The sequence below is a fragment of the Podarcis muralis genome, chromosome 5 (assembly GCF_964188315.1).
Source record: "Podarcis muralis chromosome 5, rPodMur119.hap1.1, whole genome shotgun sequence".
Lineage (NCBI taxonomy): Eukaryota > Metazoa > Chordata > Lepidosauria > Squamata > Lacertidae > Podarcis > Podarcis muralis.
The window spans coordinates 45404996-45477084 of record NC_135659.1 but is presented as its reverse complement, the minus strand read 5'-3'; the positions used below and the strand labels follow the sequence as shown (position 1 = coordinate 45477084).

General features: G+C 41.0%; 2 protein-coding genes and 1 pseudogene across 3 annotated transcripts; 2 read left to right on the top strand and 1 right to left on the bottom strand.

Annotated features, from left to right (window-relative positions):
• Positions 1-32749: 32749 nt before the first annotated feature.
• LOC114598978 (solute carrier family 25 member 3 pseudogene) lies at positions 32750-34386 on the bottom strand (annotated as a pseudogene).
• A 3755-nt stretch (positions 34387-38141) lies between these two features.
• Positions 38142-47438, top strand: DMRTB1 (DMRT like family B with proline rich C-terminal 1). Of its 2 annotated transcripts, XR_003707214.2 has the most exons (5): positions 38142-38933; positions 41101-41327; positions 43548-43692; positions 44882-45013; positions 45851-45956. XR_003707214.2 is itself a non-coding variant. In XM_028733443.2 (4 exons), the coding sequence occupies exons 1-4, from the start codon at positions 38501-38503 to the stop codon at positions 45952-45954; spliced, it is 909 nt and encodes a 302-aa protein (XP_028589276.2). In that variant the 5' UTR covers positions 38142-38500; the 3' UTR covers positions 45955-47438. The 2 variants fall into 2 exon arrangements, 1 of the variants encoding a protein (XP_028589276.2); XM_028733443.2 differs by lacking the exon at positions 44882-45013 and having other exon boundaries at positions 45851-47438.
• Positions 47439-49549: 2111 nt separating this feature from the next.
• On the top strand, positions 49550-57287 carry LOC114598979 (doublesex- and mab-3-related transcription factor 2-like). The gene is made up of 4 exons (XM_028733442.2): positions 49550-50276; positions 51848-51956; positions 52663-52917; positions 53553-57287. Exons 1-4 carry the CDS (start codon positions 49962-49964, stop codon positions 53576-53578), a joined length of 705 nt encoding a protein of 234 aa, XP_028589275.2. The 5' UTR covers positions 49550-49961; the 3' UTR covers positions 53579-57287.
• Positions 57288-72089: the final 14802 nt, after the last annotated feature.

Below are 72089 nucleotides of genomic sequence, written 5' to 3'. Positions count from 1 at the left end.
CGCCTGTCTCCCCTTGTAGTCATGGGCTGCTGCAATTGCATTCTTTCAACATTATACATCTGGAAAGGATGCCTGATGCAGACACTGGGCCTGAATATTAACTCATAATAAGTCTTGTTTAGTTACCCTACAGTTTTCATTAATAATTTGTCCACATGTGAGACCTTCGTTTAAGACATCTACCAGCATAGACCAAGATAGGTCTGCAGGCGGAGGTGCCATGTTCTTGCCTTTTCTAGCAAGGTATGCTCATGCTAACCTTACATTAATATTATTGGGCTGTTCTTACTCATTTTCTTTCTAGCATTTAGTCTCTAAATGATTAGCCATTCATTGCCGAGTGCACTGATTTAAAAAAACCCAAAGCCCATTTTATAAAATTTCAAGATTAGCATGCTGGCCATGTAGCAACTCTTACACTATTTCAATTATAGTTTGCACGTGAAAGCCAATTCTGCACATTTGTCGATGTGATGGTCATTTATTTATTTGAAAACTATTTCCACCTGCTTCCCTTATAAATTCAAAACAGTGTGCAAGTAAAAAGAAATGATAGATCATAAAATTGTCAGGAAATCATTGACATGTAATAACATCCTTGATCCTAGTTCTGCAGGAATGTGTACTGTCTTCTTTTTAAAGGTTTTGTAACAGGTGGAAATTGTTCCACTTCAATAGCAATGAAGAATGGGGAAAATATTTGTTAAATGAAATACATGTAGCATGGTCTTCATGTCTGTATAAGAAATGAAAAAGTTCTTATCTTTGCTGCATTTGTATTATTTGGTATTCTGCAGGCATGCCTATGTCCCTGGGGTAGAGAATCACCTGCCCCATCTCAATAAAATAAAATAACGTAGAAGCAGAAATGAGATAAGAGGAAAGAAAATAGGACATGTGTGGAAGAGTAACATTGGATAAGGAGTCACTGAACAGATCAAGGCAGAAATAGCTGCACTGCAAGTCTATTAATGTCTATTAGCAATCAAGGTGAAGGCAACAAGACAAGCGAGTCAAAAACAGGCAAGTGTACCATGTTGCGCCCCTTAGGCCCCCACATACCCCCCAAATCTGTTCTAGGGGTTTTCCCCAGCACCCTAGAATACATTTGTGGGGCACTGGGGGGCTAGAAGGGGAGAGATGAGAAGCCCAAAGTCCTGTTGCAGAAAGTCTCTTCTGCAAGATGGTGGGTGCCACTGGATCTTGCACATAAGGCAGAATCAGACACGATAAAACTTTCCACTGCTGTCAGTGCAAGATGGTGCACTTGCCTCCGGTTGCACTTGCTTGAGCCACATTGGATTACCACCCTACATGTTTTAATCATGGATAAGTAGGACCAACTGATATTTACTTTAATGATTGACAGTACTTGTTTTGTAGTAATACTTGCATGATACCAACTTGCAACATGTTATGTTAGTATTACTGAAGCAAACTGTTTATTTGGATTGCTATATTATCTTTTGAAATGAACTGGTACAAGACTGTTTATTATAAGGATGTTTTGATTCCTGTTGTTGTTCTTGTGTTATGAGCTGATTTGGACACATATATATGGAAAAGCGGGACGCGGGTGGCGCTGTGGGTAAAACCTCAGCAACTAGGACTTGCCGATTGCATGGTCGGCGGTTCGAATCCCCGCGGCGGGGTGCGCTCCCGTTGCTCGGTCCCAGGGCCTGCTAACCTAGCAGTTCGAAAGCACCTCTGGGTGCAAGTAGATAAATAGGGACCGCTTACTAGCGGGAAGGTAAACGGCGTTCCGTGTGCTGCGCTGGCTCGCCAGAGCAGCTTCGTCACGCTGGCCACGTGACCCAGAAGTATCTTTAGACAGCGCTGGCCCCTGGCCTATAGAGTGAGATGAGCGCACAACCCTACAGTCTGGCAAGACTGGCCCGTACGGGCAGGGGTACCTTTACCTTTACCTTTTTATGTGGAAAAGCAACACATGAATTAAAGCAATAAGAATTAAGAAGAACTTTAACTTCATGTTCAGAGACGGTATCTCTTTGATGCTAGAAATAAAGAGGAATACCACCACCTTCAGATTTTTCCTACTATTTTTATGTTGCATTCTTTGTTTTGAATGTCAATATGTTTTGCATTTGGTTCACTTTCTACCATATTTTTATGGTGCGATCCTGTGCATGTCCATTCAGAAGTAAGTCCCATTGATTTCAGAGATATATATAAGTGTCCATTTGAATTTGCTACTATTATGTTTTGTGTGTGTTTGTAAGTTGTTTTGTAAAACTGTATTTTTAAAAGCAGAGAAAGAAAGAATGAATGAATGAATGAATGAATGAATGAATGAATGAATGAATAAATAAATAAATAAATAAATAAATAAATGCCCTGCCTGTGAGCTTTCAGAAGTGCCCAGCTAGCTACTGTTGGAAAGAGAATGCTAGACTAGATGGACATTAGCCTGACTCAGAAAGTCAGTAAGGCTGACACACTTATTTAGGAGTTAGCTGTGTTGAGGCTTACTTCTGAGAAGGTATGTATATGATGGCTCTATAAGCATAAAACCTAGCAGCAACTCATAAATGCCCAGAGGGAAAGGCTGGCCTTAGCCTGGCACCAAAACGTCAAAGCATTGATACCCATGTTTCCAGGGCAGGCCATTCCATAATCAGGGCATCCTTGCAGAGAAGGTTGTCATTTGGTCAAGAAGGATTCTCTACCTGCATTTAAAAATATGTGCATGGAAATATATTTGGAAGCAGCAAGAAAACAGCTGAGAAATAGGGTTATTTGACACTGGAACCATCAGCCACAAGTATAAAACCTGTATGCTACAAAGGTTCTGAGACCAAACATATTTGCTTTCAGTGTTTAAATAATATTTTTTCCAGCTATTTTCAGGACATTATTTTAGTGAAGCAAGGAAATGTGGAAAGCAGCCCATAATATGACAATAATTTGATCATGTCACCATATTCATTGTTTAGCTGTAGAGGTTACATCTAGGCTGAATTTCCTTCTGCTAAAGGGTCCCCCCGCCCAACAATTCACTGGCAGAGAATTTTTGTTAGAGTAGAGATTTCAATGACCTGGAAAACTCTATTATCTGTAAGCATTTGTTACGACAAGGAAACATGTTTAAGGGTCCTGCTGGGGGCATCTGTCATATTTGTTTATTGCAATAATTGCTGCTTTGCTGGACTGAAAAGTTTTGGCTTCATACTTGTTCTTTAAAGAATGTCCATTTTTCTTTTTTGCTTTCTACAGACAAATGAGAGGAAGTGGAACAGAAAATGCAAGCAGAGATATCTTTTCACAAGCACAACAGGGGACTAAAATTAATACACCTTCCCAGCTTGTGGTTGCTCTTTTTCCAGTGCCTCTTCCTCGGGCTGCAAGTGGTCACTGCCAAGCCAAACATCTACCTCATGCACACCTCAGGAGGCTCAAAGAAGTGGGGTTTTTGTTTTGTTTTGTTCTTGCTTTGGGCATGCTCACTCGTGGGAAAGGTTAGAAACCTGTTTTGGATATACCTGAGAGGTGAAGTTTCATTTGCAGGCTGAAGCAGCTCCTTGTTTAAGGGACATATAGTAGATCAGAATGTGCTGGTAGATCTCTGGGTGATTTGCATTAGATTTCTGGTGGCCAGTGGGATAGAATCATGTTGTTGTTGTTTAGTCGTGTCTGACTCTTCGTGACCCCATGGACCAGAGCACGCCAGGCACTTCTGAGTCATAGTTCAATGCAAAGACCACACGTTCCACGCGGCACCTCTTTGAATGCATTTGATGTCATGCGCGTCCAAGAGACGCCACAAGACCTGAAGAGGCCCCCTGCCACAGTGGGGAGGCCCAAAGAGGCCCTCTGCCAGTGCAGGGAGGCTCAGCGGGGCCCTCTGCCGCTGTGGTTAGGCCCAGCAGGGTCCTCTGTCACCACAGGAAGCCCCTGCAGGGCCCGGCCTTTCAAGACTGTGGGCCCTCAGCCCTGTCCCCACATACTTTGAGGGGCAGTGCCATAGAGTTGGCATGCATTGTTCAGTAGTAAAGCATCTGCTTTGCATACAGAAACTTTAATTCCTTGCACCTCCAGGTAGGGTTCGGGGAAAACCGCAGACAATACTGATCTAGAGATCAACAAAAGGTCTGTTTCTATACGTTCCTATGTTTCAAGCAGTACAACAACAGCAAGATAAATGGCAATGTTTGTTTTTGTTTTTGTTTTGTTTTGTTTTTTTTAAAAAACTGCAATGGCTGCTATTGTGCTTATTCCTTGTTTTTTAGCTTCCAAGTTCTTCAACTATAAAATACTAGCATTATTAGCTGGTTACTTTTTACCTGTTCTTCGTGCAGTCCTGCTGGCCAGTTTTATAATTGATTTATTTCTTATCCACCCTTCACCTCAAGGTCCCAGGGTGCGTTACAACAATAAAAAAAAATTCAATTATAAAACAGAGAAAATAGTTGCAACCACAACACAAGTGTAAACATCTAAAAATAGTTCTAGTACATCTAAAAATAGTTCCAGTACAAATGCAGGCTGGGATAGAGCTTTGTGTTAAAAAAACCTTTTATTTGGTGTATAGGCTGTGCACACATTATTCCTTTAAAGCACATATAAAACACATTCTTTCTGTCAAAGAATGCTAGGCACTGTAGTCTGCTCCTCACAGAGTTACAATTCCCAGAAACTACAGCGGGGAAGAATGTGCTTTAAATGTGCTTTTAAAGTAATAGTACAACAGAGCCCACCTGTACTGCTATATATAGGACATTACAGTATGCTGCTTTTGGGGTGCAGTAGATAATTGTTTTCCATCTGTATCCACCCACTTTAGTTACTATTTTGCACCTGTCTTCAGTTGATGGATCTTGGTTTGAACTCTGTCCAGCTCTCTCTCTAAGGAGTTTTTCTTATGAGTAAATGCACCAGCAAAGAGGAGGATTAGACTCAGAAATTATTGCATCAGTATAAATCTGCAACCTTTGGGGATGCCCCAGAGACTGTAGTAAGCAGTTGCGCTGAATAGATCAACGCTGCTGGACAGGGAGCAGCCATCATGGCAAAGTAATGTACCTATCTCTATAGAACTGCACAAAGCTCTGAAGCCTCACAGTAACGGAGCTAGGGAAAGTCACCTCATCCATAGATTTATTTATTTTTTACCTCATCCATAGATCTTAATTTGATACATTTCAACTACTAATGTATGGGCCTGTTCAGCACGGCACAAGTGTCTCTCTGCATTTACAAAGCTCAAGCATAAATTAAACCTTTTGTGAACATTATTTCACATAACTGAAATTAATCCCAGGCTCACACAACATGGACACCACAAAGTGGACAGTGTGTGGTAGTGTCTGGAGTTGCCACATCTCAGATTTACAGTCTTTTGATTGTGTGGGTGCTCTCCATGTAGTGAGCCACTTAACAGTAGGCCCAAGCCTCACAGTTTCCCAAACTTGGGTCCCCAGCTGTTTTGGGACTACAACTCCCATCATCCGTAGCTAGCAGGATGATGGAAATTGTAGTCTAAAATCACCTGGAGACCCAAGTTTGGGAAACTCTGCTCTAGCTGGACACCATCAGCCTTGACTTCTGCTATGCTCTTTTGGGCCTGACTTCTGGATTTGTCCCTTAAGCCTGATTCCTCGACACAATTCCCAACTTCTGGTTCCCAGCTCATCTCAGATCACTATCTGTGACTCATCCACGACAGCCGGATGGAGGTATATGTTAACTGTCCAGAAATGCAGAGTAGATTTTACCAACTTAATTAGGAAGATATAGAGCTTCCTTATGCCAAGTCACAGTATTGGGCTACCTAGCTCATTACTGTCTTCAGTGCAGCTGCTCTCTGGGGTTTTATGCAAGAAACTCTCCCAGCCCAACCTAGATCTTCTGCACATAATGGATTGAGTCCAGCACTGAGCCAGAGCCCTCCTCAAATTAATTGGTAATGGTGGGGTTTGGTTCAAATAGAATATGTGAAAGCACTTTCAAATGGAAAGGGAAAAAAGAAAACAATTTCTATAGCAGATCAGTAGAGCATTGCTATTCAATGAACAAGGAAATAAATCTGTCTTTCTGCTATCTCACAGCTGGGGGTTTTGGTAAGTCTCCTCTGTCATGTACTGATATATTTTTATAAAAAATTATATCATTTATATTATTGCCCATAGTCAAATGAGAATGAGAACAACGTGGCTTAAATCTATACCTTTCCTCAGACAAGGGAAGTGTTCATACTGTACTCCCCCTCCCCCATTACCTAAGCTTTCAAAACAAGACTTGGAAGATTCAAATGGCACTGTTTGAAATGGTTTTTTTTTTAAGGGATATTTTATTACTTATTTCGTGTGTGTATGCGCACTCTCTCTCACACACACAGCGATGATCTTTCAAATGAAAATTACAAAAAGCAGGTGCTTACATATACAAACACATACACAGCACATGAGGACCCCCCACAAATGATGTACATTTTCAGCTGCAAATGCCTCTTTAATTAACAGCTGCAGTAACTTTGAGGAAGCCTAGGAAATCTGATTTCATATCATAAGAAAAGATATGAAAAAGGGTTGGCTTGTTTGGACACTTCCTTACACCTTACATTAAAGAGAGTAGAAAATTAAGCTGTGCAGCACACCCTTAACTCAACAGCATAAATGATCTCCTTCTGCACATGCAGGACAACACATGATAGGGCAATGGATTTCTGAGGACACCTTGTTTTTATTTCCCTTCAAGATGCCACAAGCCTGCCTTTGATCTTGGGAACAGTGTTATCAGTCTAGTCCAGGGGTCAGCAGGGGGCCGGTCCACTGTCCCTCAGACCTTGTGGGGGGCTGGACTATATATTTTTTTGGGGGGGGGGGGGAATTAACAAATTCCTATGCCCCACAAATAATCCAGATATGCATTTTAAATAGAAGCACACATTCTACTCATTTAAAAACACGCTGATTTCCAGAACATCCGTGGGCTGGATTTAGAAGGCGATTGGGCCGCATCTGGCCCCTGGGCCTCAGTTTGCCTACCCATGGTCTACTCTTATACATATCTGTGAAGAGTTATTCCTGATCGATGGCATTAACGCTACCAACTACAAATTTAAATTACTTTTTCCACTGTTCCACTTCATAGAATTGGCAAATGGGTAACCTCTTAATTTCTGTTACTGTCTTACATACAGTCTAAGGGGAAGATTCCGTCCATTCCCAGGTCCCCTAACTCTCACACATCTATGCATGTATGCACAGTGCCATAAACCAGGACTAGATTGACCCCAGAGAGTGTCCTCCATAACTTCATTTCAAGTTTTTCCCCCCTTCAGAACAAGAGGTGTCAACACTTGTTTCTTTAAACGTGCAAAGTATTTAAAATAATAACAAGACCAGTCCTACCATTAGGTGGACTGAGGTTGCTGCTTCAGGAGGTGTCATGAAAGAGCAGCAAACTGTTAGTTATTTAATTTACTATTGCTGCATTTTTCATGTCACAGGTTCTTATGGTATTTTCTGCCTATACCTAAGCCAACAAAACTTGGCTGGCCTTGGGTACTATGCAGCTTGACTTGGGGGGGGGGCATTTCCTGCTCCAAATCAAGCAGCAAAATATCTGAGGCTGGCCCACATTGATGACTTAAATACACACACACACACACACACACAGAGAGAGAGAGAGAGAGAGAGAGAGAGTGCTTGGACCCACTCTATGAACAAGAAAAGGAAGAATGACGTCTGTTCAAGAATGTTAATATTTGTGCTACTCATGAAGATGATTGTTGCTTCTGAGAGACATCTTTGGTCTGCAGTAATTAATAATGACATGCAGTTATCCATCTGAAGACAATTGAGAGGGACAGTAGAGCATGGTTAGCATTAATTTCACATGGTTTCTTAGTAGTTTGTCATTTGTTAACATATGGCAATCAAAGATTAATTGTCTGAGGTCCATGTGGTCCTGGGGTAACAGCCTGACATAAGACATTAAATAAATTTAGAGCAGTTTGGAAATAGGAATGACTTGGCTATCAGATATGTAGTATCAGCATGGTTTTGTGGAGCTCCCACTCTAGGCATGTTAAAACCTGGGCAGATTTTAGAGGCACTATACAATTAGGGCTGAGTCAAAAAGGAGAGCAGGGAGTTGACAAACATTAGATGCCAAAATGTGTTCCTTCTCTTTCAGGGGTATCTCAAAGAGATGGAAAAGTGGGTGAAAACAAAGGATTCCTTCACCTAGAATTGAATTGAATTTTATCCAAAGACAGCTTTCCATGAAAAATTCTAAGATTTTTCTCCTCACCCTCTCCCCTCAAAGTTTATTTTTCAAAAGGAGAAAAGGAGGAAGACATCAGTGCAGAAACAAGAAAAGAGAATCACTGAGGTGTAGTCAGTTTTTGTTTATTCCTCTTCATGTGTTCAAATGTGAAATTAGAGACCTCTAAGATTCTTTGAAATGTGTTGGGCAAAATTTAATGTAGTACACTGTTACAAATTCATTCTTGTTCTTCATTAAGCTAAAGCACTACAGCCAAGCGTGACACTTTCCCAAATATTTTGTACATGCTTTGTTATATATAAATCACAAGGATTGGTACATAGGCGACTTTGTATTAATGCAGCACTTTTATATGTAACTCTATTTTTCTAATATTTTGTTTAAGTTGCCTGTTGTTGCTTCAGTTTTTTGTACACTGCTTCCACATATTTTTAAAATATATTCAACGCTATAGAAATTAGATAATCAAACAAAAGTTTAATACTGAGGATTTCCCTTAAGTATTTGACCAGTTACCCAAATCATTGTTACGCACACAGGGTGCTGACCAGGGTTCGCTTTACAATGGAAGAAGTCGTGACCAAAGACTTGAGGCATTTTGTGATACTGTTACCAAATATACAGGCTGAGCCTAGATAGAGTTTGACAGCAGTAGTGGATGGGTTCCAGGAAGAAGAGTTGTTGCTGCTTTCAGGGAAGGAGGAGGAGAAGCGGAGGAATAGGGTGGTGAGGTCAGGCATGTCAGATGGGCCCCAGCAGTGCATCTGCACATTTGTACCATGCTGACGAACCTCCCCTCTCTCTGTTCAGGTAAGCAGCAATGCCTCAACTGTCAGGAGGTAAGGTGAGCACCCCACACACCAGCTACTGTCAGACAGCTTAAACATTCCAACAGAAAATCCACTGCCCCACAAAATATCTCCAGACAGGGCAACCTTTCCAAAAAGACTTTTTTTAAGAGCTCAAAGCTAGCTCTTTCCCTTTCTCTCTCTGATTGCAGTCTGTCTCTACCTTTGTTCCCTTTCACAGACACACAAAGAGACTTATATTACATCACCCTTAGCTGGGAAAGAGGATGGTATGCCCCTTACCCCCATTCAGAAGCCTTGGAGAAGACTCAGAGACTGGGAGCAATCAACCAGCAATCTCTTTAACAAAAGAAAGGTAGAGCCAGACTCCCACCATTAGGCTTGACCAAATTCCAGCAGTTCTTCTGTCCCCATTAACCCTCCCTTTTACAATCATATTTTAAAAAGCAATGCTTGCCTATATAGCTGCCGAACACTTCTTGCTGTGTTGGGATTTTTCTAAATGTCAGCACCAGAAGTATGACACTAAAAGTATGTGGGTTTGTTTTTGTTAAAAAAAAATAATGATTCACTTCACATAACAGGTTTGCTTTTCGAGTAAACCTTGAAAGAAAAGAGCAGATAGCTTTTCTAAGCAGGCAGAATAATTTCTTGCTAGATATCCATTTTCTGAATAACACTCTCATCTGAGCAAGCTTTCCCACAGAAATATGGCTGAGTTGCTAAATACCAATGTGTTCATTGTCTGAAGAAAAATTATACCCGATTAAGACATAAAATGAGCTATTACCTACCAAATCACAGAGTCATATGGCTAAAAGTTGCTGCCAAGCCATTTTGATCAACCCCTCCCACAGCACATTAGGAAGGAGCACAACATTGCTAAGTTCTCTAACCAATTAGAATAGGGATGGCTAGCCCTTCTGGACCCAAGGGCCATATTGGCATGTTGCAACTGGGTCACGTTCAAGGTGTTACTCTTGGTATATAAAGCCTTTAACAACTTGAGAGAAGTTTACTTACAAAATTGCCTTACCTTGCATATGCTCACTGGACCACTTGGATTGGCAGAACTGGCACTGATACAGGTGCCGAATAATTACCATTGTAGGAACTTAGTCTCTTAGCGTGGCAGCACCTACACTTTGGAACTCCCTGCCTATTGATATGAGACAGGCACCTTCACTGTACTCTTTTCAGTGCCTGCTAAAAACATTTTCATGTAGGCTGGCCTACCCAGATGTTTAGAAAGTTTTAGTCTATTGTTATTTTAACTTTTTGAAAATCTTAAATTATTGTTGTTAATTTTTCTTAGTGGTAATTTATAGTTTTACGCTTTTTGTAAACCACTTTGAGGGTTGTTGTTTTTACAAGCAAGTGGTGTATAAATTATATGAATTTAATTAATGTAATTAATTAATGTAATGATTGGAACATGCAGAATACAGATTAAAGCAATGGCATAGGAGGTAGTAGCTCCACCGAGAATCAAAGGTGAAGTACTGCTCATCAGCAGCCTTTATTTTTTTAAACCCCAACACAACTTGTTTCTGCAAGAATTTATCTGAGTTTACAACTCCTTAGTCCTTTCTCTTTTAATTCTCCTTTCCAAACATGCACCCCCCCTCCGAAAAAAGAGTTCTTGCTTCTCTTATAGCAAAATCCCACACATGTTTACTGATTTGTTCCTTGTACATTGGCATTTAGATCTCTTGGGATTAGGAACCTGATATGTGTATTTTAGGCATAGCCAAAAGGAAAGCAATAGACTCTGATCAATGTTTGATTTTCTGTATCTCTTTGAGAAGAGCCTTTGCCTTTTTGTGCCTATAGGCAGGAAGAAGAAGAAAAGATTCAGTGATTAAGCTCAGCACTTCTATTATTAATCAAAGCCAGCCTCTCCCTTTAGCAAATATAAATCCCCTCTTGCCCAGGAAAGGGTTCCCCCTCCACCCTGGCCAACTTTAAGATTCCTTTTGACTTCTTCTTCTTCTAGTATCAGGTAAACAAATACGATTTAGTCCATCTGGGGTGCACTGGTTGCTTAGGGCACAGGCTGCAGTTGAGATATGCTGCTGATGGAAAACAGCATCTACACAGACAAAAATCTGCTGCAATGAGAATGCAAAGCACGTACATTACGTAGCTGCCCTCTAGCAACATCTTTTTGGCAATACATTAGTGAACAAATGTAATTCACACTTCTGATAATCTTCCCCTTTGAGACAGTTATTTGAGGTTGTGGAGAGCTGGGTAATGCTTAAGTAGAATAAGTGGTTGTATTATTTAAGAGTTCTGCTGACAGCTAAATGTTTGTGGTCAGCAAGCCGGGCAATTATCTGGGTGCTTGTTGAGTGGCTGAATGAGGAGAAACATTAGAAAGCATTTTGTGTCTCAGATCAAGGCTGAACACACTTTATCTGTGAACGAGGTGGGGTGTCTGACTTCACAGAGGGCAGTCCTCTAATCTGAAGGTGTTTGAAGGTGTCCTCCATTTGAAGAGTTGTCCCTTAAGAAGGAAGGGGGGCATCAGTGCCCAACAACAGCTCTGGATAAGACTGAGCCATATCACCTGGTTGCAGTCTTTCTCATTATGATGAGGTGCATTGTTTGGATTTGGATTTGATATCTTGCTTTATCACTACCCTAAGGAGTCTCAAAGCGGCTAACAATCTCCTTTCCCTTCCTCCCCCACAACAAACACTCTGTGAGGTGAGTGGGGCTGAGAGACTTTAGAGAAGTGTGACTAGCCCAAGGTCACCCAGCAGCTGAATGTGGAGGAGCGGAGACACGAACCCGGTTCACCGGATTACGAGTCTACCGCTCTTAACCACTACACCACTTTCTATTTAAATCAAAATTATTGCTTATAAATTTGCACATATATTTGAATATACAAATTTTATGCAAATGAGCACCATTTCCCCCCCCCCCCCTCTTTTGGTGATGCATTTCCTCTCTTGTTTTGCTGGAGAGCAGGCAATGCATCAAGCAGCCATTCTAGAATTAATGCTTGTTGACCACATTGGGAGAGGATGCGATTGAGCATTTTTTCACATACCTCAGGTGGCTAAGCAACCTTGTCCCTGACATTACCTGCAGTCTAAATTGGTCCACGCCAGGCACAGGATTTCCACCTCAACGTAAATTAGGGTGAAATGTTTGTTTTAAAATAATGTCCTCTCCTTGTGATGTCCATGCATGCAGGTTGTTGTCTTACTGGGAAAATTCTTAAAACTACTGCATAAGGCAGGATTCAGCAGTGTAAAAGCTCCATTGATGGTAGCACTAAAGCTGTAAATGGAGTAGTGCTCTAATAAATAATCCAAATGATTTCACCTGCAGCTCATCTTTCCTCCTTACTGAAACCTTTAAAATGTGCTCCTCTCTGCATCCTGGACTCCTGGAGTCATTTTTATCCATTACTCAAAGGTAACTTTAAGAAACTGTCTTTGTTTGTAGGTCAGTCTTCAAAACTCAGCTGGAGTATCAAGAGTATTGCTAAGACTTGCTGCAGTCTCTGTCTCTTGTGGTGCATGACTACTCATATGTAAGTCCTGTTGAGCTCAAGGCAGTTTGGCACTCCTGGGTAAGTGGATCTAGGATTGCAATCTTATTTGTGATCATCTTACTTCTCAAACACAGATTTTCTTCTCAGGCACTCAAATTTCAAAGACATTTTTCACTTCTTGTTGAAGATTACAGTATAAAATTCAAATCGGATATTCCTGTTTGTTTGGAGCAGCACTTCCCTATGATATTTGTTTAAGAAAGGATAATTCCTAGTGTACAAGTTTGCTATGAGATTATTTTTATCTCTTCTCTTTCTCTCTCTCTTTTTACATCAAATGCCAGTTTACAGAAAGTGGACTCTTCTTAATTCCTACCCTTTCAGGTAGGATTAAATCTAATGCCAGTTTAATATTTGATACATCCTGCATTCTAGGGTGAAGGGGAGAGGAAGCGAGGGAAGAAGAATGGTACCCTCTCTCTCTCTCTCTCTCTCTCTCTCTCTCTCTCTCTCCTGGAAGGTCTAGATTATGTTCATCACAGCATAAAAATGACCACAACTCCCAAAACAGCACAGAATACAGTGGGGCAGACTGCTATAGTGTGCTATAGCCAATTAAAAGCAAAACTTACAACACTGAAATATGCTATTTTTACTATTGCAAAACCTGATAATAAGCTGTCTGGAGATGGAAACAAATATTTAAAATCGACAGAAGGACAAAAACACCTTAAAATAGATGACGCTCAGAGAGAGCTTTCAAAACACAGACCTACTAAAGCATTATCTGATTTAATTATTGTACAACATCTCTAACTTGCACACACACACACACACACACACACACACACACAATCTTGAATTTCAGACTATTTATTTTGTCTGAACTGCAACCACGTCTATTCATACACACACCAACAGAGGAATCCTGTCAGAATAAAGCCCTATTGAATTCAGTGGGACTTACTCTCTAGTAAGAGGCATTAGGACTGCAGTCTTAGTCAGTCCTGGATTTGTTTTACCTCAGCCCCAGGAGACAGATAGTGGGGAAAGGAGCAATCAAGGGGCTGGCAGCTTTTTAGCTATGAAGGTTGGGCTAGTACAGACTTCCTCAACCTTGGCCCTCCAGATGTTTTGAGACTAAAATTCCCATCATCCCTGACCACTGGTCCTGCTAGCTAGGGATCATGGGAGTTATAGGCCAAAAACATCTGGAGGGCCAAGGTTGAGGAAGCCTGGGCTAGCAGAAAAAACCCTCATTACAGGGGAGGGCCTTGTCTGGATGTATTCAAAAGAGATAGGATAAATCCTGAGTAATCATGTGACCCTACAAGCTCCTTTCTCTACCCTCACCTGCCAGCTGTGTAGATTATGTGGGAGAAATAAAACAAAGAAATCATTGGATTCCTCCCTTTCCACATCCTGGATTCCACCCACCAGTCCATAATGGTAGTGCTCTTCCTCCTGTTCTAGCAAGTGGCTTTGCCTGGTCCTCCCAAAGAATTTCCACTCCACTTCATTCTTTATTACCTCCCGTGCCCCTCATGCCTTCCTTTTATGTTCAAATCCTTCTACCATGACTGGTTCCCATGGCTTTCCTGAACTGTTTCCAGCCTTTTTTGTGTGGTTGCCATGGTGACTGATTTTGCTCAGCTATGGTTTTGGGGGCTGATCCTGCCAATACTTAGATGATGTTCTGGAAACTTTGTGTTCCCACTCAGACTTGGTTTGCTATCTATCTATCTAATCGATCGATCGATCGATCGATCTATTTTATGTTCCACCTTATAACTTAGGGTAGAAAGCTATGTTTGAAAAAAAAACAAAAAGCCAAAGCATAACAATCAGTCTTATCAAAATAACTGCACTGTGCTGCCTAGGTCAAATATATTATTAGCCGTAAGCTTGACAGAAGAGGAAGGTCTTAAGCTGACAATGAAAGATGGTAAACGTTAGTGCCAGCTGAACTGTAAGTGGGTGGGGAAAAATATGTCTGTTCCAAAGTTTGGGTGCCATTGCTGAGAATAATAATATAATAATGAGAATAATATAATAATATAATAATAATTTATTATTTATACCCCGCCCATCGGGCTGGGTTTCCCCAGAAGAGCCTCCAGCAGGTCACAGAATTATACACGTTGATCAAAAATGGTTCCACTAAAAGGTCTACCCCAGTTTACCTCAGAGCCCACACATGTCAGGACTGTGTGAGGCATTCCTTTATGTCAGGTGTTTGGGGAGCTTTTGGCGCTCCAGACGTTGCTGAAGTACAACTCCCATTATCTCTGACCATTTGCCGTGCTTGCTAGGGCTGACGGGAGCTGTAGTTCAGCAAGAACTGGAGACCCAAAGGTTCCCAGCCCTTCTTTAAGTAGATGGGTCCTAAGCAATTTAGCACTTCGTAAACTTTGAATTTCGGACTTGCCGATCGAAAGGTCGGCGGTTCGAATCCCCGCGGCGGGGTGCGCTCCTGTCGCTCGGTCCCAGCGCCTGCCAACCTAGCAGTTCGAAAGCACCCTCGGGTGCAAGTAGATAAATAGGGACCGCTTACTAGTGGGAAGGTAAACGACGTTCCGTGTGCTGCGCTGGCTCGCCAGATGCAGCTTGTCATGCTGGCCACGTGACCCGGAAGTGTCTGCAGACAGCGCTGGCTCCCGGCCTCTTGAGTGAGATGAGCGCACAACCCTAGAGTCTGTCAAGACTGGCCCGTATGGGCAGGGGTACCTTTACCTTTACCTTTAAACTTTGAATTAGTCCCAGTGATAAACTGGCAACCCAATTTATAGGCGTTAGTCAAAAAATATTGAGGACAAACAGTTTTTTGAGGGACTATCTCTAAAGCATGTTATATTTTAAAATATTTTAAGTCAGGTCAAGCACCCTTATCATCCTCATTTTAAACAATACCTCCTTTGTTACTGCTCCCCCCTCAACTTGATGCATGACCTAGTTATGGACAATTGCTGAGAATCATTTCTAAGGCAACTGAACTTTCTAGTTGTGGGAGAAATAACTTTTCATAAAGGATGCTTGTCTAGTCTTGCTGCTTTGGGGGTTACGAAATGGTAAAACACCATGGATGCTATAATAATAGCAATTATTATTATTATTATTATTATTATTATTATTATTACTACTACTATTATTATTACCGTTCTGAATTTTTAAGAATGCAGCAGAGAAGCCCTGCCAGGTTAAAGATAAGTTAGAAAGTACATATCAGCACAAATTCAGTTATCCCCTGATGACAGTTGTGTCATTAGAATCTGGGAAAGCTGAGCACCTGCCTGTCTTCTTCAAATTCTGACAGACAGATCATAGTTATGGATGGACAGCATCAGCACAAAATCCACTTCTACAGGTTTTGGTGCTAGGTGTTCCTTTCATTAAAAATATAATATGAACTAGTTTTCCAACAACTAGCTTGGAAGGCACATATTTCTTGGGTTTTTTAATCAGAAAAGTGGCACTGTCCAAAATTCTTTTAGTACTGGATTCACATTCTGATAGGATTTGTGATTAGGATCTTACACTGTAAATAAATTAATAAACAGCAGATATGGGAGGTGGAGGTGGGGATCAAGGCTGTGCACATACTCCTGTTTACTCTGTATCCAGTGTGCTTCCACCAGCTGGTTTGTGAAGCCATGTACACACGATGTTAGCCATGATCCACATCTATCCTGTAAGTTTCTTGAGATATCATGTGTCTTGATGCATTTTCGCCCAAACCAGTTTCGATCCGAATTGAAAAAGAAAGCCATATGAAGACTGGTGTGGACAGGCAGCAGGCAACTTGAAACCTGCAAATGCAATCTGAAACACAAACGAAGCAGTGCAGTGGGGTGGACGGCTTACAGCATTTTAAGTTGGCAAGCCAGGAATGGGGTACTACTTATAGGGGATGATTAAGTCTTTCCTCTGCACTGTTTTCCCTTTTAAAATCCTTGCCCCTTGCTACTATTTTCCCTGCAGGTGTAAACTTTAAGGTATCATACTGATACTTGTAGGTTTCCCCTCATGAGACAAATAGTGACTTGGGGAGGATTTTAATGAGGAAAATAGTGCAGGAGGAAGGATTGACCCCTTTCCTCTGCTCCACAGTTCTGACTTTCACTCCTGCCCTGAGGCAGTTATTGATTTGGTTTTTAATTGCAGGAGATCCTAATCACAGATCTTGAGTTGCACCCTCTGCCAAGGAACTTACTTCATTGCAGAGTGATCCAACCCCCTCCCCCCCCCTTGTGACTGATGCCAAACACAAGGTGGCAAGAGATGTGGGCATCATGCACTATAGCACCATTGGGGGCAGAGCTAGCCTACATCCTCTTACTACCCCCTACACCTACAAGTACCAAATACCCAAATAAGCCACACTTTTCTGCCTAAAGTGATCCATTTCCTGAATGCCCTGTTTCACAAAACACAATTATATTCTAGAGCAGTAATCATCAGCTTTTCAGATCCAGCAGGACCAGCTTTTAGCCCAAATGTGCTTTGGGGGGGGGGCTCAGTTCTTAATTTTTTACCACTTATGTGGATGGCGTTGGTGTTGGTATTACAATCCTCCATCTCTTAAGGCAGTCTTTGACCCAGTAATGAGTCCTGACCAAGCACATTCTAGAGCATTCCTGTGACTGGCCAGAGGGCCTTCTCGGCAACGGCAACCTAGCTACTGAACACCCTCTACCCTCAATGGGTGTGTCATTTCGTCTCAGCTTACCTCCAGTAAAGGTAAAGGGACCCCTGACCATTAGGTCCAGTCGTGGCTGACTCTGGGGTTGCAGTGCTCATCTCGCTTTATTGGCAGAGGGAGCTGGCGTACAGCTTCTGGGTCATGTGGCCAGCATGACCAAGCTGCTTCTGGCGAACCAGAGCAGCGCACAGAAACGCCGTTTACCTTCCTGCCGGAGTGGTACCTATTTATCTACTTGCACTTTGACGTGCTTTCGAACTGCTAGGTTGGCAGGAGCTGGGAATGAGCAAAGGGAGCTCACCCTGTTGCGGGGATTCGAACCGCCAACCTTTTGATCGCCAAGTCCTAGGCTCTGTGGTTTAACCCACAGCGCCACCCGCAATTCCTAGGAAAGTGACTATGTATAAAATGTCACGCTAATCAACCCTACCACATCTGCTTATTTGCAATGACACCAGGCAGGTTAGCTGCCTGAGACATCCATGGTTGTGCTGCACACAAAATGATTTTCTGCTAACACTGGAATAGAGGCAACGTGAACCTCCTCTTATCCCAAGCCTCAGGAAACTCTCCTAAATCACCTGTGTTCTCAGCTCCTCGAAGCAGAGAAGAGTATAGATGAACTCTTGTGTTTTTCCTCCTAATAACATAGCAATCTCCCTGACTCACAACCAGTTCTATCTCAAGTGCATCTTGGCTCTGTGGCTATGTTTTATAGATTTATACAAAGCATGGCTCCTGTTGCCGAGTTCCTGATCGAGATGCAATCAATATCATGCTCTCTGCAAAATTAAGGTCATTCATGCGCTTCCACCTCTGAGACTGCTATAGCTACTGTTTGCTTTTCCTATACCATTGTTCATAGAGGCGATATACCATATCCTGAGTATCCAGAGGAAAGAATCTCTGCCACTGTTTTTCCTGGTAGGCACATGTGAAGTCTGCAAGAGGAATTCCTGCAGTTGCATTTTTATGGTCCTCCAAAGCAGCAAGTTTCTGCAGAAAATGAATCTGCCCTATTCACATTTCAGTTGGTTCTGCTTTCACTGTTATTTCTTCTACAGTGGGTAATTCCTCGCATCAATTCAAGGACTGGGATGGTTGTTTGGTTTGCATGTATATGTGTGTGTGTGTGTGTGTGTGTGTGTGTGTGTGTGTGTTGCAGACTCTCACAGGACCTGAGTCACAGTGGGGCCACAGTGTGGAGACTTATGGAATGTCCAAAAAGTCCATCTGCCCCCCTCATTATTAACATTTAAGTGGAATTTTAAAACATTCCTCTACACTCAAGCATTTCATGGCTTGAAAGATATTGCTCCTGGCAACCTTGATATCATTTAGCTGTGAGGATATTTGATTGTGTTTTAAATAAATTATACTGCTTTACTGCTTTGTTTTTGCTGCCCTGGGCTCCTTTGTGGTAAAGGTTGGATAAAAACCCATCAATCAAAAAGAGTAAATAAAGAAATAAATAAATGTCTAGCCCACCCTCTATTCAATTATTTCAGTGCAATGAAGTGCACCAATAATTAAAACAACAACGCTGGCACCAGGCAGATCTCAGATATGAGCAACTCCTCCATTTGAACAGTGTTGGAAAGGGGAGCTGAACATGCACAGGTTGACCACACTATCGAGAATGTCATGCAACCAGGGCTCCTGATCACATAATATCCCAGTTACATGGATGTCAGGCCATGGTGATCGGAGGTGGGCAGGTGGGAGCTGGCACAGCTTCGCTATCCCACTACTCATTAGCTGCCAGTCATGGTCGCAATATGCTACCTTGAGCTACAGACCCAGCATGCCTCTGAATACTAGTTGCTGGGGAACAACTGTGAGAGGCAATGCTATTGTGCTCATGTCCTGCTTGTCTGTATAGGCATCTAGCTGGCCACTATAGAAAATAAGATGCTGGACTAAAGAGGCTTAATCAAGCAGGGATCACCTTATGCTCTCGTTCCAGCAGCAAGCATTGGATGCAATGGCACATACAGAAGATGATACTCAGGGTCTCATTTATTACTTGCACTTTTACACACACACACACACACACACACACACACACTACACAATCAGCAAAAGCTGTGATCATCATATCCTAATGTAGTCATTAGAGCACATTCTGTGTTGTGGAAAGCATTTTTATAGAGTGTTTGTTTTCTCCAGCTTAGCTGCATGAAAAATGCTTAATTGGTCTTGAGTACCTTTGAAATGAAATGTCACCCTGTTAGAACACAGCAGTGCTGACATTCTTTGGATTATAAATGTAATGAAATCAGCAGAATTCTACCTGGGAATCCAGTCTCCTCCAGGTAGAAAGTGCCGTCTCTAGTGCAGGTTTCAAACGAATACTGCTGTCCAACTAAAATTTACACATTTGATGTGCTATTAACTACGTATATGTACCTTTATCAAAGACTGCTACTCTTTTGGGACCCTGGGTATACATCTGTGTTGCAGGTCTAGAGGTGACTGAGGTACATTTATAGAACGATACATAGGGGCAGTGTTGTCCCACATCCTGTTCTCAGCACACCTCCTCTAGATTGGAAACAAAGGTGAGAACACAGCTGTTTGGGCAAAAAAAAACAAACCCCAAAAAAACCCAACAGAATCCAGGATACGGTGCTGAAGAGTATCTAAAGGAAACTGCCTTGATGTGTCCGTTTCCCTCTGAGCAACTTCTTTGTCCTGAATTTTGGAACAGTGGTGTCAATTTGGACTATTGGCATAATAGATCATTTTTGGTAGACAGGCCAGCGTGTATTTATAAGCACAACAGCCATTAGCATTTATATAGCATACTTCTGCTGTCCAGAACACTTTGGCCTAGATTCAACCAACCTAGTGTGGTAGCGTAAGCCAGTGCATTGGCTCCCGCTAGCACAATGGAGTTTTCCTACATTCTGCTCCTTCCAAATGCCTCCCGCAATTCTGCTGTGGAGAATCAGGAGAACCCCAAGAAGAATGGAGTGCGGTGGGAGAAGAGAGGGGGATTGGTCTGTCTGGCGAGTATAGGTGTTTGTGCTAGCGGAATGACGGGAAGATAGGGGTTGAGAAGTGTGTGGAACTGAGAAAACAAGGACTTGCCTAAAGCAATTACAGTAAGTTTATGGCTGAGGTGACATCTGAACCTGAAATTATCCAACAGTTCCTCAGAGGTGGAGCTTGCCATTAGCTCCTCCCCCCTTTGTTAATCCTTCCAATGCCAGCAGCAGCAATTGTGTTGCTAGCCAACCCTTGTTTTGTAACCTTCACAATTCTCCAGACCTAGTGTTGTGTTGAGTCCTGCCAGTTCATGACACCCCACCTCTGACAGCCCCAATTCTTCCTCTTCCTCCAGCCCCAACTCCTGTCTCGTGGGTGGCACAGAACCCTGCAAATCGCTGGCCACTTCCCCAAGATGTTCATCCAGCTCCCTTGCCTCCTTTGCACATCCTTCAGAGTCCTGCCAGCCCCTGACATCCCTCCAGGGATCTCTTTCCAGCTTTCCAAAATTGGGAGAAAAGCTGCTTTATTATCAGGCTGTGTGTGTCTTTCTCTTGTCACTAGCAGATGTTCCTTGCTCCCAGCAACACTATAATGTAGGAAACTAATGTGGCAAAGGGAAAAAAAACAATCTTAGGCTTTAGCACAGAGGTGCAGAGCCTCAGGCCCAGGGTCATATATGGCCTTTCAGGCCCTGGGAATTCTCCCCATGCCCAGCTTCACACCCCAGCTTATTTTGCATGGATGGAATATTTCCTTCAACTCTAATAACATCTCTTGCTTGTCTGACTGGAGGATAGAGAGGTATATGTGTAGAAATCAGCCTATTATACAAAGGTGAAATTCACTGCTCTGTCAACTGTTGGAAAATAACTGGGGAATACCAGTTAATCCTGAAGTCCCATGTGTGTGGGTAACTACAAAAAGTATGGTGTTTGACTCACTGTCTAGCCAAGAGTCCCCAGCAGAGTTTAAAACTAAAATATACGTGCAGTGTTTGCAAAGCATGGGAAATATGAGTTGTTAGACCTTAAAATGCCCCAATATTAAGTGCTGACAACTGCGTTCCCTCAAACCTAAGTAAGTTTAAACATTGTATTTACATTAATCAGAACTCTCACTCGTGCATTGTTTAGTGCAACAGCAGAAACAACACAGGTAAGGAATTCTTGTTTACAAAATACAGAAGTTAGTCTCAAACACACTCAGAAGACCCAGCCTCTGACATCTGCTCAGTTACATGATTAAAATAGGGAGGGAGGGAGAGAAGAACAGGAAACAAATAAAACTTCCTCCCTCCCCAAAGGTGAAGGGGCATGACTTCTTTAGCAATTTTCAGCTGTGTGGTCCTTAACCCCTTACATTACTGGCAAGTACGCATTGTTAATATTTGGCTGCGGAACATCTCCCACATCAACTTTTGCTTCTGAGCCCACCCATTGTGTGGCCCTTGGAAAGTTGCTCAGAAAGGAATGCACCCTCAAGGTGAAAAAAATGTTCCATACCCTTGCATTGCCAGGATTCATAGCTTTAAGCTTACAGTGGTCATTGACACATGGACACAAGAGCCTCCTAATCTTTTATACTTCCTGAACCTCACACTCCAAAGGTACACAAGAAGGTGCGCTTTATAACTTCCTCACTCTCATATTGATCTGAGGCCATAACATATTTTTCACCATGGAGCTAATAACGATTTGAGGGAGTGCCATTTCGATCACAAAAACAGCACAAAGCAAAAGAGTTAACTTACCCCTTCCTCCCTCACTACTGCTGTTCCAGTCAAAAGATAGATTTTAAGGAAGGGAGAGAGATGGGACTGTAGACCTTGATCAGGGAGGCAGCTCCATGTGTAGGGGGAGCAGGATTGCTTTGATAAACGGAGGGTAGTTTGTTCTAGGTCAAAGCAAGGTGAAAGTGAAGCTCCAGAAGGCCATATATTCATACAGTCAACCAAATTACAATGACCTAGACCAGCTAAGGCTATTACTTGCTCCATCACAAAAATGAAGCTCTCCAGTGGATCAAAAAGCTTTAGGGCATATTGGTTTAAATGCACAGTTTCTATTAACCAGAGCAATCCTACTGCCTGACTTTCCTCTAAAGTGGATAATTTCCCCAAATCATACATATAGAATGCTATTTCAATAACAGCCCTCGCATGGCCCTGAGTCTTATCAGTCTGCTGACTGAAATTTTGCCTTGAAATTCTGTCTTGCACGCTTGCAAGAAAGCAATTTCAGAGGAGCCAGTGGGAGCTGCGTGGTGTTCACATTTCAACTCGTTCCTAATGTTCCTGTGCTTTCTTGGCTTCTTAGTTCCTTTTGGACTTCCCCATGAGAGAGGAGCCAGACAGTGAATGATGATAGCAGGCGAGAGAACAACAGCAAAATGCTTATGCAAGTAGCACTGCATGCTTGCTCACACTGTTTGTGACTGCTGTCAGGGGATGGGATAATACCTTCTTGCTCCCCCAGATAATCAAGGCTGCATGTGGAGTGATGTTACATTTTATCAGCTTTTGCATCTTGGTAGATCAGAATCAAATGTCGGAATTAAACATTGCATTGGGATTAAACTGCCACATTGTATAGAAAAAAAATAATGGAAAACACATTGGAATTGGCCTTTTTGAGTCACACCATTGGGCCACTTAGTTCAGTGTGGCCTACACTGAAAGGCAGTGGCTCTCTAGAGTTCAGACAGGGGTGTCTCACAGCCCCATGCAGAGATGGCGGGGATTGCACCTGAAAATATTCTGCAGGCAAAGTAGATGCTCTGTCACCGAGCTACAGTCCTTTCCCAGCTACTCAAAAAAACTCTTCAGAACAATATAATTTTAAAATATATAGATTTCAAAACTGAATATATTTTAGAAACGTAAGATAATTTGGGACATCAAGCACCGGCCAAAAATTGTGTTCTCCGCTCCATGACTGTGGTGCAAGGGAAAATTCTACAGTTTTATGAATTTATGGTTCTATGAACATCTGGATGACCACATGTTCCCCATATCTTGGTGTAAATGAACACAGCCACAGTTCATCCACAGGGGTCATCTCCTGTACAGACTCTTTTAAATGAATAGAATATATGCAAGAGATGCATGCCTTTGCCCAAAGAAATCCCTTCCATTATACTGAGGATTTTAAAGGAGCTGCACCTGGTGGGCTGCATGCAATAACATTTTTCAGCAACAGCCACTCCAACCGTTAGCCTCATAAAAAGGGAAATGTTTTCAGTGTGGATTGCTAAATTGCAGCACAGTAAGCTGAACCCAACAACAAAAGCTGAAACAGAGTAAATGTTAGACAATTGTTGTATCAAGAAGGGTGAAATGCCAGTTCAATCAGGCTTTTTTTTTGGTCCAAAACAACAGAGCAGCAGGTCCTCATTGTAGCCTTCACTTCTCCAGGATAAAAACGCACAGAGAAAGAGACCAAAAGCCTTTTTCTCAGAATCATACAGGACATGCACATCCATTGCTACAACCCCAGTGGCCAGCTAAACCTGTCCTGAATTTTAAACAAGCTAACTCAGCCAAAATCAGAAGCAGCATTTGTGTCTCACAGACAGAACTAAAATATCTACAGGGACCGTATGCTGATAGCGTCTGATCTTACATGCAAAGCTGACTGAGGTTATCAGAGCACAGATGAAACCACAAGGAAGGAAAAGACTGAGTGGTTGTGCAACTTATTGCTGGCATTTCCCTCCAAAGAGTTGAAAGTAGCTGGATGTCTGTTATCTCCTGCCCACTGCTTTCTCTCTTTTTCCATCAGATTAACCCCCTTTTTGCTGTACACCACAACCCCAATCCTAACTGCTCCCTCACCTGAAATGACTGATATTTTAAAAGAAGAAGCAGACACATTAAATATAAAACACATTTAAGGGTGTCCCTTTCTTAAGCAGCTGTTGTGCACAATCTGGAAAACTGTGGCGCAACATCTTGGAGACTTTCCTAGGGACTATGGGTATGCTTTCTGGATCAGGAGAGAGAGACCATTAAAGATATATTCCATTGGTGATGCTTGTGTACTCAGGACAAGTTATTCTTAATAATTTAAGACTAACCATCCAAGCCCCACAGCACTTCCTAGAGATTAAGGACAACCAAGAAATGAAGTTGATGAAGGCAATACTGAAGGCCTTTGTCATCACTTCTTACTGATGTCCCATCTCTTCTGACTCTCCATTTTATCATCCTTCCAGGTAAATTAATCTAAACTATATGCTTTACATTATAGTAGCCAGAATGCTCAATTGCCCATTGCAAAACATGAGAGTGCTCAGTGTTTGCACACTGTTGTTTGACATGTTTGTTTTTTAAAATTGCCAGCTGGTCATAAAGCGTGTTTCAGTTTTGGTTCTCTTTAGGAATGCTATAAAAAATTCATGAAGTTACTTTCATGGGGAAAGCCTGCTTCATTCATTCTACAAACAATGGAGGGCAATTGCTGCTGGGGAGATGACCCGCTTTCCAGCTGATGAATGCACTCTGTGTAAGACCTCTATATTTCCCGCACTGAAGTTTTGATGTGATTCATGGATTCTGGACAGTTAACTGACAACAGCATCCCTATGAGTGCTTGGGGGGAAATACCTTGCATGTGTTTTGAATGCCAATGCTTTGACTCAAAGCAAAGCAACACAAAGGTTGTATGGAGGTCAAAGCAGATGGTAACCCATCATGTGATCTCACAATTTGTGGCCGCTACATAGAAATACATGTACTGACTGTCTCTCAGTGGATGCCTATCAACTGTTATGGGAGTTACAACCACGTCAGTTAACCTTGGGAGAAGCATTTATTTCTATGCTGCAGATTAAATCTGCTAGGCATATTTGTTGCATTCTCTGTAGGTGGAATGCAGAAATTGTGGCTCTTCCTATGCTATAGCTGTACTATAGACTATAGCGGCCACCAATCTTACTTGACAATCCCAGATCCCCAGAGCTGCCAAACTTCCCTGTGTCTTCTGCTTTAAAAAGGCAGGAAAAAGAATGTAGCAGTCCCTTTTTGCTTAACTACGTTCCAAGGAAGCCTGATTGTGCAGGCAGGAATTTATTCCGCTCTACTTTTTGTGGCCACGCTATTGGTGGTGAAGGAAGCCCCCAGACCCTATCCCAGAGCTTTCAAATGTTTGTTGATTTATTTAATACATCTTCATCCCATTCTTTCTCCCACCTTTAGATCTTGCAAGCATCCTCTAAAAGACAGTGATTGTTGTAAAATCACACTGTAGCATTTGTGCCCTAGCAGGGATTTGAACCCACATTTTCTGAATCTAAGTGCAACCTTCCACCTACTATATCATATTGGCTCTCCAGGCCACACTGACATTCAACACTCAAGTTCTGTTTGTAACTTTCACAAAGGGAGATAATTCTCTTTTTAAGGATGGGGAAAGAAATGACTAGACATGTAAACAGCACAGAAGACAAATAAATTATTCCAGTTGTCAGATGAGACCTATAGATCAGACCATAGGCCCGTCTAGGCCAGCATCCTATTCTAGTCCAGCTGTAGCACACAAAATTAGCATCTTCATCAAGCTATTTACCTGACTCCAAGAGCCCTTTCCTAATCACCCACCACCAGTTCAGACCCTGTAGAATGCCCTCCCATCAGATGCCGAAAATATAAAGATTTATACGACTTTTCATAGATATCTGAAGGCAGTCCTGTATCAGGAAGATTTGTGTGATTTTTTAAAATTCTGTTGGAAGCCACGCAGAGTGACTGGGGTAACTCAGTCAGATGGGCGGGGTACAAGCAATATATTTTGTTGTTGTTGTTGTTGCTGCTGCTGCCGCCCCAATATGCATCATTTTACACAGTCACATTTAATTACATTTGCTATTTTAATGGCTATTCACTCAATTTGGATAGATCCTTTCTGGAGTTCATTGAAATCTCTTTTTGTTCTGAAACCCTGAACAATCTGGTGTCATCAGCAAACTTTGCCACCTCACCCCAGGTTTGTGTCATTTACGAACAAGTTTAAAAGCACAGGTTCAAATAGGGATCCTTGCGGGACCCCACCTCTTACATCCCACTATTGACAAAAACATATGAGAAGCTGGACCCGCTATCTACTTAAGTCAAAGTATTTCCACTTTAGACCAATGTGATGTACAATCCTAAGTAAATTCCATCAAGTTAAAAGGGACACCTAGTAAATATATTAAGAATTGCAGCTCCAGACTTTTACAGATTCCATCATAGGCAGGTTGCAGATCTGCCTCAAAATTATTCAGCCTCTTTCCTCAACAGGTACCAACAACTGACCTATTTTGTGTATCCATTTGGTTACAGTACTAGGTAATACTATTTATCTTACAGCTCCATCTGCTGACATAAAAGAAGCACAGCTTGTAAAAGAGAGATGCATGATTTTGAGTCCGAAGGCTTATTCAGTTATCAGTACAACTATAATTTAGCACTTGAAGGATAATCTCACAAATTCTGGTTCAAAGGCAATGATGTGATATTTTATGTCAATTCTGTAGTTTGTTTTGGGTGCTGGGAATTGTAGCTCCATGAGGGGAAAATGAAATTTGCCAGGATTCTTCAGGGGAAGTCATGTTTTTAAATGCAGGTTTAACGTGCTTTAAATATAGGGTATATGGCTCTGCCATGTATACAAAATGTACTTATATAAAGCCAGAATATGCATCAATATGGACCCTACACTCACACAGAGCCTGCACATGCATTTTTGCATGGATGTAGATTGGCATCAGTGTTACACTGTACATCCATTGTTGGGATGGGCAAGAACAGTTCACCATATATATGCATGACATATGTACAAGGCAGACAGAGAGAGGAAGCACATGACATTCAATGAATTATATACTTTTTTTAAAGGTGCAGGCAGGTCCTTTCACAGTCCACTATAAACTTGTGCATTCTTGCGTTACATCACTGAGAACAGGAACCAGTTGCACATGCAGTTTGTTAGAATGAGATTATTTACAAAATACTACCCAAGCTTCCCCTTTTTGAATTGATTCCACTGAATATGTTTACAAAAGCCAACTAAAAATAAAATAAGTTAAATCATATGTTTATTTGTTATTTCTTATCCTACTGGATCCTGAAAGATCCCTTTCAAAATTCTCAAAAGTCAGAGCAATATATTTCATACAATAAATTGAGAGTGTCATTGTTTCCATTGGCTTTGCTGTGGCTGTGCAAACCTTCTCATTTGTTTATGGTACATTGAATTATCTTCCTATTAAAATGCCTCTTTTAATAGGATATGATGTATCACAAAGCATTAAGAGCTGTTCTGCTCTACAGCTCACTAAGAAAAGGACCACAAACACGGCAAATCCATCTTTTGTTTTTAATTGCAACTTTTGTTATGCTTCTGCTCCGTGCACAGGAAGCAGCTCCTTGATCCCTTGGTTTTGCTAACAAACCATTAGAGAGTTTACTTTCATCCACACTAGAACTGCTACAAAGTGGGGAAGTTGTTGTTTTTAAAGGAAAGGAGACTACTAGGGAAACGAGTAGAAAAACATACGAGTGACACGAGTTAGGCTGGGGCATTTGATTCTGGATACTATGAATAGTAAAAACAAATAAACTGCAGGATATTGTGAATGTCACCATTTCAGATTGTAAAGCTACGTTACAACACAATGTATGTATCACTTATTAATTTTTATATGTGAATCTCCTAAGAACAGAGAACAACAGATTTTACAGACTATTTCTAGGACAGTTTACTATAATTCGGTTATCATCCTGATTCCTAGATCAGGGTTTTTAAATTTTTCCACTCACTCTTTGCGCCTGTAGCGTAAGGACAGTTCTAATATATTTTCAGAAGCAAATTGTTGGTGTGAACTTCTCCCTAAGCGACCAGGATTTGATTTCTGCAATCATTGTGTCCATCTAGATTTTCCCACGAGCCACAAATAGTGCAAAAAATATTAGCTTCGAGGTCCAGTCAGAAAATTGTCAGTTCAACAGGCAGAAGAACTTTAAAACTGTCAAATCAATTAGGCAACCAAACATGCTTTTCAAGACACAATAATGTCAGCTATTAGAAATGCCTACAGAAATAGTGGAAGGTTGGTCCAGCTTGTTCAAGGGGACCTTCTATCCATTCATCTCAAATGAGTCCAATTTAAACAAACTTTGTGTCGTCGTAAATCCCAAACACTGTCTCAGACTATCTGGCTAAGGTGCACCACTTACTGCATTCAACAGCAAAGTGATTGTTAGCCACTATTCCACACCAACGAAGATAAACTCTTCTGTTTCAAGACACTGTTTTGGCACTGATGAATACCCAAAGCTGCAAAGTTCAGAAACCTAAGCATATGGCTAACACACCTGTAATAATTTCCAGAGGAGTAACCTTTTTATTCTCTTGCAACAAAAAAACAAAACAAGAACATTTTTGGTTGCACCACAACGACTAAAAAATTTATAATGACAAAAGCTTTCATGAACTACAAGTACTTCATCAGATGTATGAAGTGTTATACTGAGTTGCAGATGTGTATATGTATTGTACTTTTTGCTGGTAAAAGAAGATAGAGGTATCAGTACTATTATCCTGATATAAGCATCATGGGTGCCAGCAAAAAACGCCTGCTAAAAATGTGAACTGTAATCAGGTCAGAAAAGAATTAAATGCTCAAAAATACGGAGAGTGATAACTACAGTTGTGTCGATAACACAGACATCGTGGCAATTAACACATCTAGTGTGATAAGAATTACATCATTCTTCCATTTGTGGATTTAACTATATTAAATCTGTGAAACTAAGCAATTTGTGTAGTAATAAGAATGTCAGAAATCAATTTGAATTCTGTTTCAGAATATACATTGCCCAAGCAAATTCTACGCATGGTGTTATCCAGTGGTATTGTTCATTTAGTTAAGAACTCTCCTAAATGCATTTTAACCTAGCCGTGAGTTAGCAAGAAAAGTTAAAAGCCAGCTTTTCCTTGGGGGGTGGGAGGTGAAGGGGAAAGAAAATAAATGAATGGGAAATTGACAACTCTTGGATTTCCAGCAATGACATGCAGTCCATCAGCCAAACAGGGGCCTTACCATAAAAGTAAGGTGCTTAGGCTAGTATAAGAATCTTCACCCTCTCTAATGTCAGAGTACACAGTCAATGTAAAACAAAATAATCCCTGCAAAGTGAGACATCAAAGAGTAAACAACGTGTCTGATTTTTTCTTAATAAAAGTGCCCTTTTCCTGCCTCTGCCAGGAAAAAGGTGACAACCCCCGCTTGAAGCATGTTTGATTAGAATTCAAAAGGTTTTTTTGAAATATGCTTTTCTATGCAGAATTAATTTAAGTCTCCAGCTGGAACAAAAGCATTGTGTAAAAGTGATATTCTACAGTTTCACTACTGAACCACATCCATGTGGCCTTGTTATTATTGCAAGAGCTGTTGACTTCAATCAGCACATACTGATAATCACAATAGAAGAATATATGCAGAGCAATAATTTGCATACCAAAATATATTCATATTTGGAATTGTTGGAATGAAAGACAGAAAAAAGGGTTTGATTGCTTTCTATCTTTTTGCAAGAGGGCCCTTTTACAAAAAAGGGAAAAAATACAGTATTTGCAGTTTTGCTTTCATAAAAGAACAAGCTACACAAGAAAACCATTCTTTACTATGGAGAAATCACCCAAAGGTTCCTTTTCTTTTTGAAACAGTTAACTTATATATAGCTATATTTTACCATGATATACCACTTTCATGTATGTCATACTATTTTCATGTATGCCTATGTCATGGAGTGCCATGACTAGCATGTGAGCTAGTTGAAATATCATCTAAAGCAATTCATACAGCATTTTCACACAATAAACTTAATTCACTTGGTTGACAAGCAGATGTAAAATCTGTAATGTATATAAAAGTTTTGCTTTTCACATTCCATGCGATATCATCAATGGTCACATGTGATACAAATAATACGACATGGTCAAATGAACAATTTTAGTATCTTGTGTGAAAACTGTCAGGAAGGAAAGGTGAAGTCTTCAACCATGCATGAAAAGTATGGGGAAACCATGCAACTATGTTTGCTTTGGCTTCTGGCCTAACCTAAATCTGTTAAGGCATCTGTGTAACACATGTTAAGCAGAAGACTTTGAATGACACATGCCTAAACAAGAGTCTTGAAATGCTGTATTGAGCCTGGTTCTCATTGAGGTTATTAAGTTGTGCCTGGGTTGTTACCCTTGGGAAAGCAGGGGGAGTACCCTTGAATGTATAGCCACCCATACAAAATACAATCTCCCCATATAATAATGGATGTCGAGATAAGAGATCTGTTTGCAGGGTTGGAGGGGGTTTTTGTATTGGAAGAATGTTCTGTCATGTAAGTCCCCACCTCCAATTACTACCTCAATTGAGAACTAGGTGCAATATGGTGTTGCATTACCACAGTAGTGAGATTAAACTGGGAAGAGCATACATCAGTTTTAAATTGTTTCCTGAATGATACTGAATACAGTGGTACCTCAGGTTACATATGCTTCAGGTTACATACGCTTCAGGTTAAAGACTCTGCTAACCCAGAAATAGTGCTTCAGGTTAAGAACTTTGCTTCAGGGCTCCGGCGGCATGACAGCAGCAGGAGGCCCCATTAGCTAAAGCGGTGCTTCAGGTTAAGAACAGTTTCAGGTTAAGTACGGACCTCCGGAACGAATTAAGTACTTAACCCGAGGTACCACTGTAGTGTGTAAAATTCTGTGGGCCTAATGCCAACTCATATGTCAATTAATACACATTATTCTTTTTTGATGAGGTTCCCCCCCCCCCACAATTAGATACAAAAGTTACCAATGTGCAAAATATAAATTAAAGCATTTTCCAAATCTTTAATACCAGATTACTGGCACCTTAATTTAGAACAACTAGAAAGTATAACACAAGTGGATTCTGCTTTTTAAAAAAAAATGAGTGGAAATGCAAATAAATTATCACATTATTTTAATATTCTCAGATACAGTATTTTATAATAAAAAGGGGTATGGGGCGTGTGTATGTGTGTCTAAACAAAGTGAACAAGTCTGGGAAATGGAATCTGATTTTGTAATACTGGTATCTTTCATATGTGAAAGGGCTGTCAAGTTATAAATATGGTGCCAAAGAAAAAAACTGATTGGGCTCTAATTAGAAGCTATTGATAACATTCTGAATCCAAAATGGCTCTTCTTAATTTTTATCAATACAAGTAAGAAATAGAGCAGAACAGAATTGGAATTTTTTTGGTAGCTTCGAAGATAGCATAAGTTAACATTTGGAAATCTCGCAAAAAATTGTTCTCCACTTCGGGAGGTTTATGGAATGATATCAGCATAGCCATAGCAGGAATGCATACGTTAGAAGCATTAAAGAATTCATGCCTGAGTTGGCTTTTTTCTTTTGTACCTTCTTGTGTTGTGTATTTTAGATTCTAAGCCTTAGGGCAGGGGCTGTGTTGGATCACTAAACTTTAATTGGAAAAAGCAGTATGTATGTATGTATGTATAAATAAATAAATAAATAAATAAATAAATCTTTAGCAAACAATGTCCCAAAGAAGGCCTTTTATTTTCTCAATAACTACAATAACTTTATTTAGTATGTGAACATTAAGTGTCCACATGAAATTGCAGGACAATGAACTATACAAATTAGGGAAAGTGCAACATACGCATTAAAGGAACATACAAATTCAACTTTCAGCCAAGTCCCAAGCATAGAGGACTTCCTTTCCATACTGTGGTATCTGAATCAATATAATACTACCAACATGTCTGATGCTCATCATTTTTTAAGCCCAGGATACTCTCAATGAGATTTGTGGTGAGGCATAGGGCAAGGCCTATCAAATAAAATGCCCTGCCCTTCTGCATGCATAAACAGGCTCTCTCACCAAAATCTATGATCTTCAAAAGTATTCTCTAAAACAACCTCACTAACTTTTTGAGTACTACTTTTTAAAGTATGTATGTTTGATGTTGTCTCAAACAACTGATGTACATGGGGATCTACAACTTGCTATATTATAATAAGGGTGCCATCTGATAGTGAATACTAACAACTTGACAAATGACAATAATCTTCAGAGCATGACAACAGTATTAAAACAATCAGCTCATCTAGCAGTTGCTATTAGCTGGTTATGTTAACCTTAAAATATTTAACAGCCTATAAAAACTATATACCAAATTATGCAATATGTAATTTTGAACGCAATTAATAGCTAAATAAAATATGGGAAAATATTATGCTAAATCATGTGTTGCATGCAGTAAGTAGTTATTTTAAGTAGCTTACTTAATACGTTGCTGGAGCACTGTGCAGCTTAGTTTTAGATTCAGAGTAAGTGTGTGATGGATTTCTACAGTCTACTCATAACCACATATTAGTAGAGTAGAAATTCCTATAGAACTATGACATATGACACCCTTGAAACATAGCAGTATAGCCTCACAGTGCGGATCTATTTTTCAGAGAGTTTCTTTTTCAAAGAGGCAGGCATCTCAGGTGGTGGGGGCCGGGGTAGCTTGAGATAAACCTTAACTGAGTCATAGATGAACCACTGCAGGGCAGTGAGGGTGCCAATCATTAAGATGCGGGTAAACAGCCCTTTCCAGATGCCTTTCATGCCCAATTTCTTGAGGACGCCTACAGCAGTGCTGCCCTTTTCTTTATTGAGCACAGATATCACAGAATCAGCTGGGTGTGAGACTACAGCGCAAAAGACGCCAGCAATATATCCACCAACAAATGTGACTCCAAGTTGTTCCATTTTGGTGCACTGATCCCGTGGTTTGGGCATGACGTATTTGTAGAGAGCTTCTACAGTTCTTTCAAAGCAGGAAAACTTCATCATGGTGTAAGGGATCTGCCGCATCCAGAGTGGAGCCACCCCCTTGTAGAAAGCCCACAGCCCTTCTTCAATGTACATCTTGGGAGCTGCCTCCCGCAGTGTGTTGGCAAAGCCATGCTGGGTCTGAATTCGTACCTTGGCAGCTTCCATTGGGGACAAAGCAATGTCAGCAAAGAACTCAGCACTGGCTGAAGCAGCGAGGTAAACGCTGGTACGCCACAGATAAGCTTGTTCGGGACCCAACAAATCAGAGTAATATATCTTGAAGTACTCGTAGAGGCCAAACTTGGCAAGTCCTTGCATGGAGTAGCCTATGGCTGTTGGAGCCCACCCCTTGATCAGACCATGCATTCCCTCCTCTTGCACAGTGAGACTAAGCCCCTGAAAAAGACCCCGATAGCGCGTAGGTTCCACTTGCATGCGGCACTTCACCACATCCAGTGGGCATACTGCTGTGTGGGTTGCGCCACAGCTCACCACGCCACCCAGGGAGCATAGTATGAGGTAAGTCGTTGACCCATACTCACAGCTATACTCTTCCTCTGGTGGAGGTGGAGGTGGAGGTGGAGGAGGGGCCGCTTTTTTGGTTGCAGCTGCTGCTGACAAGCAGCGCCGATGTTTGCACAGAGAGAGTGGACTGCTGTTCAGGGAGGCCGCTGCATCCATGGCCCTGTAGCCGCCTGAGGCCTTGCACAAAAGTGGGGGTGCAGGGCTGCCGCTGCTGTTTCCCTGAGAGCTCCAGGAAGCAGGGCAAGCAACTGTCCAGAGTCGAGACCAGAGCTTGGGGTGGGGGTATGTGCAAGACCTAGAGGCCTCCATTTCCATTTTCTCCAGGTTGCTGATGGATCTGCTGTTGATACCCGTTCTCCAGGAAGTATAGGCAGCTGCACTCCACAGCCAAGGTATGTTCTGGGAGGTGGTGAACTTGGTGCTGCTAGTCTCCTCCTTCCAGGAGCTGCATTTTCCCTGGTCTGCAGAAGGACAAGGCATATTCAGCGCAAGGGAGAAGGGCCAGGAGCAGATTAATGGCTACTTTCCCAACTGCCACGAATCCCAGGGTTCTTCTAACCATAGAGACTCAGCCTCCAAAGGAAGGATAGGCCCTCCCAGTGGGTGCGGAGTGTACACTGCCACAAGGCCTCAGTGGGCCAAAACAGGCCTAGCACTATAGAAGCAGGCTTTTAAATACATAAAAGAGGATGGGCACTGGTTATGTTGCCCTAAGGATTAGACTCTCTTTAATAGTAAGATTTAACCACAGTGTAGAAGAGTTTGCTTGAGGTTAAAAGTAACAGATGTAAAAATGCATTTGTCTTCCATATTTAAATAACCAGAGGCTGGTTGTTCACTCATTCATTTCTTCCTAACACCTTTGGGAGAAATAAGACAACATGGGATTCCCCAAAATATGTTAAGCCTTAACTTTTAACTGCTAAAGGTTTGAGTTTGATGTAAATAAAGTAGACAGTGGTTGTATGTTACTGGCTAACAGATAGCCAGCACGGTCCTAGTGGCTATATGTCACTCAGCATAAACTAAATGGCACCATGATCTCCTAAGGAGGAGGTGCATGGATACTTAGAAAACAAACATTACTTAGTGGATGTTAATTGTGAAAAAAAGTAGGTTGTTAGTGGAAAATAAAGCCGGGGGGGGGGGGAGAAGGGCAATATAATGGGAGTTACAGGATAAAAGAGGGATACAGAGAAGTGGGGATTTCAGGATAGTGTTTTGTGGTAGAATGGATTATCTGAGAAAAGTTTTGCCAGATCTGCATGACCAGTGCTTGTTTTGTAATGGTACTCAGTGGTAGAAAGTACCATTGCATCTTTTTGTTGTTGTTGCCTATGGCAGCCATTTTGCATTGTCTTTGATCAAGGTTACATAAATAAATAAGTGTCTCCTGCCACTAGATTTCTGAGCATCAGAGTTTAAAATAGTGATCTTTTCAACCTGAGTGTATTATTGGGGATTGTAATGTACATAAAGCTAGTTGGATATTTCCATCTCATAGTCAAATTAACCCTCCAGTGTGTGTCCAGGTGTAATCTGTCAGAGACCACATACCAATGATGGGTGGAGCCAGAGACAAAAGTGTATGGGACACCCCTTCTCTTCCCCAGCTCTCTTTCTGAAACCTACTTTTCCCTCACCTACAGGAAATTAGTCCGAGGGTCACATAAAAGTAGGCTGAGGACTGAAGGTTGCCTTCCTGTGCTCTAGGGCTAAAGGGGAGTGGTGCTAAGAATTTTCCACACTGTTGTAAGAATGTATTAGAAGGCTGAAAATACGTTTTGACAAAGATAAAATAGACCTGGCAAAGCTTTCCTTATTTTCTGGCCAAACCTCTGCTGCTGCCATTGCCGCTGCTACTACGGCTGTGGCTTAGATTATTACCTTTCATCGTTCTCTCACTGTCATCCGTTCACTGTCTTCTTTAAAACAGCACTTTAAATATTTGAGAGCTACTAATATGCCCTCATTCCCCTTTTAATGCAAAGTAACTTGCATAAATGTTTGTTTCTGACTCTACCTCATATTCATAGTGCTAAATTTAAATTCAAAATTTTTAACTGTAATGAAGGAAACAAAGCTTCAATGTGCTCTCAGGCAGGGATTTATTGTGGGATTGATGTTGTTCATGCATACAAGTTTTTTGCAGCACCCACACAACATCATTGGCACAAAAATGACAGCCTGTATTTCCCTCTATTTAATCTGGCTTTACACTTTCCATGGAATTTTCAGTAAGTTAAAGAATACCTCTTGCCCATTTGCTTTCTGTAAATGGCCCATTTGTAATAAGGTGCTATCTGGAAGCACCATTAAGTTTAATGTTTTCAAGGATAAATGATGAGCATATTAGTTGTCCCCACTACATGCAAAAGGAGAATGCTAGGCAACTAACTACAGTATGTGGCTGTTTCATTTCCTCATGTTACTGTGTTTTGCAAGCAAACTGCAGCTTCACAAAAATGGCCAAGAGGGACAATGTCAGGGCCTGAGAGGAGGTCTGCTTTTAAAGCAGATTGCTTGTCCTGCTGTGAAGTAGCAAAAAGCTAGAGAGGGCAGTGCCTGGAGGAGGCACTGCTGTGTAGGTCAAGTTCTTCGACAGCAGAACCCTCTAGCAGAAGTTGACCTTTCAGCAACTGTTGGACACAATAGCTCCTGAGCAGTTTCTGAAAGGACTTCTGAAAGTATCTATTTTCACAAAATTAGAGTTGTGGACAATGAACCAGATTCGTGATCCACATCTGCTTCTTTTTCCTGGAGTAGTGGTATGGTTTAAAGCCGGTATGTGTTCCCAGATCTGTTTCCTTCACAATAGAAAGTCCTGGATTCTTGTACATTTCAGAAGGTTAGCGGCACCCATATTTAACAATATAAATTATGAAAAGAACACAGTCACTTCAGAGGTTAGCTGGGTAAACAGTACATGAAGTTTTGTAGATATCAGGGAATTTCTGAAGCTGCACTTGGCCATTTTCTCTAAGCCAGCCTTTTTGGACCTGGATATTTGGCTAATGGACATTTTTTAAAAACTGATGCAGTTTTTATAGGTTTTTATTTTCACTAAAATTCTGTTTCTGTTAGTTCTTGTTTGTTCCATTGGGAGGCTCAGACTTCACTATTAACCATTGTAAAAAAAAACCCTCTTTTTTTACCTCAACTTTTCCTTTGAGTCCCCAGAAACCATTTCCTTAATTTTATAAGACTGACAATTTAGAAAAACTTTTAACCAGTTTGGACTGATTGAAGTTTAGGAAGGTGCATTTTAGGGGGAATTAACACGTATACATGCATTATTGGTAGTTTGGTTAATTATTTTATTTGCAACTCTAACCTTGCTTTCCATTTATAAATTGCAGTTTTATATTTCATACATTCTTTTTATTCTTATATTTCAGTTATTGCAGAGTTTTTATATTTTTCTCATTTATATGCTTTGATTTAATAAATATTTGCAATTTATTTTGTTTTTCAGTATATACATACATAAGAAGGGATCAGCATTGCACCCATTGCCTCTGCCCATGATTTCTATGTGTTAAGTGAAAGTGACCTTTTTGGTTATAATTTATCTGTTTCTGTTTTTAACGTTGTTGTTTTTATATTGATGCATGATACTTTTAACTTGTAACTCTGAAATTGCTTGCAATGAAGAAAGGGATATAAATATTTATAACAAATAAACCTCTGCGGGAGGCAGTGGAAGACAGGAGTGCCTGGCGTGCTCTGGTCCATGGGGTCACGAAGAGTCGGACACGACTAAACGACTAAACAACAACAACAAATAAATAACAGTGTGAAATTGGCCTCTATGTGTGTATACCTATGACCCTGTGTGAACAGGGTTCCCAATTTATTAACAGACTTTTGCACAATTAAGTACTGTACAGTGTACAGCAATTAGCTTGATGGTTATATAGCTTGCCTTGTAACATACTGAATATCTTGTGTGGCTGTTTGGAGTTTTTAAAGAAGGCATATTAGTGCCCGTAAATGAGCTATCCATAATTGTCCAGCAGTAAAAGCCGACCAAGAAATCTGGCAGAAATGGGTGGAAAAACAGCTGAAATAATATTTTTGTGTGAAACAATAGTTTATGGTTGCCCTTCATTTATTTTATGAAAATAAGGTATTGTATAACTAAAGGCATACATAAGTTGCTTGTTTCTGTAAATGTACTATATGGAAAACTATATGGAAAAAAATAATAAAATGAACAAAGCATTGAGGATGCTGTCCCATAATATCTGAGGGGCCACATGTTCTCCACTTATAAAATATGTGAAGCTGGCCAGTTTTTAATTAACCAAAAGCCAACACTGGTTTAAGCAGCCCCAGGTAGGGCCAGCACAATAATCACTGAGCCATGGGGTGAACCAGTGCCAGTAAAATAACACTATCTCAGTGAATGCTGCTGCCCTCATGTCCTGTTAAAGCTCAAAATTGAGCAGCCTGCTTCTTAAGAAAAATTATTGCAGGACCACTGAGTTCCTTATCTTCTGTTAGCAATTGCCTGCAGTCCTTAAACCAAAAGCTCCACCTCCTTTCTGACAGAGGGAGAAGGGAGTCAGCAAGCTTAGAACACTTTGTGTGTATGATTTTAAAAAAACAAAGGTTTTTGAGGATATGCAATGCCACCCATCCACCTATTACTCTGTTGAAGTCTGCTACAGGAATTCTACTGTATTCTGGGGGCTGGCCAATTGTTTCTTTTCTTTTTGGAGCTGAACTCCTCCCATTCTGCAGGCCCAGGCTTACTAGCTATATTGTAGCTATTCTCTGCAGCTTCTAAGAGCAGATTCAGACCTGTTGCCTTGGTGTGGTGGGCCTGCAGAGGGTTGCCTGCCATGGAGTCTCAAGACGCAGCTGCTCAGTCTCTCCGGGCCCCCAAATGCTCACGCTGCCGGAACCACGGCTTTGTGGTACCCGTGAAGGGCCACGCAGGCCACTGCCGCTGGAAGCAGTGCCCATGTGAAAAATGTGCTCTCATTACTGAACGCCAGAAGATCATGGCTGCGCAGAAGGCCTTGAAGAGGCAGGGACCGGACTCGCCACTCAGGGAAATGTTGCCACCTGGTCAGCACAGTCCAAGCGATGAACAGGTGGCAACCACAGGTAGCGGCAGAAAGTGCTCCAGGCTGAATCTTTCAGAACCCCACAACCAGGGGTCTGTTGTGCAGGAAGGAGCCAAGGGGACTTCTGCAGCAGTTAGCCACTCTATGAGGACAAGGACTGCCAGGACACCACCCAAACCCAGCTCTCCAACTTTCATAGACTTAGGTATGTGGTCCAGCTCAAAGCTCTGCTTCAAACAGGCTGGTGTGTTCATAGCCATTATTTTAATGTATTTTTAATCTTTGTTGGAAGCTGCCCAGCCAGATGGGCGGGGTACAAATAAATAATAATAATATTTTTTATTTATTTTATTTTGCATATATGCACCAAATGTTCCACCTGCTCTGCCTCAATAATTTCTGTTTTCTGTTGTGGAGATTTGGTACTGGTGCTATTTTGGGATTTCTTCTTCCCTGAAAAGATAGCATGGATTTATTTATTTATTTTGCAGTTCCATATCCTGCTTGAGGACTTTGTAGCTGCAGGAATTTAGTCTAGGGGCTGCTTGACCATGTTTCATTGTTGCAGAAAAGAAAGAAAAACCACCCCTCAAATCTATGCAGCCGGTCTTTGTTTTAAGAGTGAAATGAGCTTGCAGCAGGCCCTGCGCAGCACTGAATTGCCAATAGAGCAACAAGCCTAACCCAGAGTCTAGACTTAAAATGAAGTTTGTTGTATTTTACAGACATCTCCTTTAGCAAGGGGAATATATCACAGCCAGTACAACTAAACAGGGAAGTTACTGCCATTTGTTGGGACCGGGTGTGTAAAATATAAAAGAGAAAAGCAAACCTGGGATTTGACTGTCGTCTTACGAAAAATTATTTTTGCAATGAAAGTGGTCTCATATGTGGCTGCTTTTACAAATATCTAGAGCTGCAGTGAATTTTGGGAGGGTAAAATCAAGATCTAATTTTGCAAAATTAAATTTTATTTTACAATACTTAGATTTTTTGGTCAGCATTCTCATTATTGAATTTAAGGGTTAAAGTAACAACATGGAGTTTAGAAAATGTTAAATCTAGCAAGTTGATAGCAATACTGCCTTAAATCAACAAGCTGTAAGTAAAACAAATTTATCAAAAACATATATGTTGCAAAATGTTGTATTTAAGCTTTGCAATTTTCCTCAGTTTTAAATTTTCAGAACATGTTGGTTCAGTTCTAAAAAATATGTGGTTAATATGACTTCAACATGCTCTCTAGCTGTTTCATTCTATTATCTCTATTTTGTGCTACCTTTAATTGTGGTTTGCTATCTACTGGTTTGTCAGTGTACTAAACACTATTAAAACAGCCTATATGTTATTCTTTTATTTAAACTTAGCATTAAATCTGTGAGCTTGTTTTCAAATGCATCAGGTTGTGTTTTGTTTTGTTTCGAAATACTGATAAATCTTCCAGCCACAAGTGCTGCAAATTCAGAGGCCCTGGTAGTGTTTAACTTTGCTTCAATACTACATGGTGTCTAGAATCTTTTAATCTGTGAGTAGGAATGGTGTCTCTGGACATTCTCCAGCTGGGTGGGAGCCATTTATCCACGAGTACCTCTACATAGCTGTAAAAACATTTAGATAACCCAGCCAGAGGCGTAACTGGGTCCCTTGCGCCCTTGGCAAGGAGCTGTATTGGTGGGACCACCCCCAGAAAAAAATCTGACTTTACCGTAATAGCCACATTAGAAATTGCTGCGTTTTATGCTACCTAAGTACTTGAAGTGACCAGAGTTAGTGTGAGGATTGGAGGAAGGGTGAAAACATTTGCATGTCTTTGTTCTGTGGTGCAATAAGGATGGTAAGCTTGTTCCACTTTTGATCTCACCACGACAGTACCACCTTCATACCACCTTGCCATTTCTCCTACAGCTCAGCTCCCCACTCTTGTCGAAATTCACAACTTTACAGAGATAGCTGGAGAAAGATTTCTGGGGTGATTATTGCTTCTCCCTGGGCCTGCGCCTTGAGCAAAGGCCTGTTTCACCAGCCCCTAAGTACACCTCTGAACCCAGCTATGTAGGTACAACCCAGTTGTAAGGTTCTTTCCAACAGACCTGGCAATTTGCCCCAGTGCAGTGAGAATTATGACCTTCTCCCCATGTTTTGACCTTCTCCCCATGTTTTGGCAATTTAAGCATCCTAGCTGCATAGAACTGGTCCTGGATAATCATCTCATACAATCTCAATCATACAATGTTGGGAAGACATCTAAAAAGGACCTACTCATGAATATTCAAATAGTGGAAGCACAGCATTTTCAAGATGCTAAAATACATGGAAATCTTACATATATTGTTTATAACACTATTCCGTTCAACTATTCTATTTCTCTGTAGACCAGCCTCAAGAATGTGCTGTTGTGGGCCCAGAATCTGTGGACAGGGAGACTCCAAAAGTGTATCCCGGGTACTCTGGGATGTACCCTTACCATCCATTTTCTGTTGGATTCACTATCAACCAAACAGGCTACAGAGGCCCTTCACCTGCCTCTGTCTTGCCCCTGCAAGCAGGTTTCAGGCACTTTCCTAGCAGTCATGGGCCAGGAGGTGTTGCTTCTATGCCAGTAAGTGACATTTTATCCATAGTACTGCTTAATGCAAGCTCTGCTTGAATGCAGGAGCTCAGGTCTTGAAATATCCTTACAAAGAGAGAGAGAGAGAGAGAGAGAGAGAGAGAGAGAGAGAAAGAAAGAAAGAAAGAAAGAAAGAAAGAAAGAAAGAAAGAAAGAAAGAAAGAAAGAAAGAAAACCCTTTGCCTCTGGTAGCATCAGTCTTGAATTGTATGTAGACAAAACAAAAAAAGGGTAAATTTCAGGGTTATACAAAACTTGTCCCTTTAATTTTATTGAGTTTTCCACCTTTCCAACTCCTGGTCTTGAATATAGATAATATCTCTGGGAGTGTTTCAGATCGGCTACTATTAGGAACTGTACAAACTGGATGCACATTGGAATGAGCTTCCAGACAGGCAGCTCCTAGTGCCATCCATTCATGGCTTTTCTGCTGTAAGCTACAATTGGAATTGACTTTCTACACTATTACTCTATGTATAGACCTGCTGTGTTAAATCCTCATTACTGGATGTGAAACAGCTGATGTGGGTGGAAAAGAAGGTCCAAATCATGTGAGCAGCTACTGGAAGAGAAGCGTGCATTTGTTATACTGATAAAGCAGTCTATAAATTTTGTTAAATGAAAAAATAAAGACAGCCTTTGAAGCTGGTGCCATTTTAGCAGCTTGCTTAGTTTTGAATCAATATTTAATGCCAGTGTGTATTTTATGGCTATCTGCTTTTAATCAAAGGGGTATTATAGTGGTAATAAAAACTAAAAATCCTCCCTGATCACTGCCATTAACCAAATTGCTAAAATGGTGTTGACAAGAAAGGGGTTTTTACTTCATAAAAAAAAGTAAAGCCAGAAAAGCATTTTAGTGCTAATTAAAATATCAATTTTAAAAAAGCAGAGTAATAAAATTGTTTCCACCACAAAGGTAACAGCATATATATGTTGTGATAGATCAATGCCCACAGGAAAATATTGCTGTTCTAAAAAGATATTTAAGTACGGTACTTCTAAGGGCATCCACACCTGTGGAGATTGCGTTACTCTTCTGTTCTTCTGAAAAAGGTGCCTGTTAGGCATCAGGATGCCTCATGGAAACTGATTAATCAATTGCATAATAAAGTCAGACATTTCGGTGTATGTCTGTTCTTCTGAGGAAAGACAGTAGAACAGGAAAATTACAATGCAACAGCTGTGTAGCTGTCTTGTAAAGAGTAAGTGAACAAAACATGACTATCCCACACAAAATGCCAGGTGTGGAGTACCTTAAATGTGATTTAACCACTACTTTCAACAGATATGCGCATCCAAGTTCAGGTGTTCTCCTTTACTTTCAGTGGGGTACATATTTGGTTGTTCACTCAGAAATAATCCTCATTTTAAATACCCAGCTCCCAGTTGGCACAAAATATAGTGTATCCATACACTGATAATTGTTTCTTCAAAGTGAAAGTAAATCGGACAGAATTTGACAGAAGGTGGTTTCAAGGTATCTACGCTAGGGGAACCCACATCAGAAACTGAACCTGCTGGATAATTGAACTAATCATTCTCTTGGGGTTTTAGGGGCCTTTTCTTTTTTTTTTAGTACATATTGCATCTGGCTCCTGTTAGGGCCCATGTACATGGAGAACTTTGCCCATGTTCACAGTTTTGCACTTAAATGGAAGCTCAGGACACCGTAAATGGAAATGGTATGGAAATGGAAATGCAAAATGGGTTCCCAGTATGATGAAAACTGCCATAATTTCCCCAGTCAACCTGGAATAGGGTAGCTAGGTGCAAAAAGGGACAGGGCTCCTGTAATTTATCGGTAGCAGCTTGTAATGCAAGCTACAGCTGTAAAATTTCCTTCTTCTGCACAACTATTAAAGCTGCAGGACCCTGGACATAAGTTCATAAGGAAAGCCAAAGACCCTTCTACTCCAGCATACTGTTCTTTCAGTGGCCAACCAGATGGAAGCCTGCAAGCAGGTCCTGAGTGCCACAACACTTTCCCCACATTCGGTTCCTAGCAAATGGTATTCAGAGGCATCCTATATTTGACACTGGAAGTAGAGCATAGCCACAATGACCTCTTTTGCTCCTGGTCAACCTACCCACAAATCTTCGTAAACAGTTCAGAATTATATGATGATAAAACACATTTTGTCTTAGCCTTCTGTCCTTTTATGTATTCACACTGAAACCAAATACCTTTGTCTCTTTGCCTTCACGCAGATGCAAGATGTAGGTGGAGATTTTTGTCCAGGTTATTACACTCCATTGCCACCTTTCATACCTCAGGGATTTCTGCCAGGGATTCACTACATTCCGCCGCCTCTCCCACTGAATGTTGTGGCTGAAGCTACAAAGGAAACATCTGGTAAGCATTCAGAAGGTTCCGTTTGTTGCATAGCAGGTGTGTTGTGGCTGTCCACCCAGACAGGAAGGGGATAAATAACAACTGAGACAAGTATATGGGCCACAACTTTCACATGACTACAGTGAGGTAAGCATGGCATTAGGTTAGGATCCGTTATTCTGAAAGACTCCTGATATGGATGCCAATACGCCATCCCAGCATGCCTGTTGGGGAATCCCATGGAGGTTGGCTAGTGTGAAAGGACGCCATGTGACTAGTATCCTGCTGGTAACCTGATATGAATAGTGACAGGAGTGGACCGCCTGGGCCAGACCTGGTGGGAGGGTCCCAAAGATGACAATGATTATATATTTATTTATAATCTCCCTTTCTCCCTGACAAGGACTCAAGGAAGTTTACAGATAAGAACAGCTAAAAGCATATCATTAAAAGAAACTATCATTAAAAAGCAATTAAACAGCAATAGAAAAAAAGACTTTGGCAATCCCACCTGCCACTGAACTCAGTGTGTTTTGATTATATGCAATTTTGGCTTTATGCACTATCCCTGGAATGTAACTCCTGCATTAGTTGAGAGTCACCTGTACTCTGTACTGACTGGCAGCTGTTCTCCAGGGTTTCAAGCAGGAATATTTCCGTTACCAAGAGACACTAGGCATCGAACCTATAACCTTTTGCCCTGTGTTTTACCACTGAGCTATAGCACTTCCCTCTTTAGCATGGTCCTTCTTAAAATATTTAGCTCCTGTTTGCTTTTCATCTTGAATTGTGGAAATATAAATTGATAGCTGCTTTCAGATTTGGTAAGGTCAAGGAAAAACCACACACACACAAAACCCCTTAAGTATTGTATTTACCTTTCTTGGTTTCATGCCTTTAGCCCAGTGTAGGGGAAAAGCAAGCATACTATGGGCAACCTTTGGCTGGCTCACAGCCGTGATACAGAAACATTTTCCACAGTTTCAAACAGAGTTAACTTTTCCCTTCAGAAGAACGACTTTTCCTGTTCTGCCACAAACATGGCTGATATAAACATGCTGAAATAACTCATGAAATAGCTCTTATTTTTATGCTCATGCCTACCTGTTGTTGTTTTTTTTTTAAATCCTATGTATGAAAAGCTAGCACATCAAAGAAAAGGCTGGACTTGAAACTCTTTCCCTATACACGTGCTTTGTTTTTGATGCAGAGAATCACTCACAACTATGTGACCTAAATACATACTCTGAAGCACCACATACTGTTTTGTGTACATAATTAGGTTGCCTGAAAACTGAAAAATTGTTTGCTTCCTAGCAGCAGTTTGTCTCAAGCTGAGAAGGTATGTTTTGAAAAGCTGCTAACTTTCAACATGGCAACAAAGTTCATTTTGTAAAAGCACTATATGTGTATTCTCCTTTGCTTGCAAGATGCTTTTTTCTACTGGATCTAGCTGATAGTGCTGTCTGGCAGGTACACTTCTGCTAGTAGTGAAATGCTCCTTCAACCCTTGCTTTCATAAGTATCTTTATCTGGTTTAGTCCTATGTGGATTTAGTTATACGTATCTTTAGCCAAATGGATTTACAGAAAATCAGGTATCATTGACGGACAGTTCTAAGTCATACTCGTAGATGACCCAGACTAACAAATCCATTAATTTCAGTAATCTATTCAGGTTATGAGTCAGATACCACCCCAGATTTTAAAGGAACAGAGCTAATCTTTCCATTCTTTTCTCACATTCTATGGCATGAATGTGGGACGTGAAAATTATTTTTGGAGTTTTAAGTTCTGATGTTTAATTTTTGAGTAGCCACAAGAGGGCAAACTACTTGGAAATTAATCTCAAACTCTTTAGAGTTGTCAATTGGGGGGGGGGCGGTTGTTTGAAACTTTAAGGATTTTATAGCATCTTTGTAGACTACATAAAGTAAGTTGTATATTTGCAGTAGTATTGGGGAGTTGATCTAATAAGCCACCATCTGCAAACTAGAAAGATACAAGCTATAATAACATGAGGTGATAAGCTTATTTGTATTTCAAATATTTGAATGATTCAAGATCAAAAATGGACATGAAATTAAAACAAACAGAGAATTCCTTGGATTAATTGTAAAGAGCAGATTCATACAAAGAACCTGAAATCACTGGATTGTTCTTCTGCTTCTGTATTTCAGCTACACCTGCAGGTAGCCAGGACTCTGGAGTGATATCTGAACGCAGCCTGCCATCTTCTCAGGAAGACGCCGGTGGAAAATGTTCCTCATATTCTGAGCACTAAATGCACCAAAAAGTCATGTTCAAATGTTGACTTCAAGTGGTGCCATTCTGAAAGTGATGTTTTGTTTTGCGTCACTGACTGGTCACGTCAGTATTTGGGTTGGTATTGTTCACAACATTTGGTCTATCAGGTGCTATCCACACAGGAATTTCCGCTGCTTGGTGCCTTAGCGCCAAAGTGGAAGTTTAGGAATCTTCATAGTCGGTTTCTGACATGCAGATGGGCAGGAAGTTAATGCTGGCTCAACTCAGGATTAATATAAACTGTTAGGAGATCAGATGTGCTCAAGTACATGCGATCCCCAAATAAAGTTGTGCCTTGTCATACTTTCACACCACCTCCCAGCCTGTGGTTGTGAAAGTGGATATTCTAGCCATTTCTAGGCTTGCCAGCTTTTGTTCTCTGCTTCTGTCTGAGCCTTCAACAAGAGTTTGCTATGTAGATATTAGCAGGCGATAATGATTATCTCCATTGTTTGAAAAGTTTGATTTACTAATTCTTCCATTTCAGGCTGGTATTAAAACCCCAGAATCAGGCTAATTCTTTTTCTGACAAGCTGGCAGCCCTAACTTACGCTTGTGCTGCAGCTGTGTATTTCTTTCAAAGTTCAGGAGAGGAACTATAGAGGGATGGCTCAGACACTTTTTTATGCTTCAGTGGGTATTAGAGCTGCAATACACATAATGGGAAGAACCTTCTCCCTAAACAGAAATGTTTATAGGGAAATAACTGTTGAGTTTCAAGGGCCTGCTAATGATAACAGACCATGAATAGAGTTGTGGTTGATATGGCTGAACAGTTGGGATAAATTTGGGATAGTAGAGTTACAGTTACCACTATGATTAAGGTCCCATCTGCACTATACATTTAAAGCAGCGTCATACCACCCTAGACAGTCAGGGCCTTCCCCAAAGAATCCTGGGAACTGGTCTTTTTGTTTATGATGCTGTGAGGGATTAGGAGACCCCTGTTCTCCTCCCAGAGCTACAATTCCCAGAGTTCTCAGGGAAGAGAGGTTGGGTGTTAAACCACACTGAGAAGTGTTACTCTGGGAGGAGAACAGGGGTCCCCTAGCAACTCTAAGCACCCTTAACAAACAAGTTCCCAGGATTCTTTGGGGAAAGCTCTGACTGCTTCAAGGCCTTTAAATATACAGTGCACGCAGGGTCTAAGTGTAGCTCTTCATGCTCAGTGTTTGAATTGTGTCATTTATATAACTGTTTCATGTTAATTATGGCTTAGTCCAAAACCAGAGACAAGAACTGGGGAAGAGCAAGGAAAATGTGCACTTGATGACTCTCTGCTTACTCAGCCTTTACTTTGGGGAAAAAGAGCACAGTTCTTACCTGATAGGAAAGGAGGGAGATTTATTTTTGTAATAAATCAGAATAAGGATGAAGAACAGCATTCCGCTTTAATGTGCTCCGTTGTAAAAAGACCAGCTACAAATGTTAGTTTCACTTTCTTTGCTTAAATCTATTAAACATTGATACTGACCTTAAGTTTTGAAATGTCACATTTTTGTTCTGAAACAGACTTCAAATGTTTAAAAGGTGGAGGGGACATTAACAAGGATATTTTTATCTGAATACAATTACTGCTACAGTTGTTGAAGAATTAATGGAAAATTCAAACGCATACCTACTTGGCTTACCTAATGAGCAGCAATAGAAGGATTAATAAAAACTTCCTATTTCAAGTGACCAAACAACATCCAGAGTCAAAGGCATTTTAGTCAGGATGCGTTTTGCCATATCATTGTATGGCTGAAATCACTCTTTATTATCACAAATGAGCCAGGATGGACAAATTATTGTGGCCTAGTGCACTAGGTCAAAATCCACCATGTAAGAAATTCTTCTGTACAAACTCAACCAAAATGAGAGCTGTGCAAGACTACTTGTGTGAGCATGTGTTACAACTACTTAGGTGAACATGTGTTACAACTTGGGAGTATTATCTTTTAGTATTTTAGTTCTGAATCAAACACTGTATTTAAAAGGTGACCCTGAATTTGAAATTCATAACCCTGAAGACAAACAGCAGTTGGATCAAGAGATCATGGATCATTGCTTTGCAATGATGTATGGGGATCTGCTTGTTTTTGTAGTGCTACAGATGTAAGCTTTTGAATTTTCTGGCTTTCAGGTCAATATTCTATATTCTAAATAACTATAGTGTATTTAAATATAAAATAATGTTTCTTTTTTGTTTGTTTGTGGATCCATGAGAGTGGGCTTTTGTGATGTACACTGGTACCTCGGGTTACATATGCTTCAGGTTACAGACTCCGCTAACCCAGAAATAGGTTAAGAACTTTGCTTCAGGATGAGAACAGAAATTGTGCTCCAGCAGCATGGCGGCAGCAGGAGGCCCCATTAGCTAAAGTGGTGCTTCAGGTTAAGAACAGTTTCAGGTTAAGAAGGGACCTCCGGAACGAATTAAGTACTTAACCCAAGGTATCACTGTATAAGAAAGTATGAGAGAGAGAAGCCAGTTGTCATAAGTATGGCAAACTATTTTTTTACCTAGTCTTGTAGTTATTGGTGCAACAAGAGCCCCAAATCCTGAAATTTATTGTTCATTTCATCAGTTCGCTAGTGAAGGAGGTGAGCTACACTAGGAGATTGTAATTGTAGATTAAAATGTTAGTTTATCGTACCAATTAATAGGACTATCACCCTTTTAAATAAATCTTAGTCAATTAATCATGTTAGTTTTAATTATTTAAATGATTAAATATGTATACATCTGTATTTGAATGAGAGAGCATTGAGGAAAAAAGTATACATAGTTTGTGGTTCTAGACTCAAAACTGCACCTAGATGCTCAGATATCAGTAGTGGCTAGGACTGCTTTTTACCAACTTTGAATTACACGCCAAAAGTCATTTCTTGTTAATTTGAGATTGGATTACAGTACTGCAGTATGTTCTACATGGAGCCGTCATTAAATAATGCCCAAAAGGTTCCATTAGTTCCACATGCAACTGCCAGCTGTATCACATTATGCCAATCCTTTACTAGCTTCGCTGGTTTCTGATTTGCTTCCAGCCATGATTCAAGGTGCTAGTTTTGATGTTTAAAATGCTAAATGACTAAGTCTCAAGACTGTGAGCCACTGAAGAAAGTTCAGTAAAAACTCATTTCAGTGGAGTTTTTCAGGACCGTTTCCTAACTATTTACAAAAATTATTTTTTAAAAATCTGCTGTTGCAGTCCCCCATTATTTTTTTTCTTACTGGCTGGGGGAGGAGTTGCATCTGTTTTTGTGCTTTTCTGCTGTAAACTGTCATGAGTATCTTGCCAGAAAGGTAATGAAGAAAGCCACCCAGAGTGGCTGGGGAGGCCCAGCCAGATGGGCGGGGTATAAATAATAAAATTATTATTATTATTATTATTATTATTATTATTATTATTATTATTATACATAATAAACACATCACCCTAGTCCTTGCTCACTGGTAGGCATAATTTTGAATTAGCGTTCTCACTTACTGTGCCTCGCAAGGCTGACAGCCCAGGTACTTCTCATAATGAATCTGGGGTGTGCATCCGATTCTTGGCAATAACAGATGATGTACGGACTCGAAAATTGGTCGATACGTGTGTGTGTTTAGTGGGGCGGGAAGGACGGCAAAACGGAGCCTTGTGTCCTGTAGCATTTTAGGGGTTAAGCCTGGAATAGATTTGATTGAGCGGAAAGTGGTGGGAAGAAGTGGAGAACTGACGTCAAAGATCAAGGCTGGGCCGGGCTGAGCCTTCATCAGAAAGGTGCTACTAATACGCAGGACAGAAGAAGACACGGCTGTAGAGGAGAGCCGACGGGAAGCAGCCGCAGACTCGGCCAGAGGGCGCTACAATCCCAACAAGTTGCAAATGCGACGAGGCTTTGCTGCCGTCTAGCAAAGTGAAGCCCAACCTGTGCAGGTGCCTTCAGGCCCACCAAAAAAAAAAAAAAAGGAGCTACAGTTTCAGAAGGCCTGAGACAGCGAGCAAGAGGTCCGTCATGTTGCCCTTGCCCTCCAGGCGGCAGCGAAAAGCTAAGTCTGCCCGCCCCGTCAATTCTTCGGAGCTCCCCGGCCATGAGAGCGAGGGCGGCTGCGGCGCTTTCAGCACCGGCTCGCGGCGCCTGCTGAGCCAGCGACTGCCCAAGTGCGCGCGCTGCAGGAACCACGGCGTGGTGTCCAGCCTCAAGGGCCACAAGCGGCTGTGCCGCTGGCGGGAGTGCGCGTGCGCGGCGTGCTTGCTGGTGCTCGAGAGGCAGCGCGTGACGGCCGCACAGGTGGCGCTGAGGAGGCGCCAAGACCAGGTGGCCGGCCAGGTGAGTGGGCGCGCGCGCCTTGCGCGGGGGAAAAACCAGCAGGGGCGGGAAACACAACGCCGGCCGCAGAGGAGGGCCAGCAGGGCCCCTCTCTTCATGCTGACGGCTCTGGAGTCCTTAAGAGGCCATAACATAATAATAATAGTAATAATAATAATAATAATGATGGTGGTGGTGACAATTAATAATAATTTTATTGTTTATACCCCGCCCATCTGGCTGGGTTTCCCCAGCCGCTCTGGGCGGCTTCCAGCAAAATATAATAATAATAATAATAATAATAATAATAATAATAATAATAATAATAATAATAATAATAAAATGTCAGACATTAAAAACTTACCTGAACAAGTTGCTTCAGCACTGAGTTGTATTAATTTCGGTGGTGGAGCAGCAGAACGGTTAGTAATGACTAAAGAAATCCTCTCAGGCGGGGGGGGGGGGGGGAGATGGCGGAAACGCCTCAGGGCATGTGATGTGGGGGCCCCTTAGAGGGCCACACTTGCCAGTATAGGCAACTCTGGCAAGTTGAATAGTTGCTGTTTATCCAAGAATGTACTAGTCCCTGTATAAGCAGGACCACCCCCCCCATGCCTTTATTCGTTGCAATGCAGGAGCATCTTCAGCTGTGAAGTTTTTTTCCTGTAGCAAACACAAAGCTTCAGCTGCTGAATTTGCTCCAGTAAGTTCAGCTGGCTTTAGTTTTAGCTTCATTAGTGTGTGCCCTGGGCAGTGGGGTGGGCTTTTTGCTTAGCTTCTGGGCCCATGCAAGCTTTATAGGGCAGTAAGCAAAAAATAAAGCATCTGCATCAGGAAGACCTTTCTGGCGGTAAGTGGTGTTAGACATTGGAATGGACTCCTTGGGAAGGTGGTGGACTCCTCTCCTTTGGAGGTTTTTAGGCAGAGGTTGGATGGTCAACTGTCATGGATGCTTTGGTTGCAATTCCTGCACTGCATGGGTTTGGACTAAGTGACCCTTGAGGTCCCTTCCAACTCTACAGTTCTATGATTCTAAGTGATACAAGAACAAACGGGGAGGATGTGGAGCTGAGGAATAATGTAAGGAAAGTAACCTTAAAACTGCCCTCTCCTGAAGCACCTTTTCCTGAGAAAGTCACTGGAATCTGGTTCTACGTTTCAGCTAAAAACAAGTCCCAGTCTTTAGTGAGCTTTGCCTCATGTAGATCGAAGCTGAGTAGCTTTAACTTTTAAATGGGATGGTTTCAGTGTAAATAGTTTAAGCTTCTTAAATTAATTTGGGTGCTAGTGGAGCTATCTGGTCCTGGCACCGTAATTGGTTTACTGCTATTGAAGACAAGTTCCCTTTCTTTGAGTTCATGTTATATGTTATATGTATTTAAAACAGCAATAATAAACCCCTAATGTAAACTATATAATTGTAATGCATCCTGGGGGAAAGTTGTCTTTTGATCATAATGCAGCTTTTCTTATTTGCTTCCAAATAGCTTGAATGTTTTCAGTATTATTTTAGCAGGCAAGCATGGACATTGTTAGTAAGCAAAAATAGCTATGGTGCTGAGGAATGTCCTCTTCTTTTTGTGATTGCATAGGTTAAGAAAGGAATGAGGAGCAGTGAATGTTCAGTTTCTGGCCACAGATTAAACTTCCATTGCAAGACCAAGCAGACTGCCAGGTTGTTGGCTAGACACTCACCGAAAGGTATGTTCCTGCATGTAGGAAATACACTTGAAACAAACCTAGTAGGTTCTTCCCTTTTAATGTATTCCATTATAAAATGTGGTATTGATATAGGTCAATAAGTTGTTATAGCTATGAAATGAATGTTTATTTTATATTCCTGACACATTCCTTAAATAAGCATCTACTTATGAAGACCTCTTTAGGCATCACTCTCCAAACCCTTAAAAAACATCAAAAGATTGTGTGACAATGGCATTTCTAGTCAAGGACTCTGGTTGACATTACATTTCATGAGTGAATACTGGATGCATTCCAGAGAAGCTAAGTATACCTAAGTGCCACTGATTTGAGTATGAACTGAGTGTTCTTGATTTTCTTGGTGTCAGCTGTATTTAAGCACAAAGGCTGCTACAGATGTCTTAATTACATATGATATTACCTACACATGAAATACACTGGTGTAGTTAGCTGTTAGCTGTTGTATGTGACGAGCGTATGGGTGCACTTTCACTATGCTACACTTTCAACTATACAACGTGTACAAACTGTTAATGATTGACATGTGCAACTATTACCTGTGATGTGACAACTTACACACAGGTTTCTTATTAATACCGTATTTACCGCATGAAAAGCTTTCTGTAAAGGAAATGTGTAATGTTTGAAAGCACCTAATGCCAGGTTTTGCACAATAACTGTCCTTTTCCTTTGGATCTCGTTGTAGCAAATAGTCCACCCTCCCAGGAAACAGAACATTGTCTTTCTAGCCTCAGTGAGAGAATGAGGAAAAGAAGGGCATTTGCAGACAAGGAGTTGGAATCAATAATGCTGGAAAGAGAACTTCGACATAGAACCTTTGACGGATTTGCTGCCCATCAGAGAAGACAGCTGCTGAGCAGAGAGCATTTACCAGCCCTTGAGGAAAACGTATTCCAAAGTGGACATGATTACCTTAATTACTTGACATGCGTTAACTCTGGTATGTTGAATATTTGTTTTCCTTTGCTGCATTCAAATACCAAGGTTCTAGACTATGGACCTTGCATTTATAAAATCACAGACACTTCTCCTTTGAATGTAGCTTTTATCACAGCAAGCCAAACTGAAGGTGGCACTTCACAGAAACGTACCTGTGAGGAGAACATAAATAAATACCTAAATGTTTACAGAGAAAATAATTGTGACTGGAAGGAGCAAGCTCTGTCCAGTGACTTTTCCAGAGATCTTCTCTTACTTGAGAATAATTGGAGCCCCAAAATAATAAAACTCCAAGAAAATAAAGAATTAAGAGACATGGGAGCCAGATACTGTATTTTGTGCAATCATCACTCAAAACAAGAAAATCACAATGTTAATGATACAGGTCTTGAAGTCAAGGAGGATGTAAGGCATTTATCTCAACAGTGTTGCTCAGAAATAAACAAGCAGATACTGTCTTTTTCAGTAGAATCTTTATTAAAAGTTTAAATCTATTAAGTAGCTTGGATGGCCAGTATTCTTATGAAATATTAATAAGGAAGTCTCCCTACTAAATAAATATTCATATTGTATGTATAACTGTAACTCTTCTGCAAGTAATTAACATCATTGACTCCTGTTCCATTTCTGATGTAGGGGGAAAACGTTCTACTTTGTTGTGATACATTGGAACTAGATCAGTGTGTTCTGGTAAGAGTGAGGATTTGCATCTTTATTTTCATGAATGTTTATGTTTGTAAATGTGTTCAACTGGGCTTTTTTCATCCATCTTGTTTTGCTTATAAGTAAAACATTATTTGCCTGTATGAAGCTGCAAAATATTACCAGGCATATGGCTTCCAGTATATTATAAAATACAGTGTAACTATTTGCAGAGGAAAAACCAGGTGAAAAAATATTACAACATAGCATAATGTCATAACATAACTTTTTGTTTTGATCAAATTACTGGAAGTAACTGTGATACAAATCACCAATTTTTGTGCCTAAAGTCCCTGAAAGTCCCTGCAACTGCAGCTTCTTTCAAACAGGATCTGAAAATCTAGTTTTATCCTTTGCTGAAGCAGGGTAATTGGTAACCAGCATTGCCATTTGATTAGCCATATCATTCGGATTATGATATGCTCCAAGCAGAGAGGCTACCACTGCTATAAAAAAGAAAAGCATGCACCCAAACTGACAAAAAAATAATCTGGGACGAGGACAGGTCACCACCACCACTGTCATGGAGAAGAGGGTCAGCAGAAACAGAAGGGGAAATTAAAGAACTAGGGTGTGTGCAGTGTGATCTGTCCCCTACCTTTTAAGGGTGGCCATGCCCACTGTTGTTTCTGGTCAAGAAGGTTTTACAGATTTTGTACTACAGTGGTACCTCAGGTTAAGTACTTAATTCATGCCGGAGGTCCGTTCTTAACCTGAAACTGTTCTTAACCTGAAGCACCACTTTAGCTAATGGGGCCTCCCGCTGCTGCTGTGCCGCCAGAGCACGATTTCTGTTCTCATCCTGAAGCAAAGTTCTTAACCTGAAGCACTATTTCTGGGTTAGCGGAGTCTGTAACCTGAAGCGTATGTAACCCGAGGTACCACTGTATTTTGAAAACCTGCAGAATCTGTTTATCAGAAGTGGTGGTAGAAGAAGTGCACATTCTATGAGCAACTGCCCTCCTTTAAAGTTTATTCAATTCTGAGGATGCAATCCCAAGCACACTTACTAGGGAGTTGGATTCATGAGCAAAATGGAGAATACAGCCAAGCAGACATGCAAAGATAGGATTCGCACTGTGAAAATCCTCTCATCCACCGCCACACAAAATAGTATGTGTATGGAATTGAACTTTACTGCTTTTTGCTGGAAATATATTGGACACTATTACTAAGGGCACAAGCCTAGACAGTGTGTCTGGAAGTTCTGGGCTGCCCAGGCAACAGGAATTCCGTACTACTTTGATGATAGATTCTTGGCACCCTTATTACAAATAATGAAATAGTGCAATACACTTCAATTCTACTATCTAAAACAATAGGCAAGGAAAGTTGAAGTTCTCAAGATATGCATTACAGTTCTCAAGCTACGCATTACCTTTTTCTACAAAATACAAATATTGCTGGAGCCAATATTTCATTCTATACACAAAAGAAATTAAAGCACTAATTGCCAATTAATTTAAATACTAAGGAAACACATATTTCAAGCTTTGGGGGGCCAGTTTAACATCTCTAGGTCTTGCTTTTAGTCCCAAATAATATGCCCCAAATAATAATTTGCCTTAATGAAGCAAGTGTATGTTCTTTTAGAAACAATTTCCTTTAAAGATAGTATATTGGTTCATTTATAGCGTATAGATTTTCCCAGCTCTTGGTCTCCATTGAGCTCTTGCCTGAAGGAGAACTTTGTAAATCATAGAAACATTCATAGCAACTGAAATGGTTAAAGTTATTTCCCTACATATTGAGTCATATCACAGAATTAATTTGCCCAACAAGAATTCATGCAGCTAGCTTATATAAACACAGGTTTTGTTTTTAAAAGATTGGGTTGCTTCATTTGTGAAAAGGTCCAAATGCTCTCAGCTACCAAGACAAGTTATTCTCTGCACATTGCAGTCAGGCTCTTTTTACAGGAAATGACCAAAGCCTGCTCTTTCCACTTTCCTTTGCTTCCTGCAGGCTTCATGATATGCCTCTTATGGGCTGCCCTCTGCTAGTGAAGAAACAGTAGGGAATGACTGAGATGATTGGCTTATTTTTGTTGCCTCTTGCTCCTTCACAACCTGAAACTAAGTAAAGCCTCAATAAGGAAGGGCTTTTAATTGACCCAAGCATTATTTTGATGGAGGGCTATCCCACAGTAGTCCATAAAGTTTTTATTCTTTGAAAATGACTCTCATTTATTGATTTGGGTCTTCCAGTAAATTGGGTCAGCACACATTGGAAAATTTTCTGATACAAGTAAGGAACAAGAGAGTGTAGACACTTAAGTACAACTTGTGTCACTCGAGGTGTGAGTTGCTTCCATGGAATGGCATGCTTTTTATAAGCTTAAGGAGATGCACCACATGCAACTCTACTTGGAATATTAATAGTTTGACTTCACTTATCTATGCTCTGGACTGGTAACATTCAGGTTAGATTACCTGTGTGTTGCTGGTTCTCTGATTGGGAATTTGATATACAGTTTGTTCTGGATAGGTTCGTTCTCCTCTTGAAAGAGTGAGCTCATGGACTTGGGGCTCTCCTTGATCCAGTGCTGTCCTTGATGGTCCTGGTGGCAAGGAGTTCCTATTACTAGTTTGTCAGTGATGGCCTTTCCTGGTTAGGTAGCCTTGCCATAGCAACGCATGCTATGGTAACATCCCAGTTGAATTATTGTAAAGTGCTTTTTGGGCTGCGTATGGTTTAAAAACTGTAGCTGATGTAATTCTGAGGATGTTGAGAAGTACTGGCGGTTGGAACCACATAACATTTGTCCTGCAGAATCTGCAGCACTCAATGCAATGTGTTGATGTATAAAAAATGATCAGACCTAAATACCTCTTTCTATACAAGTCTGCCTGGAGAGTGATGCGAGAAAAGGCCATCTCTGTGGTGGCCCCTTCTCTTTGGAATGCTTTCCCTGTTGAAGATTACCTGGTGCCGACACTGTTAGCTTTTTAGTGCTAGTTAAGGAGGCACCTCTTTGCCTAGGCTTATTGAAGAGATTAAAGCAATATAGTCAGTTTTTTAGTACATTGCTAGCTGGGCTATTGTGAAATGTTTTGGGATTTTTATCTAACATTTTGTCAATGCGTTATGATAGTGGTTGGCTTGTTAGTGTTGGCTTGCTGTGGTTTATGTAGTTATATGTTGTAACCTGCTTTGGGATCATTTACTATGAAGAGCAGGCTTAGGAACTGAATAATAAATGAATGGATGTGTGGTATATGGGACTGCATTTGAAGACAGATTGGAAACCTCCGTTGGTTAAGAATATAGTTAAAAGAACTGCTAACTACGACTGGGCATTACAGTTGCACTGGCTCAGTGTCTATTTATGAGTCAAATTCAAAGTGATGGTACATACCCCAGCCCCAAGATGTGAAGGGATTTAAAAGGAGCTGAAGATTTACCTATAAACAAATGAACTAGGCTTCATGTTTTCAGCTCTTCTGTAGGTGTCTTTTTAGAGATGCCCCATCCCTTTTCAGAGATGCCCCTCCTCTGTAATTTGCATTATTGTGCTGCCTAATGAAGACCCCTTCCCCAAAAACTCTATAGAATTTAAAATTTATTATCTCTGCTGCTGGTTTTTATCCAGTTTTTGCTATTGCAAGTTTTAGCTTTTGTATTTGAATATATTATTGTGTAAGTCACATATCTTTGAAGGGTAATAAATAAATAAATAAATAAAGCCACTCTAGCTTCTCATACTTTATCACACTACCTGTGTCTTTATGCTTTGCTTCACAACCCCATGGGTTAGAAACTTGATCTTGTAATGTAAACAATAAAACCTGAATTTCTCTGGATTTTACATAAGCCACTAGATTTTGTGTTGTGCTGTATAAATACAGCTTGCTTGACCACCTGATATAAAATGTGCATTTGAGAAATATCCTATTGGTGCATTGTAACTTACCCAGCAGCAGTTAATTACTCAGAGGCAAACGCTTTAGCTAGTGTGTACTCTCCCAAATCTTGCTGTTTTGATTTGAACAATGAAATGGCCAAAGGGCCAACAGTGTTTCTTTTGTTAGGATAATATCAGCTTCACATGTCAATATTTCTCTTCCCCCATGCTCTCCATCTTGAGTTTATTTTTTTAAACACTTTGGCTTCTTTTAAGGAGGTTTGGTTTCCAGAGCAAACCAGCAAGCATCCATTCAACCAGCTTCAAGTTGCATGCTGGGTTGATTGCATTTGTTATGTCTAGTAACAGATAGAATTTTCTCAAAATATTTAGCCTGTAAGGGATCTCTGCTGGTCGTCTGTTTTTATTGCAAGCATGCAATTAATCACCCTAATTGTTCAATTACTCAGAAGCCCAAGATATTATAACAAAACAAAACAAAAAATAGATGGCAGTCCAAATATCTTGAAAGTTTAAAGGTTCATATTGGTAAGGTAAAACCAAACATTTTCCCCCATGAAGACAAGATTGAGAAATTGCACTAATTTTGCAGTAGTATTTGTTACAGTGCCTTGAACTTTTACTGTCACATTACAGTTTGAGATACAATGCCCTATTGTTTTTATAATAATGATAGGGCATTGAATCTCAAACTGTAATGTAGGAGCAGGAGTAGTAGTAATAGTTTAACTCTGATATGGGGAATTTCTGGATATTGTTAGATTTCACCTTGGCCGCAGTCAGCATGGATTGGCTAATTGTCAGGGGTGATTTGAGTTGTAGTCCAACAACATCTGAAAGGCCATAGATTCCCCATCCCAGGTCTACATAGTGACTCATTTTTACCACTATTCTCAGGTAACTCCATCTTTGCAGAGCTGTATGCCCCTGTTTTTGATGCTATGTCAGAATAGATGTGAGAGCAAACACACATTTCTGCACCTGGCAAAAGAGACATGGACATGCCAATATAGTCGGGGAGGGGGGAACCTTTGTGGCCCATCTGGTCAGATTGTTAATCTGTCTCCACCAGAGGTGTATCTAGGCTCCCTTGCGCCCTTGGCAAGGAGAGTGGGCAGATAAGCTCCTAGCCACTCTGAGCCAGAGTGGAGAGGCATGATTTTTGTGGGGGGCCCCCGGCCTGTGCCCTTGGCCCCCAACCTAACCATCCCTTGATCGCACCCCCACGAGCTAGCTTTTACAGTAACCTTTGAACTACTGAAGGAAAAAGTGAGTTGTAATTCAGTAGGTGAAAGCTTCCAGCAACACAGCAGAATCCAAATAGCCTTGAAAAATCAACAAGTGTTTCCTTAATCTTTGCCCCTCTGATGGATTTCCACCATCCTCAGCAATTAATTAACTAACGGTGCAATCCAATACGTGACTCAGTAAGCCCCATTGATTCATTGGAAATTACTCCCAGGTAAGTATGCATAGGACTGCAGCCTAAATATTTAATGAACCTATTTAAAGCTTGAAACCCTAGTTACAACTTCCCAACTTTTCCAGAAGTCATGCCAGAGCACTTTTGAGTATGTACTTTTATATTGCAGTACTCTGACTGCACACTTCAAGCTGTTAACTGGGGAATGACAGAACAAACTTCCTTAATCTCCCATTACTTTCCCTTAAAATAATAATACAAAGAATGTTTTAATGTACAGGGCTGCTAAAAAGTGATAAAATTTCAGTGAAGGTACCAGTGATTTAGGTGATCCATGTGGACTCAACATCTAATAGCACAGGGGTCAGCAAACTTTTTCAGCAGGGGGCCGGTCCACTGTCCCTCAGACCTTGGTGGGGGGCCGGACTAAATTTTTTTTTGGGGGGGGGAGAATGAACAAATTCCTATTCCCCACAAATAACCCAGAGATGCATTTTAAATAAAAGGACACATTCTACTCATGTAAAAACATGCTGATTCCTGGACCGTCTGTGGGCCAGATTTAGAAGGCAATTGGGCCAGATCCAGCCCCCGGGCCTTAGCTTGCCTACCCATGTAATAGCATTTGCTTTTTTTCTTACTATCTGGATAATGAAGAAATAACAGAGTCCCATTAGCTTTGTTGGACTGCATGTAGCTAGCCAGAAAACAGGGAAAATAAATATATTTAAAAGCAATATAGAATGAGATTCACTATACTGGTGCACAAGGATACAGTTTTTAAGTTGGTTCACAAAAATCCAATTGGCTTTGTAGTGTCATCTCTAAACAGAAGCAGTTTAAATGATTTTAATAAGTATAATTCATTATACGTATATATTTCCAAGTAACCGTAGGACCAGATGAAATGTCTGGATAATCTCAAGCCTTGAGAGTGAAAGAGGTCAGGGCTGTTCACTTGGGGCTGCCTGCCTGGACAATTAACAACAAATGTAGATAATTAGAGGTTTGTTCCAGCCAACTTAAGCATGTTTTGAATCCCACTGATTTTAAATGGAAATGGATTAAGCACAGCAGGGTAGTGCAGTTGTTAATATGATATGCTGTGAACCAGTTTGAATCTTAGCGGGCAGGGCAATCCTAAACATGGAAATCGGGCTTAATATATGCTGGCTGAATTTAAGCCGCCATAAAGTATTCCAGATCCTGAGTCCATTCAGAAGCTCCAGGAAGGCAGGAATGATGGCTGAACTGGCACCAACCCAGCAGAATAGAAAAATCTGCTGAAATACAGAAAGCCACTGTCACCATGGAAACTGCTGCCACCTGTTGACACACAGAGTGGATAGGACCCAAGCCCTCCTATTGGTGTGTGCAGACTGTGAGGGCTCTTAGAGAGAACCCATGGGAAGCAGTGCAGAAACACAGAGCACATTCTGCATGCAGCCTCTAATGAGTACATGCCACACACCCTGACTGCACCCACCACACACTCCTCCAGTTGCACAGCCACACTAACAGCACAGCAGATGTGGAGATCACTAGTACACTCCATGGCCCCACAAGCATCCCAGACAGACACAGGCTGTGCCGCCCCTCCCCAGAGCACACAGCATCTACCGGTATGTGGAAATGCAAAAATACAAGTTTATTGAAAGCACCTCACAAAGTACCCTAATCTCTGAGCGATGTGAGATTTCAGGGGTCCCAGGCATGCTTACCATGGCTCTGTCCCTCTGTCTAGCTTGCTGCGTTTTACAGACTCCAACCTTCAGCTCACATCATGGCCAACTGCATTCCTGAACCCTACTCTGCTTTGTCTCCAAACTTACTCAGAGCTGCGAGGAGGGACCCTTCCCATTTTCTGCCTGGCACAGAGTCCCTTCTCTCTGGCTTTCCTAATGGCCCATTACTTTCCCTTTGTCTCTTGTTAATGGCTGATCTCCCAGGCGATTTCCTGAACAAGGGAAGCTGGCTTGGCACTGTGTTTTAATGCTTTTCTAAATCCAGTGTCTGGAAGTCAATTTTAACACTCGAAACATTGATTAAATGCTAACACCTATCAGACCCTGGGATTTAGGGGAATCTGGCACCCATAAACCCTGGCTCCCGAGGCTCTGTAACAATACACGCTGTTGAAAGCACAACAGAGGCCACGAGCATCCAGAAAACCTATGTAAAACCTGCCCTAAGCACCCCAGAACAAGTCCTCAAGGGTAAGGGGCAGGCACCTCCTCTACCACCACCAGCACCTCCTCCTCCTCCTCTTCCTCTTCTGCCCTGGCAGTGGCAGCAGCACAAGGGCAGGCACCTGCTGCCCCCTCCCAATGGAAAATATGTTCTGTTCTTGAGTCTTGTACGTCACTTTAATGATTTTATTGTAGAGCAGAGTATAAATCCCATATCTGAAAAAGAAATATTTTAGATGACCTGAATAAGCAAACAAACACAGTCTGCAACAGTATGGAGATAATTTAGAAAAATGGCCATGGGTATAAAAACATGTGTAGTTGGGACTTGCACTGCAGAAGTTCCTGGTCCAGCTTTTAGGCTGTTATTAAATGTTAATCCTACTTAGGGTAGATTAACTGAAGTGAATGGATGTGGCTCATTTAGGTTCGTTAATTTCAATGAGCCTACTCTGAGTTAGAAGCTGGTTCAGTACAACCCTTAGGCTTGATTCCAAATCAAGATCTTCCCTATCTACTTTTCTTTGTACAACTCTGAATATCCTTTCCCCCATCTCAGTGCTACTGTCTCCCCTATTTATAAAAGTTTAATCAAAGAACAATGTAGGTTAAAAATAAAGTATGTAATATTTGCCTAGTTTTATAGGTACTGTTGCCTGTCCTATCACAAACATGGTGTCAGAAACTGTAACTTCTGTTTTTTATCGGTATAGTATCTCTGTTAACTTATTATTGCTGGACAAAACACTGCATCTCCACTCTCAAATTCACATTTAAGAAATGTTTGAACTGGAGCTCCCTCTCGTGACAAAAGTAAGACTTACAGTTCTTCCAGTATTTGATACCGTGTTGAAAGGCAGCTTGCTGTGCTACCATTTATATTCCAAGGAGGTGTATTCTTTTCAGTTTCTCATTCATCATGTACAATTGCAAACTGGCTTGACTTTATTCATCAGTCGAGTTTAAAAGCAAACCCTAAATTGGGTCCTGTGGATTTGCCTGTACTGGGAGGACTGAGTCTTTTTTCCATCTCCTCCAATGCTGCTAATCTTTGTACTGCTGGTCTGTTTGTCTCCTGTTATTTCCCGAACACTCTTTTATATTGTGTGATTCTATAATGTTATAAACTATAGCGTTCCATGAGCACTTTTGTGAGAGAAGCTGTTCTGGAGAATGACAAGGGATAGATTAGCTACCACTTTATTAAATTGAGAAGAGTTGCATAGTTTCAATAAAGTTCCTGGCTACAAACACTTTTTTTATTTTTCATAACATTTACAGTAGCAAATTTTAAAGCCATCTTAGATGTTACAAAGGCTACAATGCTGGATATAAATTGGAATGAATAAATACATCATTTCCTTTCCTTCCTTCCTTTCTGTCTTTCTTTTCTTCTTGTAAAAATACAATCTACAATGTGCAGTCTACAAAATTAAGTAACTTACCCTTTGAAAATAAAGGTTAAATGTGGTAGCCTCCAAACATTTTTGCAGATGTCTTACAATAAGTGTTTTTAGTACAGTGAGATAAATCAGTTTTTACAATTGGCATGGGAATTCACTTTGACATGTATATTGTCAATTGGGAAAAGGCAAAGATGCTGCTGCTTCTCCAGCTTTTAGTCATTAGCATGTCTGACCTTGATTTGTGCAATTGCAGTGGTACTTTCAGAGCTCTATAATTTATTGCAGTTGTTTTGTTTGCATATTTTGCTTAGCCACCTAATTTGGAACTGAAACATCAGCTTGGACATGTGGCTTTGAGTACATATGAAAGGGTCAATGCATTTTGTGTGGAATGTTTTAGTTTTTAAACTGTCAAATGTCAGGCTGTAATTTTATTGCTGCCAGTAGTATTAGGTATCAGGTGTGACTGTAACTCTGTTTTTGGTGCCAAACAAGGTTTCTGCTGCTAACTGTAAGCAGTCAGTTCTGCCCTGGAGAGAATTTTAAACAAGTTGCATGACTGACTTCTAACCGAGAGTGACAAGGAAGGAGAAACAGTGAACTGAAGGATCCTAGTTTGAGGATTTGAATTCTGTTCATAAATAAGGGTTCAAGGGTCGTCTTCTTCTTCTTTGGTGATCACTTGTAGCTGAGTAAGATTGTCTTCCATAAACAGGTTTTTACAATGAGTTCATAAGTGACTGTGGAGGCCAATTCTGGATCCACATGTCCTTCCACAGTAGGGACATTGGTTTCCGGGCAGGAGTTTATCACGGTGTGGATTTGCCAAGCTGTGCCTTTCTCTTAGCACATTTCTCCCTTGTATCCTGAGTTTGAGTGTCTTCAAAGCCCATGACACCTTTGCTAAAGACTGTTCTCCAATTCGAGTGCTCGCAGGCCAGTGTTTCCAAATTGTTGGTGTTTATACTACATTTTTTAAGATTTGCCTTGAGACAGTCTTTATTAAACCTCTTTTGTTGACTACCAGCATCACGCTTTCCATTTTTAAGTTTGGAATAGAGTAGTTGCTTTGGAAGACGATAATCAGGCATCCGCACAACATGACCAGTCCAACGAAGTTGATGTTGAAGAATCATTGCTTCAACACTGGTGATCTTTGCTTCTTCCAGTACACTGGTATTAGTTTGCCTGTCTTCCCAAGTGATGTGTACATTTTTTCAGAGATACCGTTGATGGAATCTTTCGAGGAGTTGGAGATGGCGTTTATAAGTGGTCCATGTTTCACAAGCATATAGTAAGGTTTGTAGTATAATAGCTTTGTAAACAAGCATTTTGGTTTCCCTGCGAATGTCCTGGTCCTCAAACACTCTGCACTTCAATCGGGAGAAAGCCACACTCGCAGAGCTCAGGCGATGCTGGATTTTGGCATCTAGCTGCTGCAGCACAGGCCAACCTTAACTCTTTGGCTTAGCCTGACTAAAAGAAACATAGGCTGACTTAGAAGTTATGTTGGAAGGTTCAGATGTGAGAGTGTCGGTTCAACAAATAATGGTTTATCTGTCAGCAAACATGTGCCTGCATGTCCCTCCCCTTCCTTTCCTCCTGATTCTTATTCAGACATCACAGGAAATTAGTTTGCATGTGTCTTGGAGGAAGTGGCACAATGTCTTCCCCATCTGTGGGACGCTGTTGTAGACACACTCTGTAGTGCACTCTGATTCCTAGCTGGAATAGATGGTGGCAGTAGAAATTGGGCAGGAGAGTAGTCAGAAAGTTGCAAGAATGACATATCAAGCATTTGAATTACATTGGAAGAAGGATGGTGAAGTGTTATACTCATATTAGAAGATTTCGTATCAGAATCTTTCGCTTGGATCTGCTAGTTTTCTTGGTTGGACCAAATGGGCATTTGTGGTTCCCTCTATTGCTGTGATTGGATCTTGAAATTGGATTCTGCAGAAAAAAGTATTGCTGAGATAGTCAAACCAGTTTCTTTGTTATATAAATGACCCTAACTTTTTAGGTATCCTTAAGCCAAAGTGTTGCCACAGAAACTTACTTGCTGCAGATCATTTCTGGAAGGTGTGCAGAGTGTTACGGTCATGAGATTTCTATCGTGTGTGTGTGTGCAAATAAACCTTAATGCAGAAAAGCCACCAGTTTCCAGTGACCTTCTTTGCACAGAAACCAAACTTATGATGTAAGCCTCTAGACCCCTTTCTGGAAAATGAAGACCAACCACAGAAGGGTGGGTGAATGTGTTGGTTATAGAAATCATTGTAGGATACATAAACTCCTGTCCATGCTGCCTTCCACAATCAGGGTGCTGCTCTAAACAGCCCAGGATTTCATCTGTTCTATTCCCTGGGTCATAAACTGCAGCATTCCTTCATCTGCTCAGAATTAAAAAGGGATTCCAGGGCAGATGATATTTTTCTTTTTAGAAATGAACAAATCTACATTCAAGTACCATCCCACATTTGTCAAGTCACGTGTCTAACTGTATGTCTCCCAAGGCTGAGCCAGCGAGTAGAAAAACTTTCAATCCATCCACCTTCTTCTCACAGTCCTCTGATCATATATTACATTCTCTGTACTAAGAGGATTCCATCTGCAAGAAGGAAAGTCAGCAAAATTGTACACACACACACACACACACACGAGAGAGAGAGAGAGAGAGAGAGAGAGAGAGAGAGAGAGAGAGAAATTAGTCACCTTCCACGGTCTTTTCTTTCACTCACATCCAGCCATTCCTTTCTACAGGATCCATCCTCCCTTAGTTGCTCTGTATAAAACAATACAGTGGTACCTCAGGTTAAGTACTTAATTCGTTCCGGAGGTCCATATTTAACCTGAAACTGTTCTTAACCTGAAGCACCACTTTAGCTAATGGGGCCTCCCGCTGCCGCCGCGCCACCGGAGCACGATTTCTGTTCTCATCCTGAAGCAGAGTTCTTAACCTGGGGTACTATTTCTGGGTTAGCGGAGTCTGTAACCTGAAGCATATGTAACCTGAAGCATATGTAACCTGAGGTACCACTGTACTCTGTGTTTCCCCCATTCCCTGTAATAGGGAATCTAAATACTGCTATAATCTGTTCCCCTTTTGGCGAAAGTGGATGAAGCTCCAGTATCAGAAGCAAGCCAGGTTGGGTGGGTGGGGACAGTTTCAAGCAGTAAATTGTGGAGATAGAAGGCAGGGGATGGGGTGGGTTTGATCTTATATTCCTTGCTCTCATCTCAATGTAGTCTAAAAATACTGCATGCTAATGTAAGCCTATGGCAGAGGTGTAGAGACTGTAGCTATCAAATCAGGATCTATAACAAAGCACATTTAAATATTGATATAAAAGAGCTGACATCACTTCATGCTTATATGCTGCTTATATGATTGCTTCTCATAGCAAAACAAGCACAAAGGATTATGAAATTGATCCCAAATGTGGGACACAACCATATTTTTCTCATTGCTAAACAACTTTTTTCAACCCTCTTCCCAATAGATGCATATGTGTCTAGTTAATACAAAGAATCTACCACAAGCCTCAAAAATCAGGGTTGCATTTATAGCCAGGATTTCAAATTATTGCCAGAGAGTCGACCTTCTATTGGATCCTTCACACAACCTTTACCCCATACGAATTATACCACAGAGTGACTGGAGAAGAGTTGCCCTCTGAAGGGAGAAAAGTGATTCTGGTGCCACTTGTTGAATGATAATATAAGAGGGCATTTGAATGACTAGTAGTAGTTGATTATGTTCGGGGACTAATTCCACCCCCTTCCCCTTAGTCAGAAATTTATTACACCATGTGAATAACTGAAAAAACTGACCGCATGATCTTTAAAAATGCTTCAATACTTTATACCGTTTAGTCATGTTTATATAAAATGTCTTCCATAGTGTGACTGGTCCTACAGCTGTGAATAGCTAGTTAGACTACGCAGCCAAAATACACAGCCTTCTATGGTCTTCCAAATTCTGGAAATCTGCAGGGTTTTATTCCCCAGGAGACTAGCTCATTCCAAAGCTTTATTATTATTATTTTAAAAAAAATCTCTGTTTGCACTCTTGCTTCATTGTGCCTGGTTCATTCTGGGTGTAACGTGACAGAGTTCAGGGAAACCTACACCATGGTTAAATTTGGTGAACCGCTTTCTGCTAGCATTGGAATGGAGTGGAATGCTGCTGTCAGCTCTTTGGGTGTCCTTGTACTTCTCTGATTCTTTTAATTATCAATAGCAATATGTTGTCATTGTATAATTGAATTAAGCACATATGGATCCGATTAAGTAACAATCATTTTACACTGTTTCCTTCACGATCTGTTCTGTACAAAAAGAATGTTCAAGTGTGTTCTAATTGCTTCCATATTGGTAGTCATTACTATAAACACAAAATAATTCTTTTTCTTATTTTCTTGTACAGTTGCCACCAGCAGCCATCACGATGTATCAGGATCCTAGTCAATTCCCTTCACATGCAGTCATTTGTTTACTTTATTACTATTATTACTTCCAAATAGTTAACTAATACAACCAATAGACACCAGCTTGCAGAAAAATAGTTGGCTCGTTTCACAGGCCTGATCTAATTTTGTGACTTGCATGTAAAATATCTTAATTTCGCCTCTAATTTGGCAGGCACAGGATGAATAGTGTTATTTTAAAAAGCATTGGGTTGGCCGAACTGGGTGTTTGCTAACATTTTATTGCAAATTGGGAGCCCGTCGTGATTTCCTGCCAGTTTATGGAACTGGCAGACCAGAAAGTTTGTTGGCTTCCTGTGGCAAGCAAAGCAGAACCATCTCAAAAGTGATCTGTGTTATCTGCTTCTCAAAGGTGTGTGAAAAGTGTTCTATTTGCAGCTAACATCCATGACAGCAGGGGCTGGGCTTAAGAGAGCAAGGGAGGTTAGAACCACTAGCTAGAGGCATGTTGGGCCACCCAGACATGCACCAGGCATTTCTGTCTCCCAGTGACAACTTCAAGCTTTGGAGGCCCTTAGTCAAGGTGCTATTAGCAGCTGACCCCCTCCTGATTTAGCCCACTTGCCACTCTTGCTACTGCTTATTTGCCCTCTTCCTCAATCATGTTCGACCTTCCAGGTCAGCCACAGTATGCTTCTGAACATTGGTTTCTGGGAATGACAAGTAGGGAGAGTGCTGTTTCACCCAGGTGTTGCTTGCGTGCTTTCCAAAAACATGTGGATGACTGCTGTGTCTGCAAGGAGCCAGGCCAGGAAGCTCTGGGTGTCAACAGATTATGCCAACCCAACTCTGTCGCTTCCCCACATGGCCAAGACAGGGCAGCATCATTGCAAACATTGGCTTCTCTCACAAACCTCAGACAGTGTTACTTCAGGTACTGTTGGTGGGTTTATGTGTGATGTTGGCAATTTGATAAATTCATCTATACATAAAACTGCTATTGTGAACTGGTTGTTATCCTGAAATTTGAACCTGAGTTGATTTCCTCTTCCTTCCCAATCCATTTTCTTTTTGTGTTGCGTCTTTTTAGATTGTAAACCTGAGGGCAGGAAATCTCCCTCTCCTCCCCCACCCTCTTTTCTGATGATAAACTACTGCAGGACTTGTTTTTAGCAGAGGAGCAAGATTTTTTATTTTATTTTTAAAATAAATTATAATTTGCTTTTATCTATTATGGACTGAACTACCAACATGGCTCCCAAAATATTTTACAAATAAGGGATTAGAATTGCACTGCTCCTGCTTGAACATAATGTGTGCTGTTACTGCAGTTAAAAACATAATGCCTAGAAGTGGAGCAATCTGGGCTGCATTCAGACTTCAGGTTTAGTGCATTTTATTGGCTATAATGCTGGTGCTTCTGTCCCAGTTTCTAACCTTCCTTTTACACTCCATTATGGAGCAGTGGCTTTTTGATAGCTATAGCACCATGTTGCTCTGAATTTTAAATGGTATGGAAGAACTGTATGCTGGGATACCGTCCAAATTTTTGTCACATGAAATTGCAATGTAAAACTCTTAGTTAATGGGGTTGCAAATGGATTGTGTGTTTTTTTTAAGCAACACAGAAATGAGCACCAAACTTCTGCTGGATTTCCAGAAGTTGTTTTTGTGTTGCATTAAAAAAAATGCCTTAAATGCAGAAATTAACAGATCAAGAAATTTCGAGAACGTAGAATAAAGTGCCATCTGAAGGCAGCCCTGATGTTTTCTTCCCCAGCATTCCAGGGAGCCAGTGATGGTTGGGGTATCCTTGAGCCACCTCATTTGTATTAGTGTACATTCATATTAGGCAGGACCTTTGCACCACCACTAGGACTTTTATTCTCAATACTGGGTCACATGAACCACTTGTGTGTGAAGAAGTTGGAATATTGGTGGCTAGTTGACAGGGGAAGTGGTTTAACTTCTGACAAGAGAGAACATAGAGTTAGATAGAATTAGGTAGATTGCCTTTATGCACCTTTACCCCTTCTCTCTCATTAAATCTCTTTAAGCTGTACAATATTGCCTAGGATTGAGATGTGTGACCAGTAGGAGGATTGGTAAAGCAGAGGCGTTATTAAATACTTAGGAATTCTGAGGTTTCTGCCATTCTGTAAACCAGGAGTCAGCAAACTCTTTCAGCAGGGGGCCAGTCCACTGTCCTTCAGACCTTGTGGGGGGCCGGACTATATTTTGAAAAAAATAAATGAATGAACAAATTCCTATGCCCCACAAATAACCCAGAGATGCATTTTCAATAAAAGCACACATTCTACTCATATAACAACATACTGACTTCCAGACTGTCCGCGGGCTGGATTTAGAAGGCGATTGGGCCAGATCTGGCCCCCGGGCCTTAGTTTGCCTACCCATGCTGTAAACCGAGGCCCTATGAATTCAGCTTGTGCTTTCTCAATGCAATTTTCAAACTGAGAACCAAGCTAGATACAGTATCTTGATATCTGAGCTGTGGAAGCAGGCAGGGCTGATTTGGATGAAGGCTGCAGTGTGAATCCCCATCCTCATCCCCATCTGCCATTTGCTCCAGGGGGCAATTTCCAGGGGTGGAGGGTTAATTCAGACAGGAAAAATTGGGTGGAAAGGCTAGAAAATCCCTTTATGCTATGGCCCTGTTCTGAATCAAACTTGCCCCCATTCCACCCACAGTTGTATTTACCATGCTTAAAAATGCAGAAGATTAAATAATGGGTCTCCAGACATCATACGTGATTTGTCCCTAAAAAGCTTCACCTGTTGATTGTCATACATCTGTTAGAGGCTCATAGCTGGAATGCTGGATTAAAGGATCAGGTTAAGACAACTGCATTGGCTTATTGAATTATGTATCACAAAGCAAGTAATTGAAACAGGGTGTTTGAACAGATCTTACAAAACTGAAACAACATAAGGACTTTAAAAAAAAAATCTAATGAACAACAGCTAGATCTACTATCTGGTTTGAATGTACTTACAAGATTATTGTTATATATTCCTTTTTAAACAAAAGCAAAGCTGGTGATCAAGTTGATGGAGGGGTAGAATACAATGTTACAGAATCGTAAATAATAACAAAAGCATGGAGAGGAATCATGGATCCCTGAATCTGTCTGAGGAACCTCTGAATAAGACTAAAATCTCCCACAGATAAGGGTTTAAATCCTACGGGCATTTATAAATTTTAAAGTGCTATTGACATCAAGGGGTCTTAAGCATCTTTGCAAGACCTACCCTACCCTACCCTATAAGGCTTACAGGGTTGTTGTAAGAACTGCTACTACATAATGCACATGAAAGGTCTTAAACACTTGAAAGTGCTATACAGATGCCAAATAACATCAATAATAGTTGTTTTTCTTATTCTACAAATTCTGCAACTGAAAATAGTTTATTGTTGAACCTAATTTCATACTTTATGCAACCCCCAACTGAGATTTGAATGTTATTCTAATATTCCACAGAATTCTACAGTAAGAGAAAATAATTTATCTGTGAAACCTTACTACATTTACAAGCAAAGAGTCTCACATTTCATTCTGATAGAGCTGTCCTCCCTCAGAGCTGTCTTCAGGCTTTTGTGGGGCCTACACAGACACCTGGCCTTCTCTTCCCATGGACCCCCTCATGTATTGGGGCTTCAGTGCTGGGCTAACAGGCCTGGGGGTAGGGGTGACCCAAGACATTTTTTGTCTGTGTTGAAGGACAAAAGTAGTTCCCTGTTCCAGATACTTACAGAAGATAACTGAACTGACAGTTAACTTTTACTTCAATGCCCCAGCTGAGGGCAGCAGGTTAACTTAGCAGGTTGCATGACACATACAGCTTTGTCTTCTAGCATCTGACAACTGTCAGCTCACTACTCTGCCTAATGCTCATCTGCTGCCTGCCCAAGGAAATACAGTCATACCTCGGGTTGAATGTGCTTCAGGTTTAGCGCTTCTGGGTTGCGCTCCGCGGCAACCCAGAAGTAACAGAGTGCATTACTTTTGGGTTTCGCCGCATGCGCAGACGCTCAAAATGACGTCATGCACATGCGCGGAAGCGGCAAAACACGACCCACACACACACACAGATGTGCCGTTGCGTCTTACGTTCTATTCAGGATGCGAACGGGGATCTGGAACGGATCCCGTTCGCATCCCAAGGTACCACTGTACTGTAATGCAGGAGAATTATTGCCATTTTACACCATGTGACCACAGCGGTGCATGCACCCACATGGTGTCTGGCAGAACTGCATGGCCTGGGCTGCCTGCCTTTTTGCATGCTTGCTGAGTAAAAGGCCTTTCAAAATAGTCTTGTCTATAATGTTGGGAGAAGGCAGCAAAGCAAGACAGCCAGCTAGGCCAGGCTAGCAAAGACCAAATTTTGCTAGTACCAGCCAAGGAAGATAGGAGTGGCTGCTTAGGCCCTCCTTGGGAATGGCTGGGAGGCAGATGCTGTTGTCACCCAGCATTTGCTGGATTTGAGTTTGTTGGTGTCTCTGGTAACTTCTCTCTCTTACATCATGGATGTTGGCAAATTGGATTTTAAAAGGCAAAATAATATTAGAATTGGAGCTGTCAGAGAGGCACAAGGGAACCTGTGTTTTAATGCTCAGGAACTTGGCAAAGGCTTTGCAGATTTTTATATTATGGATGTAAGTTTTGTATTCTTTTATTAATACTATTGCTTAATACAAGTTTGTCATGGCCTTTGGCTAGAACAAAAAGCTCATGAACTTGAACTGACAACCACAGAGATGTAATGCCTCTTCCAAAATCTAAATCAGAGTGTTGGACTGTTTTTCTTTTAACCCCATAAAGAAAATTAGGTTCTGTGAAACAGTACATTGCCATGGGAAGAAATGCATTTGTATATTTAGAAAAAGTAACATAGTCTCTTGTCTATTTTAATTTTATTGCTGGGCAGAACTGGGTGGAGTTAAGAGTGATGCTGTTACAAACCTTCCAAATTACGATTGTAAACAGAATGTAGCATCTACTTGGCATAACCCAGAAAATACAGTGCTGTCTTCTCTGCACATATTGATCATGCTTCAATACCTCTAGTCAGATATTCACAATTGCATCCAGTTTTTCAGTGTTAAAAAAAGTGAGCAAGGAGAACCCTGTAA

What these genes read in the sequence shown, in the direction of transcription:
- DMRTB1 (XM_028733443.2), top strand. Translation starts at nt 38,501, where the DNA reads ATGGAGTCTCAAGACGCAGCTGCTCAGTCTCTCCGGGCCCCCAAATGC. An exon ending in TCCAACTTTCATAGACTTAG is followed by an intron (nt 38,934 to 41,100) that starts GTATGTGGTCCA and finishes ATTTCTCTGTAG; the next exon opens with ACCAGCCTCAAGAATGTGCT. An exon ending in AGCTACAAAGGAAACATCTG is followed by an intron (nt 43,693 to 45,850) that starts GTAAGCATTCAG and finishes TCTGTATTTCAG; the next exon opens with CTACACCTGCAGGTAGCCAG.
- LOC114598979 (XM_028733442.2), top strand. Translation starts at nt 49,962, where the DNA reads ATGTTGCCCTTGCCCTCCAGGCGGCAGCGAAAAGCTAAGTCTGCCCGC. An exon ending in AAGACCAGGTGGCCGGCCAG is followed by an intron (nt 50,277 to 51,847) that starts GTGAGTGGGCGC and finishes GTGATTGCATAG; the next exon opens with GTTAAGAAAGGAATGAGGAG. An exon ending in GGCTAGACACTCACCGAAAG is followed by an intron (nt 51,957 to 52,662) that starts GTATGTTCCTGC and finishes ATCTCGTTGTAG; the next exon opens with CAAATAGTCCACCCTCCCAG.